This window comes from Sturnus vulgaris, chromosome 26 (assembly GCF_052056855.1).
Source record: "Sturnus vulgaris isolate bStuVul1 chromosome 26, bStuVul1.hap1, whole genome shotgun sequence".
Taxonomy (NCBI): domain Eukaryota; kingdom Metazoa; phylum Chordata; class Aves; order Passeriformes; family Sturnidae; genus Sturnus; species Sturnus vulgaris.
Window position 1 is genome coordinate 4731534 of NC_142268.1, and position 55872 is coordinate 4787405.

The 55872-nt window shown below is 58.7% G+C and overlaps 1 protein-coding gene across 17 annotated transcripts; it reads right to left on the bottom strand.

Annotated features, from left to right (window-relative positions):
- Positions 1 to 11790: 11790 nt before the first annotated feature.
- On the bottom strand, positions 11791 to 49262 carry UNC13A (unc-13 homolog A). Of its 17 annotated transcripts, none has more exons than XM_088179014.1 (44): positions 49162 to 49262; positions 44294 to 44323; positions 43872 to 43971; positions 43530 to 43647; positions 43239 to 43362; positions 42994 to 43067; positions 42860 to 42914; positions 42111 to 42146; positions 41355 to 41565; positions 40783 to 40908; positions 38765 to 39403; positions 37134 to 37227; positions 36111 to 36157; positions 34729 to 34816; positions 33346 to 33417; positions 32823 to 33042; positions 32092 to 32319; positions 31770 to 31911; positions 31227 to 31396; positions 30705 to 30820; positions 30438 to 30601; positions 29538 to 29700; positions 27121 to 27189; positions 26922 to 27011; positions 26637 to 26771; positions 26240 to 26373; positions 25732 to 25817; positions 25391 to 25517; positions 25213 to 25309; positions 24948 to 25091; positions 23749 to 23832; positions 23441 to 23518; positions 23096 to 23184; positions 22816 to 22968; positions 22563 to 22686; positions 19388 to 19426; positions 18363 to 18392; positions 17197 to 17253; positions 16893 to 16973; positions 16624 to 16771; positions 15496 to 15552; positions 14119 to 14211; positions 13882 to 14041; positions 11791 to 13604 (listed from the first exon to the last, which is right to left on the bottom strand). In XM_088179014.1, the coding sequence occupies exons 1-44, from the start codon at positions 49181 to 49183 to the stop codon at positions 13316 to 13318; spliced, it is 5403 nt and encodes a 1800-aa protein (XP_088035140.1). In that variant the 5' UTR covers positions 49184 to 49262; the 3' UTR covers positions 11791 to 13315. The 17 variants fall into 17 exon arrangements, with proteins under 17 accessions (XP_088035140.1, XP_088035150.1, XP_088035148.1 ...); XM_088179024.1 differs by lacking the exon at positions 34729 to 34816 and adding an exon at positions 34974 to 35052 and having other exon boundaries at positions 29550 to 29700; XM_088179022.1 differs by lacking the exon at positions 40783 to 40908.
- Between the last annotated feature and the right edge of the window lie 6610 nt (positions 49263 to 55872).

Here is a 55872-nt window from a genome sequence, read left to right on the forward strand (position 1 = left end):
ATGTAGGTTTTTTTTTTTTTTTTGGATGATTCTCAGTGGTTCTATAAATATATATATATATATATATTTTTTTTTTTTTTTTTTTTGGTAATGCAGGTCTATCGTGTATTTTGCCAATGTGAAAACTGCCCAGAAATGTGTGATGTGAGGTCAGGAGGTTGTGGAATGGAGGGGGCACAGTTAGCACACCATGTCACAAAAACCAGACAGATTTCTATCTCCATTTTATTTTGGGGTTGGCTTGGGGATTTTAGTTTTTTTTTGTTTTGTTTTTTGTTTGCTTTTTTGTTCTTTGGTTGGGTTTGGGGTTTGGTTTTTTTTTGTTGTTTTTTTTTTTTGTTTTGTTTCTGTTTTTATTTTTTACCTCTTTATGTATATGTAGGGAATTTATAGGAAAATATGTACTTTATTGAATAAATTTTAAAAACTAAAATATATTTTATTTTAAAAAGAAAATAACGGACCTTTAACCTTACATGGCTAAAGTACTGATTATATATTTGCTGAGCTGACTTGACGGTTATGAAAATTGTATCAAGAGTTTTATTTTTTGACTTCAAAGCCTTCTTAATAAAGACTTTTTACTATATATGAATTCTTGTGCTAGCTACGGTGTCTCCCTGCCTGGAGCCTCTTGGTACCTGTTCCCATTTCCTTGGGCCCAGGGAGGAAGGTGCCACCTTGGGGACAGGAGCAGGAAGCAATGGGGAATCTGCCACTGCCACAGGTAGATTTGTCCCGGTTCAGCCTGGGTGACCCTGCTCTGGCTCTGGCTTCTCCTTGTCCCCACAGATGCTCCTGCTCTGGGCATTGTGGTGCTGCTGAACAGGTCCCAGTCCCAAAATCCGTCCATGCCCTGGGCTGAGCCCCCAGCGTGGGCAGCAGGGCAGGGGGGGATTCTGCCCCTCTGCCCCGCTCAGGTGAGACCCCACCTGCAGAGCTGCCCCAGCCCTGGGGAACAGCAGCAGGAGGACGTGGAGCTGCTGGAGCCAGCCCAGAGGAACCACGGAGATGCTCCAAGGGCTGGAGCCCCTCTGCTCTGGGGACAGGCTGGGAGAGCTGGGGGTGCTCAGCTGGAGAGGAGAAGGATCCAGGGAGAGCTGAGAGCTCCTTGCAGGGCCTAAAGGGGCTCCAGGAGAGCTGGAGAGGGACTGGGGACAAGGCATGGAGGGACAGGACACAGGGAATGGCTTCCACTGCCAGAGGGCAGGGCTGGATGGGATATTGGGCAGGAATTGTTCCCTGGGAGGGTGGGCAGGGCTGGCACAGGGTGCCCAGAGCAGCTGTGGCTGCCCCTGGATCCCTGGCAGTGTCCAAGGCCAGGTTGGACATTGGGCTTGGAGCAGCCTGGGACAGTGGAAGGTGTCCCTGCCATGGCAGGGGGTGGCACTGGATGGGCTTTAATGGATGGGATGTCCCTTCCAACCCAATCTATTCTCCATGCTCGACATTCCTCACCTCACTTGGACACGCTGTTGTCACTCTGTCCCCAGGTGCACCCACCCTCCGTGTGGCACCAGGGTTTCATTGTGGCCCTGCAGGGCTGGCCTGGCCACTGTGGGTGTGGGGACAGCAGGGATGTGCTGGGAGCAGCACCCAGGGCTGTGGGGACACACGGGCAGCTGGGACCATGGCAAATGGCCCCACAGTGGCACACACCCCTGGGCAGTGGGGGCCCAGACAGTGGCACTTTTAGGACACCCAGAAGTGTCAGAGCACCACCAGTGCAAGGGTGGCTGCTTTCCATCCTTACTGGAGTCTCTGTCCTGAGGTGGGGGGTTGAGCTGTGGGGTGGCCTGGGGGGCCTTGGGGTGCCCTGCATGAGGGACCTGGAGGGGCCCTGGGTGTGATGAGGACAGTTTTGGGGTATCCTAAACAGGAGAGGTCTCTGGCTGCCCTCGAGGGGATCTTGGGGTGTCCCAGATGGGAGGGGAGTGAGAGTTTGGGGTGCCCCGTGTTGGAGGTGCCCGAGGAGGCTTCTCTGTCTGCCCCAAGGGAGGTCCTGGGGTGCCTCTTATGCAGACCCTTGGCTTGTCCCAAATCAGGATTACCGAGGTGCCCGAGCCGGGAGGGGTCTTGGGGTGCTGCCGCCCCAGGAGCTCTTCCGGCCTGGGGGGGCTTGGGGACAGAATGGGGGTGAAGAGAAGGGGGGAACATTATCCCCTCCCCCTCCAGTTAGTGACAATTACCGGCCATAAAGGGCTGAAGGCGGGGCAGGGGGAGTGATGCTCTTTTGGGTTTACCCTTTTTTCTTTTATATATTCTCTCTATCCTTCAGTTGTTGCTTTGTAGCTTCATGTTGTAGCCTAGTTCCACACTTTTCCCAGGCAGAAGAACAAAACAACTTCCAGGATCCCTGTGCTATCTTGGTTTGACTTAGAAACCAAGGCTGAAACCAGCTGAGACGTCCTTTTGTAAACAGGGCCTGGATCTTATCCTAAGGGGGGGAGCCTACAGGCTGCTAGAACTGAGGGAATTATTTCAGCAGGTGCTTTTCTAATTGGAGGATTCTTGTCAGATATGCTAATTTGCAGAATCTATAAAAACCCTACACATCACAGGCAGTGTGCATCTTCAGCCTTTTCTAGATGACAAATCTGTGCACCTGAGGATCTTCATATAAAGGTACCCTTTAATCACTCTAATGTGTTTGATTCATATTTTTAGGGTCAGTGACAAAGGCATCAGGAGGACTGGCAGGAGCAGCAGGGGAGGGTCACACTATGGCTATGGGGGACCCCATGGCTGTGAGGGACCTGCATGTGCAGGTGAGGGGCTCAGGGGTCCCACCCACGGTGCTGTGAAGGAGCTGGAGGGAGTTTCACGCCCTTCCTATAGGTCTGGAGGGCTCTCACCTGGGAAATGAGCGGCAGGGACTGAACCTCCACAGAGCACCTGGAGTCCTGGGACCAGCCAAAACCTCCTCCCTCCCTGCTTGTGAGGCATTTGGAAATGCAAAAGCAACCAGGAATGACAACAGCAGCCACTTTGAGAAATACTCAGAGATTGGATTTATCCAAGGGAATGTCACAGGGGCCACCATCAAAACCTGCCTGCTTGAGAAGTCCTGTGTCACCTTCCAGGCGGGTCTCTGGGGTGGGAGCCCCAGTCCTTCAAGTGGGAGGTTGTTCTTTCTGAGCATCCCTGGGGGGTGTGACCCCAATGCTGCTGAGTTGAGCCAGGAGAGGGGAAGGTGTCTCTTGCCCCCAAATCTGGGGCTGCAGTGCTGCTGCAGGGTGGCCCATGACTTCAGAGTGACTTCATTGTTCATCCACAGGCAAAAGAGGAGATGAGCTACCAACATCTACCAGTTCTGCCTGAGCTCCAGGATCTGGGTCTCTGTGAATGTCCCCACATGTCCCCACAACCCCCATCTCTGCCAGCCTATCCCATGCTGGGCAGTGCCAGCCCTTCTGCCCTCCCAGCTGCTGGCTGGGTGCTGGAGGGGGCTTGCTGATGATAATCACAGAATCACAGAATGATTTGGGTGGGGAGGGACCTTAAAGCTCATCTCCTTTTGTCCTCTTCTATGGGCAGGGACACCTTTCACTGTCCCAGGCTGCTCCAAGCCCCGTCCAGCCTGGCTTGGAACACTTCGAGGGATCCAGGGGCAGCCACAGCTGCTCTGGGCACCCTGTGCCAGGGCCTGCCCACCCTGCCAGGGAACAATTCCTTCCCAATATCCCATCCGGCCCTGCCTTCTTCCTGCTGGATGCCCAGGGCTGAGAGGGGCTGGTTTGGAGCCCCATGGGGCAGGGCTGTGCTGGGTCCCAGCCTGACACATGTCCCTGTCAGGTGGGGCAGGGTCCTTCCACTGCACCTGCCGGCCCAATGCTCCAGTGCCCAGAGATGCCGAGGGCTTGGAGAGCACCTGGCACTCCCGGCTCCTCCTGGGTAAGGTCCTGGCTGTGCAGGGGTGGGCAGGGCTGTCCCCAGGGCTGGCTGTCCCCCTGTCCTCACTCTGACCCTGGGGTAAGAGTGCTGGAGAGCCTGGCTGTTTACTGAGAATTCCATCCCTCTGCTTTGTGGGATGTGGGGGCAGCCTGGGGGTCCCTCATGTGGGTGGGCATGAAGGACCCCTCCCTTGCTGCACCTGCAGGTGTCACTGAGTCCGAGCAGCTGGAGTTGTTCAGCATTTTGGCTGCCATCCTGCACTTGGGACACGCTGTGATCAGAGGATGGCATGGGCGTGTGGACAGCTGTGTTGTGGAGGTAGGAGAGGGCTTGATGCCCCCACAAACTGTCCCCAGAGCTGCAGCCAGGCCAGCCTCAGTGAGCAGACTGTCCCTTCGCAGCCAGGCAGCGAGACCCTGGGGCTATTCTGTGCTCTGCAGGGCATGGAGGTGTCACAGGTGATGCGCTGGCTCTGCCACCCCAAGCTGGTCACTGCTGGTGAGACTTTGTGACGCCGCTGTCCAGGCAGGATCCCTGGGATGCCCTGGCCAAGCACATGCACAGACAGGTCTTCAGCTCGATGGGGAGGAGGGTCAGCCGTGCCCTGCAGTCGCTGAGGGGTCACCACACCTCCACTGGTATCCTGGACATCTGGGTAAGAGCAGCTCCCCTCTCCTGGCCTGCCTGGAAGAACTTGACCCCGGTCCTGCTGCAGCTGGGACACAGCCGTGCCTGTCCCTGCAGTGGGGACAGCTGAGCTGAGGAGGCCCTGACTGGGAGGTGCCTCACGCTGGTCTCTGCTGCCCACAGGTCTCAGATGTTTGAGCACAACAGTTTTGAGCAGTTCTACATCAACTACCCCAACGAGAAGCTCCAGCAGCACTTTCACCTGGTGGATATCGCCCAGGGGTGTCCCCAGGTGTGTCCCTTTGCTGGGAGCCACTGAGGGGGGGCCTTGCATGTCCCTGCTGATTTTGTGTCTCTGTCTCCACCTTGGCTGTGCTGCAGTCCCTGCAAGCCCAGGGCTCAGCACGGTCCCTGCTCTCTCTCAAAATGCTCTACAGAAAGGGCTGCTCAGGGCTCATGTGGAAACCAAGTTGCTGCTTGGGGGCTGAGCACTTTTGTCCCCTCCTGGCCACTCCCAATTTCCTGTTTCTGCCTTCCAGCACATCTTCAAGCTGGATTAGGAGGAGTACATGACTGAGGGGATTCCTTGGGTGTTTTTCATCTTCCATGACAACCAGCCATGCCTGAAGCTCCTTGAGGGCCCTCTTGGCATCCTGGACCTGCTGAATGAGGAGTGCAGGGTGGTGAGAGCTGCTGGGAACAAGCTGCTGTGACCACCCAGAGCCCCCCCACTGCCTCTTCTGAACTGTTTGCTTTTCAGATGCCTCAAGGCAGTGATGGGACATGGGCCTAGAAACTTTACCAGACCCCCTTCAGCATCTCCCACTTCCAAAAACATGAGAGACTCGTGGATGCTTTCATTGTCTCCCACTTTACTGGAAAGGTAAGGGAATGCTGTGGGCGGGGTGGAGTGGAGAGGGGCTGTGTACAAGTGGTCCCCTGTCTGGAGATCATGATGGCAGCTTCTGCACCCTCCCAGGGTGGGAGGTGGATCCTGCTGGGCTGAAACTCCTTATCTGAGGGTAAAACTATGGAAACTGTGCTGGTTCCCATAAGCAGCCACGCAGCAGGGCAAGAGAAGAAGTGTGGCCAGCACCACTTGTGACTCGTGCAGGGACATTTCCCAGGTGCTCGGACTGTGTCCAAGCAGAGCTCTGCACCAAACTGCTCTGGGGAGCTGCAGGCTGAGGCTGGTGCAGGTGTTGTGTCCTGCCAGGTGGAATAGCAGCGTGATGGGTTTGTGGAGAAGAACAGGGATGCTGTTCCTGAGGGGCTGCTGCGAGCCAGCCAGGTGAGATCCCCTGGGCAGGTGCTGAGCCCGCAAAGCCTGGGTGGGCTGTGGGAGCCTGGGAGGGACTGACGGTGCAGAACGTAAATGCCTGTGTGCTGGCCTTGGTCAGGGTGCCCTGAAAGCAGAGTCCTGGAATATCCTGGGTGGGAAAGGACCAACAGCAATTGAGTTCAGCCCCTGTCCCTGCACAGACCCCCCAACAATCCCACCCTGAGCATCCCTGAGAGCGCTGTCCAAACGCTCCTGGAGCTCTGGCAGCCTTGGGGCCGGGACCATTCCCTGGGGAGCCTGGGCAGTGCCCAGCACCCTCGGGGGGAAGAACCTTTCCCTGAGCTCCATGCCAAGCCCTGGCACAGCTCCAGCCATTTGTGTGTGTGCGTCATGAGCTGTGGGTGCTCCCTGCTCCATTCCCCTTGCTTCAACTTCCCCATTTTTGGATCCAACTTTTCCATGTCCCTGCTCAGAATCCTTAAGGTTCTTGCTGCTTCCATGTCTGTAACGCTGTTGTTTCTCCTTTCTGCCCTCCACGCACCTGGCAGAAGGTAAGGAGCACCTGGGAAGGTTCTTGCCTCTGCCCTCTCTCTGCCCCCACAGATGGTGTGGCTCTGCAAGGCTGTGTGATCCAGGCTGCTGTCTCGGTTGAGCAGCTGCACAAGGGCAGGAGATCGAGGTGATCCAGCTGAGTGCAGGCTGGAGGAGCCCGTGGGTCCCCGGGGCAGGGCTTTGTGCTGACCACCCCTTACCTGGCCCTGTCCCAGCTGCCTCCTGGGCCTGGGGCAGGAGCTGATTGCCTGACATGGATCCCCAGGAGAAGTTGTGCCTCTGGGCTTTGTTTCTGGATTTCTGTGCTCCTTGGTGGCATTGGGATGGGTGAGGCACTCTCCTGGGTGCAGCCTTGCAGCAGTGCCATGTGCCAGGGACAGTTCTGGTGTGACATGTTCCACTCTGCTGCTGGCAGCATTCCTTTTCACCATCTGGGTTTCTCTGCTCTGTCACTGCTCCAGTTCTGGGGTGTCTCTGGAGGATGAGGGAGGTGGTGTGATCCTGTCTGGGAGTTGGAGGAACCAGGGCAGGGTAATCCTGCTGGATCAGCCTGGAGGTGGGGAAGGGATGAAAGGGTCCTCCCATGAGCTTTGCCATGGCTTTAGAGCCCATGGGGGTGGCAGGGCAGGAAGAGCTGCTCTCCCAGGCCTGAGCTCTTGAGGGGGGGAGATTCCAAGGCTCAGAGCTTCAATGAGATGGTGGGAAAGAGGGTCTCATTACAGAGGGGCAGCCTCTGAGTCCAAGGGGCTCTCAGTGATGTGACAAGTGGGGATGTGTCCCTGCTCCTGTTCCCAGCCCTGCCTGATGCTCTGTTACCTTTTTCCCAACCTGGAAATGAAACTCAAGTTAATTTTAGTAAGGAAATAATATAAGAGCGGATCTTTATTTTCTCTATTCCGTCGTAAAGGCCTTCAGAGGCAGTTGTGGAAAGATGTCCACAAAAGCCAAATCCCACAGGGATTAGTACATATCTATAGGTTTTAGGAAATTATCATAATTGATAAAAAGCACCAATTAGGAGGACAAGTGGTGATTCCATTTTCCCCCAGGTCAAACCCCTTTCTGGAGCCCCTTGCCTTGGTACTAGCTGTACTTTGTCCATGAAATGTATCTCCAAAAGTTGTTCTCAGCCTTGGTTCCCAGGAATAATCAAGATAGCAGAGTAGCCTTGCACCTCCCAGGGCTTGGGGCTTTGGAATTTGTTTTGTCTTTCTGCTTAGGGAAAGGCCATGGAAAAGTACTGGGGAAATTAGTTACTAATACAATACAGGCTACAGAGTTACAAATATATGTGTGACAAACACAGATAACATAGAAAAGAAAGAAAAAGGCAAAACCAAAGGGCATCAGCTCTGCCCCACACCTCAGGCCCAGAAGGTGAGGAGAGGGGAGCAGGAGCAGGAGCAGGAGCAGGAGCAGGAGCAGGAGCAGGAGCAGGAGCAGGAGCAGGAGCAGGAGGAGCAGCTCTCGGGGCTGCCCACGCTGAGGAGCTGCAGTGCCTGGGGATGAGATGCAGCGGCTGCAGGAGGACACGGCCCGTGATGCCCAGGTCCAGCAGCTGGCACAGCTGCCTGGGCCAAGAGGTCAAGGAGCTTAGGCAGGTCTGTTGGGGGATGCTCCTGCTCTTCTGGGGCTCCACAGGGCTCTCCTGGGAACATGTGGTGGTCCCTGGAGGGAGTCCTCTGGGCAGGGATCAGGCTGTAGCTCCCTTCTGCCTTCCCGCAGTGCTCGGTGCCGATAGAGCTGGGGGAGGAGAGGGAAGCCCTGATCCTGCGCATGTTGGAGCAGTCACAGGATCTGGAAAGTGGAAGAGGTGCTCTGACCCCCTCATTCCCCTGGGTATGGGCCGGCGCTGCAGGCTCGGTGTGTCTCTGCACATCCCTTCTCCGAAGGGCCGTGTCCGACCCCACGGAGCCGTGTCCGCCCCCACATAGCCGTGTCCGCCCCCACGGAGCCGTGTCCGACCCCACCGTGCCGTGTCCGACCCCACCGTGCCGTGTCCGACCCCACCGTGCCGTGTCCGCCCCCACGGAGCCGTGTCCGACCCCACCGCGCCGTGTCCGACCCCACCGAGCCGTGTCCGTCCCCACGGCGCTGCAGGAGCTGGAGAAGGAGCGGGAGCACTGCTGGAGCCTGGTGCAGAAATGTGCTCACCTGGAGCAGGACTGTGAGGACGTGCGGGATGAGGTGGCCTTGCACAGGGTGAGGGCCTGGCAGGGAAACTGGAGCTTCTGGGCAAGCCCTTCCCTGGCTGCCCTGGGCTGGGGACCGTGCTGTACCCAGGAGTGCCAGGACTGCCCAGCCCTTCCCTGTCCATGTCCCCACCCTCTCCTCCAGGCTGTGAAGATCCTCTGGGCTTACACCCCGGCCATGGGGCTGGACTCAGCCCCCTCTTCCTCAGCAGTGTGGAGTGGGGCTGGGGGGAGGTCCCTGCATGGACACCCCCACACTGGGACAGTCCCAATCTGACCATTGTCCCCGCAGAGGCGGCTGCAGGACCAGCACGGGGAGGGATTGACCAGCTCCTGGTGAGCACCAACCACATCTTCCCTGTTCAGCTGCCCTTCACCACCTCCCCTGCACCTGGATGAGCCCCACATCCCTGAGACCCTCAGCCTGGCCTTCCTTGGCCACTCTGAGCCTGGGGCTGCCCCTGGGCTGCTGCCAGTGTCCCATTTTGAGATGTCTGAACCCTCTGAAGTTTTGGTTCAGCACCCTTTGAGTTTCCACTGGGTTGTTTGGCCACCTTTTAATCCTTTGAAGCTAATAAAAGTCTTTGCATGTAACTCTGGCCTTGAAGCTGTTTGAAGGGTGCTGGGAGGGAGTTTAAGGAGGGAGGGAGGTGTGAGGGAGCTCTTTAGCCCTTAGAGAAGGGGTGGTCAGCAGGCTTGGAATAGACTTATCTGCTTCCTGGGATTCCAGGAATCCTTCCAGGGAGGATTTATTTGAATGACCTAGCTTAGCTGATGACATGCAGACTTTAGCTCCTCAGCCTGTTAGGGTTAGGAGTGTTGGCAGGACTAATGCCACCAGCTGGAACATTTCTAGAAAGGTTTGGTGCAGTTAATCACAGTTGAGCTTCTCTTGAGAAGGAGTAAAGAATTGTACACTCCTCTCTGACCCACCTGTGCAGTTCCAGTTAGACACTGTCCCACAGCATCCTCTCTCAAGGAATTCCTCTGAGGAATTGCAACATCTCCTGAAGCCAAGCCTCCCCCTTTCCTCATAATTCAGGAGTATTCTCATATTTCAGGAGTAGATGAACTAATCCCATGAAAATGCTGTGTCCTGGTCTTGAGTTGAACCTTAGGACTGAGAGGTGCATGAAGGTGGTAGGATGGTGTCATGAGAGTCAGGGCTCAGAGGGACTTTAAATTCAAGAACCCAACTATTTTCTATTCTGTGACTGAGGTGAGATTTCATGGTAGGAGGATGGACCAGTAATAGCCAATCCTGCCCTCTGGCAGTGGAAGCCATTCCCTGTGTCCTGACCCTGCAGGCCCTTGTCCAAAGTCCCTCTCCAGCTCTTCTGGAGCCCCTTTAGGCACTAAAAGGGGCTCTGAGGTCTCCCTAGAGCCTTCTCTTTTCCAAGCTTAGAGGAGTTTGGGTATACAAGGTCCTGCTGTCTGGGACTCACTTGAGGTGGGTTTGGGTTTTCCAGTGCCCAGCATTGCATCCCAGAACTCACAGACCAAGAGGCCACCAGGCTCACTTAGAGCTTCACTTGGACTTACTGAACAGGGTTTGAAGGCAACTCTCTCATGGACTGTATTTATTGACCTGCTCACAGTGTGCAGCTGGTGCATAAAATGATTATGTTGTTTAAATTGTTGTTAATCAATTCCTCTGAGGGTCATGGGAAAGAAAAGTAAATCATAAAACAACTTCCCCAACCTCTCCCTTCTCCATAGGCTCAACTTCCCGCCCAAATTCTCCACCTCCTCCTCCACAGCTGTGCAGGGGGATGGGCAATGAGGGTTGTGCTCAGTCCATCACCCCTTGTCTCTGCTGCTCCCTCCTCCTCCTCCTCTTCCCCTGCTCTAGTGTGGGGTTCGTCCCGTGGGCACCATGCAGGAACCTCCACCATGGATGGATTGCTGAGGTTCTGCATGAGCTGCTCCAGCCTCAGGTGCTGCCAGGAGCCTGCCCCAGCACAGCCTTTGCTCAGGGTCAGAGCCCCCTCAGAGCATATCCCCCTGCTCTGCTCGGGGTCCTCCAGGGGCTGCAGGTGCATCCCTGCCCCCCATGCACTTCCCTGGGCTGCAGGGACACAGGCCGTGCTACCACGGCCTCCCAGGGAACCTCTGCTCTCTTTTCATATAGGGACAGGAGCCCCATGTGAAATTATCATTATTAAAGCTAATTAATTAATCTAGAAAACCTCAAGAAAAGATGTATCCCATCAAGGATCACTGGAAAAAGACAGGAGCCCAAGAACAAGGATGGGGTTGGACTTGAGCTTTAAACTCCCTTTCAGCATAAGCCATTCCATGATTCTAGCAAAGCCTGGTGGCAGCCCCACAATTCTCAAGGGTGAAGCAGGACTCTGCTAGAGCCCAGGAACAGCCCCAGCTCTCTCTGTAGGTCATCAGGGCTCTGCATTCATCAAATCCACATCACTCCAATTTAGTGTGGAAAGTGTTTTGAGGGTTTGTGTCAAAAGCCTCACAGAAGTCGAGGCCGGTGCCATCAACAGCTCATCCTTTATCTGCTGATGGAGTCACCCCATCATGGAAGGCAATGAGATCAGCGAGAGATGGGTTTGCCCTCCATGAGGCTGTGCTGGCTGTCCCTGATCACTCCCATGCCTGGGAATTATCAGCATTGTGCTTGGGAGTAGTGTCAACTCTCAGGACATGCCTGTCCCAGCTCTGCAGCTCCTCCCGAGGGGAGGCAGAGGGGCAGGGGCTGAGCTCTGCTCTGGGCCAGGGCCAGGAGCCCAGGAAGGGCTGGAGCTGTGCCAGGGCTTGGCATGGAGCTCAGGGAAAGGTTCTTCCCCCCGAGGGTGCTGGGCACTGCCCAGGCTCCCCAGGGAATGGTCCCGGCCCCAAGGCTGCCAGAGCTCCAGGAGCGTTTGGACAGCGCTCTCAGGGATGCTCAGGGTGGGATTGTTGGGGGGTCTGTGCAGGGACAGGGGCTGCACTCATCATCCCTGAGGGTCCCTCCCAACTCAGGATATTCCAGGATTCTGTGTTCCTGTGATTCCATTTAACACCTCTCCTTGGTTTTGCAAAGGCACCCTCAGGGAGGCTGAGTAGCAACAGGGATCATCCCTGGGGTATTGGTCTTTGGAGCTGGTTATCCTTGGAGCTGGTTATCCTTGAGGTTGGATATCCGTTCTTCCTTTTAAATGTGCAAGTGCTGCACTGGGATGGGAGTGGGGCTGGGAAGCCCTCAAGTGCCTCTCCCCTCCCAACTCCCCACAGGAGCCACAGTGAAGGATGTGCTTTTTAATGTCAGTTATAATAAAATATTTTTACAGAGCCCAAAAAATTCAAAATAGTGCAAAACATCTCACTGTCATGCATCCATGGGAGCCGCCGCTGTGGGCGGGACAGACACACAGGCATCGGTGACACTGTGCTACAGGAGCAGAATTGGTCAGTTCAATCACATGCCAAACAGGACAGTCTGGGGAGGGGCACGGGGCCAGGGGCACCACGGTCGGGCTGCGGGGCCGAGCCCCAGCCTGGCCGGGCAGGAGCAGCCAGTAGAAAAAGGGTGTAAACATTGAACAGAAACGAGAGAGCAAAGTGAAACCCTTTGGTCCCAGGCAAACCCTCTAGATAAAGGAGCGTGGGGATCACTTGGGGTACCCTGTTTTGGGATGGGAGGGGGTGAGAGAGCTGTATTGACTTGTGGGGTCACGAGGCTCTGTCTGCCTCAGGACTTGGGGCAAACCGGCCAGCTGGGGTGGCCGCCCCAACACCACACACCCAGGCCTCCCAGGCACTCGCACGAGACATGCACACCACTTAGCACACAGAAATGGTGCTCACTGGGGAACTGGGGGCACAGAACTGGTGCTTACTGGGGGACTGGAGAGGGGGCTTCTCTGGGGCGGGGTGGGAAGGGTTTTGCTTGCGCCAAGGAGATCCCATGGGCTGCTCAGGGATGCTGCTCCCCACCGGCCAGAGCAAAGAGGAACCAGACTCTCTGCTCTGGTGCCCCCAGCTCCTGCCTCCCCAAGCCCTGGAACCTTGTAGGGGGCAGTGGGGTAGCCCACGGTGGCAGCAAGGAAGGGAAGACAGGATATGGGCCGGGGGCTGCTCCCTGCTGCTCCCGACCCTGATGATGCTGCTGTCAGCCAGGGAGAGGACCCTGTGCAGGGCCCGTGGGGGCTGCACCCACCAACCCAACAGCCCCAATAGCCCTTCCGGGTGCAGGACACAGCCTGTCCAGCTGCCCTGTATGTACAGCTATTTACATATGTACACATATGTGCTCAGGACTGGCAGCTGCCCTGCCCTCAGGACACACCATGACGCTCAGGGATGGGGACAAGGGGCCATCACGCTGTGCCAGCCACTCACCAACACCCACACATGGCATGAGATACACACACCACCCACAGCCCTTTCCTTGTGTCACTCAGTAAGGTTTGGGGCTGGCTGGGGCAGCGGAGGTTCAGGGATGGGCCACTGGGGTTCCTCCATCTCAGACAGGCTGGGGAAGGGCAGATTGCTCCCCTCACCCAGGCTCGGCTCCAGCCCTTCCCTGTAGCCCCCCCCAACCCCAGCACCTTCCTGCGGGGTGTGACGGGGGCCTGTGCTGGGCACCGCTGTCACCCAGGCAGCGTGGCCAGGGAGGGAGGGGAGGGTCTGTCACTGCAGCCACAGCACCCCCTCCCCAGGGCCGGGGCAGCGACTCCTCTGTGGCCACTCCTATGGCTTATACACGGCTAGAGGATTCTGTCAGGGGGCCGGGAGCGGGGGGCGAGGGCTGGGGGACCAAAGGGCTTTAACTACTGCCCTCCTCGGCCGAGCGCGTGTCCGACTTGAGCTTGACAAACTCCTTGGCCACCTCGTCGTTGTTGCGCTGGGAGAGGATGCGGAGCACGGTGAGCCCGGTGTCGTCCATGTGGATGCGGCGGCCCAGGGGCAGCCAGCAGGCGCAGCCGGGGCGCTGCAGGATGTCCCGCAGCTGCAGCACGGCGATGCCCACGGTGCGGTCCTCCCGGGCGAAGCAGTAATCCTTCACACACACCTGCAGCTCGTAGCACTCAGGGCCCGTCTCTGTCCCCAGCGTGCTGAGGGGAGGCAAGGGACGGGCAGTGTTGGCACAGGGGGTCACACTTCACCCCAACCCAGCCGTCTAACAGCCCCTACATGGCTGCTGTCCCCAACCCTGGGAAAGCCTTTTCATTTTTACTCCTGTTCCCCCCTCCATGCTTTTACCAATGAGAAAATACCTGAAACATGCCACTGGGGATGAGCAAACTCCCTAGCAGACCCCAGGAGGTCCCCAGGTGCTGGGGACATGTCCCCCAGCCAGTCCGCACATCCCCAGCCAATGGTGCCACTTACAACTGGAAGCTCTCATTGTACTTGGGGGCCCAGCTGTTGTTCTTGGATTTGGTGGCGAATTTCCTCTTCTTGTCACTAAGGTGGGGCCCGATGATGTTGACCTCGATGAAGGGACGGAAGATGCCCGAAGTCTGCCACTTGAGGTCATTGGCAGCCACCACTGCAAGGAAGGGACAGGTGAGGCTCAGGGAGCACTGGCACCTGCCAGACTCTGGCACCCTGGCCAGCAGAACCCACCTTTGACGGTGACCTTGTGCTCGCCACTGCTGGGGTGGGTCAAGAGCTCCACGTGGATGGACACCTCCCCAATGGGGTCATCCACGCCAGCACCTGTGGCAGAGGAAGGAGATGGAAGTGCCTGTTTTGCCAATGTTGCTGCCATGCCCTGCCCAACACAAACCCCACTGAGGAGGCAGGTCACCCGCTGTGGGGTGGGCATTAGGGTGTATCCCAAAGGGTTGTGGGCACAGCAGTGTGGGTGCAGCAGCTGTGATGGAGATGGCAGGATACCCCCAACAGCAGGCTGACTCTGCCATCCTACCCCTGTGAACCCCCTCTTGCCAAGGCAGGGCTGAGGGGCCTGTCTGGGATGGGGCAGAGGACAGTGGCCCAGCTCCCTGTGCATGGAGGGGTGACAGTGTCATGGGCACAGCATTGGGCAGAAGGGACCCAGCGAGGGCAGCCACAGCCCTACCAGTGTCTCCAGGCTGACCCACCCCTCATACCCCTCCATCCCAGGGACCACATCAAGCCCAGGGGTCTCTGAGCCTGGGGACCTTCGGTGACCTTTGGCCAAGAGCTCAGCCCACCCCACACCACCCTAGACTCACGCATGCACCCACGGGTGAAGGACGGGGGTGCAAGGCAGAGGGACAGGGTCTGTGGGTCTGATGGGGTCACAGAGATCCAACAGGGCTCACTGGGAAGCTCTCAGGGTGGGAATAGCAGTGGAAGGAGGACATGTCCCCACATGTCACTGAGGGTGCCAGGCTGGGCCAAGGCTGGCGATGGCACATTCCCCTCCATCCCCCGGGCCCTGCCCCCGCATGCTGAGCCGGGATGGAGGCGATGGCGGGTGGGGAGGGGGTCTGGGCATGGAAGGCCAAGCGGGGTGCAGCCCCGGCCCCCAGCGGGGTGTGATGGAGGCCAAGCAGGGCCCTTGGGGGGCTCATTCCCTGCTCCCCAGGACAGGCAGACGGAGCGCGCCAGAGCAGGGCTAGTAATGGTCCTTAGGGCAGCAGGGTGGGCAGGAAGGGGACAGGATGTGGCATGGCCTCCCCCAGGGCTACATGTCCCAGGGGGAGGTCATGGTGGGTGCCCATCCCCAGGCAGCAGTGGTGGGGACAATGTGAGGTGCCCAGAGCATGCGGGCAGACACCCCTACTCCCATGGGGACAGCCCCCGACCCACTCTGGGGGTAGTCAATATGGCTGAGCACAGCTCCTCCAAATTCCCCCCGAAGCAGCCCTGGGAGTGGCAGTTTGCCCATTCTGGGGGTCCCCAAGGCCGGCGATGCTGGGGGGTCCCCAGGCCACCCCAGCCCGCAGTGCTGGGACTGTTACTAGCCCAGGCCGGCGGCAGGCAGGTGCAGGGGCGGGCGAGTAGCACACGTACCCTTCTCAGGATACACCTCTTCACTAAGGGTAAACCTAATCCCTTTCCCACCATGAACTAGTGGGAAGGAGAGAGAAAGAGACAGAGACATGTCACAGAGTACACAAAAAGAGGAGGAAGGAGATGAAGGAGATGACAACGAAGGAGGGAGGAGATGCAAAAGAAGGAAGGAGGGAAGAGATGAAGAAGAGAGGAGGAAGGAGATGAGGAAGAGAGGAGGAAGGAGATGATGTGCGTGGGGAACAGGAACAGTGAGGGAAGGGGGGGAAACAAAGAGAAAGAGAGATCAGATCTCGCAGACAGACTGACGGCCAAGCACCCGGACAACACTGCAGCAACACAGGAGTGCCAGGCACCCCCAGCTCCGAGTGTGGGCTCCTGGGGACAGGGTACACCCAGGGGTGCTGGCACCCACCAGACCCAACCCCATGCCCCCAACATGGCTGGCACAGAAGGCACAGACAGGACAGACGTCCCTTGAAGGAGACTCACGGACAGCAAACGCACGTCCCACTCCCCGAGGACGCAGACAAGCCTGGCTTGGGCACCCTGCGGTGGCCCGTGACCACCACCGAGCATCTCAGGGCCCTCCTCCAGCAGCCAAGGGTCAGAATAAAGGGCAGCGTTTAGAGCTGAGGGCTGATCCTGCCCTGGAAGGTGCCCAGCACCGCGGAGCCCAGATCAGGGGTTTGGGCACCCAGCATGCCCAGCATGCCCTGGCACAGCATCTAGATCCCCTGGACCCTGTGATTGGTCTGTGTTGGATTCCTGGGGCCATCCAGAGGAGACAAACACTCTAACACCTGGCCAGAGAGTGACCTTCCCCCCACCCACAGGCTCCATTTTCATGCCAGTCCAGCAATGCCCTGGCACTGGGGACCCACTGTTCTTGTGGCGGGGCACTGAGGAGTGCCATGATGCTGCTGCTGCTGGGCACCCACCACCCCTCTTCACCTGCAAGGAACGGGAGGAAAAAGCCCTTCCTTGGCCACCCATGTCTCCCCCACGGTGAGCCTGGCTGGGACCCCCAGCCCCACTGGGACAGAGCCAAGGTGGCTCCTGGCCATGGAGCAGCCGAGCTCCTGGGGAGGACAAGGGCCCCGTGGGGGCCAGGGCAGCACATCCTACCCTGCGATGACTGGGTCTGCACGAAGGTTTTGATGAGGAGATCTGTGGCCTGGGTGTAGAGGGACAGGGCATAGCGCAGCGACTGCAGGTCAGGGCTCTTCTCCAGGAACGTTTTCTTCAGCCCCACGCCACCGGCATGGAAGTATTGCTGGAGGGGGAAAGGCCTCAGGATGTTCAGCAGTTCTGTGAGGGTCCCCCAGGTGGTCCCCGTGCCTGGGCCTCAGGGTCAGAGCCCTGGGGACACCCCAAACCCCCCAGAGTGCTCTCACCTTGATGGTGTCCAGCGCCAGCTCCACCACAGCACACTGCTTCGGGGTCAGGCTCTTGGCTTCCTCACGCACCATGTGGTCCTGGGGGACACAAATCCTGCTCTCAGCACAGGACCAGGACTCTGCTGTCCCCAGACCAGCCAAGCCATCAAGGGGGCAGTGGCACTGGCACCCACCCTGGAACAGAGAGCAACCCAGTACCCCAGCACCCCCAACCCCCACCTTCATCTCAGTGACCCCCAGCCTAGTCCCCTGGCCCTCACCTTCAGCTCAGTGACCCCCAGCCCAGCCTCCCAGCCCTCACCTTCAGCTTGGAAAGCTGCCCCAGCTCCTTGGCTGCATTGAAAATCATCTGTGTGCCCTGCAGAGAGCAAAGAGACAGGGACAGCCCCAGTGAGCAGCTGGGCTGGGACTGGCATGGCCAGTCTGGGCACATCGTGCCAGAAGCTTGCTGCAGTTCCAGGGGCTCCTCCAGGGGACAGCAGTCAGGAAGGTGACACAGGTACCAGGCTGGCAGCCCCCCGTTCAGCCCGAATTCTCAGCACAGCTGTGAGGCTGCAGGCTTGGGGATCCCAGGGCAGGACGTCACGCTGGTGTCAGGTGCCTCATGCTCTGCTCAGCACAGGCAGTTCGTTCCAAGAGTCCCATCCTGCTTCCTGTGCTCTAAGGACCTGCTCCTGCATCCAGCAGGGCCGGGCACAGCACAGCACTGACCACTGGGACACCAGCCACGGTGGGAGCAGAGAGCGAGTGCAAGGGACAGCAGGCATGGGGAGGGTGTGGCCTGTACCCCACAGCCACCAAACAGCCCCCAGCCACACGGAGCCCTGCCCAGCTCCAGGGAGGCTCCCAGCCCCATGGCACTCTAAGGAGTTCCCCAGGTCTCCAGGGAGACCCAGGCTACCTCTGCCTGACCTCTGCCCCCACTATGGCAGGGGCCATGGAGCCATTCTGTGGGGCCCATGAATGGGTATCCTGGATGGGCAGATCCTGCTCACTGCCCTGGGCTGGCCCCTCTGACTGGGCCAAGCACAAGCTCTCCTCAGCTCCTCCAGTGTGCAAATGCAACTGGATAAACTGGGGCCCAGAGACCTCCACCACCTTCCCTATCCCAGCACCAGTAGTTCCAGTCTCTCCCAACACAGAAACCTCAGCATTTCTCCAATTAACCAGTACCTTCTGCAGGGGTCTGCGCCCTCCGTGCCCTCATTTTGTGTGCCCCCATTAATTCTTTGTGCCCACCCCTCTGTCCACCCAGTTCTGTCCCATTAATTCCACCCTCACTGTTCCCATCTCTCCCAGTCAGTGGACAGGCTGGGAGCTGGGGACACTGGTGTCCCCAAAACAGAGCACGACAGGACACTGTACTGAGCTGGGAGCCCCCAACCCACAGCACAAGGGACAAGGGACAGGGAGGACGGAAGGGGAGAGAGCAGTGCCAAGTGGGGAGCAGAAGAGCCATGTCCTTACTTCAGTGTGACTGGGCAGCTTCACCCTGCTCTGGAAGAGAACAGCAAGGGACAGTTACTGGTGGCCCTAGCAGCATTCAGTCGCGGCTCCAGGCCCCCCACATCCCCTGGCCATGAGGGCTCTGGCCCTGTACTGTCCTCTGGCTCTGCCCAGTTCTCCGCTGGTGCTGCTGGTTCGGTACCAGTTGACAGCTGCAAAGGCTCAGCTCCATGCTCGGCTGGTGAAGCTGTGAGGAGTGTGCCACGTCTCTTCTGAGGGCAGGCAGGTTTGCTCCTCACCCCTTTTGGGGCTGGGATATCAGAGGGAATCAGCTCACCCAGCACACTCAGCAAACTGGGCACCAGTTTGAGCCAGTGTCCCCCAGGAGAGCAGGGGAGCCACAGGCATTGCCCAGATAGAGGCTGGCATGGCTCTTCCCAAGAACCAGGATTTGGGGAGCAGGCTGGGGTTCACTGCTGGGCCCCCACGCTGTGGTGAGGGGCCCCCACGCTGTGGTGAGGAGCCCCCAGACAGGGCAAGAGCCCATGTGCTGGACAAAGCCCTTGGAGCAGAGCTGGAGCTCAGCAAGGAAGGAGGAGTGGGCTCAGAGATCCGGGGGATCTCATCAGCCCCGGGGCCCTCACTGTGCCCAACATGGGGGTGGTCCCCTCTTCCTCAGCCCCCCAGTGGGATGGGGTTGTGTGGTCTCCCATGCATGGGGTCTCAAGCCCTCGCTGTTCCAGCCAGGCAGCTGGTGCTGAGGGCTGTGGGGCAGTGTCCCCCACGGGGATGGGTGACACCCCACATCCACCCCACGGGGACTAAACACCACAGAGCCCCCACTCCCTACCCCAGGGACACACAGAACTGGGGCTGTCCCCAGCACACAGCACAGCACACCTCACCACGACACCACGCAGGCAACAGCACATCCAGACAGCACAACAGAGGAAGCACAGACAAGCCTGGACCTCCACAGCAAGTGGGTGTGAGACCACGAGTGTGGCCCCGGGGTGGTGACACACACGGAGCCCACAGCTATTTACCTTCTCTGTCCCCTTGCCATGTTTTCTCAAGAGCGTGCCCTGTAGAAGCAATGTCAGAGGTTGAGTGTGGGGTGGGGGGACAGCATGGGACAGGACACAGGGGCACAGGTGGCAGAGACATCATGAGCTCCTGAACGACAGCCAGTGGGGGACTGGTCCCCTCTGGGATACTCAGTGAGGGCCTGGTGTCATCAGGGTGCTGGATCCCCACTGGAAAGCAGGATGCTGCACTGCTGGAGAACTTGTCCTCACACTGGGAAGTTGCTGGGATGCAGGGATGCTGAATCTATGAGGATGATCCTTGCTGGGACACACAGATGTTGAATCCATGAGGGATGATCCTCGCTGGAATACAGGATCCAGCTGTGTGTGGGCAGGCTCTGGTGCTCCCACACATCCTGCTCCAGCTCTGGCAGGTGCTCCCAGCACTGGGGAGGGAGCAAGGAGGGAGTAGCTGGGATTTGGCTTTGGCACGCAGAGCTCTGGTTTGTGCAGGGCTGGGCCCAGTGGCAACCCACAGTGACCCAGTGGGAGACGCACTGATCCAGGCAAGAGAAACTGTGAATTGAGGCAGCAGTGCCACGGTGGGGATAAACTCAGCTCTCAGGGTGGACTGTTAGAATCAGGGCAGGGGAGCACAGAGTCACCTGGCTGGGAAGCAGCACAGGTAGGACCAAGCAGGGCTGCTAGGAGGGGTTCTGGCCCTGGCAAGGGTAATGAGTGAACAAGAGCAGCTTGTACCACACAGAGCTGACACTACTTTGTCCCCCAGAGCCCCAGCAAAGGTGGGACATGGGGTCCCCACAAGGTCCCCATGAGATCTGAGGGGACACTCGGCCCCAGGCTGCCCTCAAGGCCACCCCAAATGCTGCTGTTGGACACAAAAGGTGTTGGGGGACAGCAGAGGGGTGTTTGTTCCTGCAGGGATTGGCACCAGTACCCAGCAGCTGGCTCCCACTGCTCTTCCTGCACAGGTGCCTGAGTCACAGCTGGGGTGAGGACAGGACTGGGGGATGAATTGCCCTTCCTTTGCCCCCAGGGGCATAAACCCACAGCCACAGACTGGTCAGAAGAGAACAGAAGGAAACTGCTCAGTCAAAGCCATGCAAGGACCCAGCAGCGATGCCGAGAAGGGAACCAGGATCATATCCAGGTTCCCAGGGTCATACCCCGACCAGGAAAGGAGCCTCACAAGTTGTGCCAGCAGCCTGCCCCAACACCGAGCACCGGGGCCAGGGACCGCCGTGTCCCCCCCGAGAGACTCCTCCTCCTCTGGCAGGGAAAGCCTCCGCCCTCACCACCACCACCGGCAGACCCCAGCCAGGGCCTGGAGGGGAAACTGAGGCATGAGGGAAAGGAAGAGCAGCCCTGATTCCAGGCACGCAGCGCTCCCTTCTCGTGCCTCCCGCGGCATTTCTGCCCTCAGCACAGAGCCCTGGTCTGGCAGTCCCTCATGACATGGCACTGCCATCACCGTCCCCTCCCACCCCATCACTTCCCCTTGTCCCTCCCCACATCCCGGCACTGCCAATGTGTCCAAGACCTCTCCACCCACCACATCCCGGAGGGGCCGCTGGCATGTGCCAGCCAGGAGCCAGTGCCAGGCAGGGGTGGGGACCAGGAGCTGGACCAGGCCAGGAGCCGAAGGAGGGTGTGGGCAGGGCACGGGCAGCCACACAAGACAAGAACCGGCGAGGCCAGGACCGACACAGAGCGGACAGACAGACAGACAGACAGGGAGCTGCCGTACTTACAATCATCTGCCATTGAGAGGCGAGAGGAGCAATTGGAGAGAACAACCGTGATGTGAGTGTCGGCCCCCGCCTCCTCCATCCTCCCCAGTGCCAGCCCTGGCTGCCCCCACCCCCCACCCCCCCCAGGGCCATGGATGTCCCCCATCCACAACACTCAGTGTCACTGCCCTGCCACTGCCCTGCCGGCCTCCACAGCCCCCGAGGGGCCCCATCCTCACCTGCCCAACCCCTCCTGACTCTGGGGGGAACTTTGCCCCAGGAGAGCTCAGTTCCAGGGACCCCACTGGTCACTCAGCTCTGACATGGACCCCCAAACTGCCAACCTGTCCAGCCACCCTGTGGGCTGCGACCCAGGAACACTTGGTCAGGATGTCCCCTATCCCCAACACAGCTTTTTCCAGGGACTGCCTGACCTTAGGAAAATCACCCAACAGAGCCACACGTCCATGCCCCCTCCTCTGTCCTAGCACAGGCCCCACTGTCTCTAGAGCACAGCTGGAAAGGGACTGGGATGGGGATTGGGATTCAGCATTCCTAGGAGATTTAGCCACCTTTGGCCAAGGGTATGTGAGCCCAGAGCGATCTGGGTCTGACCTGAGCCAGGCTCAGGGCTGTGACACAGTGACAGTGAGGTGGCACTACTGAGGGTTGACATGTCACCACTGTGCTGTCCCTCACAGACACAGCCCAGGAGCTCCAAAGCTCCAGAAAGGTGACATTAAGACTGAGAGCTCCAGGAACTTCAAGGAGAGCCTGACAGCTTTGTAACGGTGACAAATGCCACCGAAGAGTGACAGAACATCTGTGTGGCTGGTTGAGAGCACTCAGTGTCACCTTTTCCTGCCTGACTTTGAGGGAACCACCTTCAGGTGCAGGGGGGGCAGACAAACAGCAATGCAATATGGAGACTCAGAGAAGGAGCATTGCTCTGCTTTCCTAAACCCTCCAGGAGCAGGGAACAGCTCAGCCCCCTGCTGGGGAATATGTTCCCCCCATCCGCATGAAACCCCCAGCCCCTCAGCAAGGCCTACAGGCAGCATCTCCCCACAGTCCAGGAGTCTCTGGATTCACCTCCTGGCGCAGGGAGCATGCCCACAGCCAGTGTGTATGAGTGTGGCATGGGGTGCTGCCCCAGCTCTGAGGGAAAGATGGATGAGAAAGGGCCAGCATCCCCTCTTCAGGCCACAAAGGAGGTGGCAGGAAGATCCTTTGGCAAAGCCAACCAAGAAGGTCCTGGAGCAATGATGACCTATCTCTCCTCCATCCTTTCCCTGGGCAGGAGCTGGACATGGGTTTGGAGACATCAGTGAAGTCCCCACCCTCTCATATGCCAGTGAGGGCACCCGGCCAGCAATGTCCCACACTGGCCCCAGTCAGTCACCCGTGTCTCAGGGTCCCTGCTCCCTCTCCCCATCACTCACCGTCTGGTCCGTGAGGGGGGGTAGGACGATGGTTTTCTCCATGGTGTTCATCACCAGCTTCCAGAGCTCCTTCAGCACCCGCTTCAGCACCGTCTTCTCGCAGATCTTGGCAAAGAGCGTCAGGCTGCGCAGAGGAGACAGCGCTAGAGGATCCCGTGTCACCCTTCCCTTGTCACCCTGACTGCAGGTCCCTCACACGGCCTGCTGAGGCCAGGAGGGGCAGGCTGGGGATTCTAGTTGCCCCCACACTCACTTGCTGTCCAGCAGGTCCATGATGGGCTGCAGGACGTTGTCAGCGTCCTGTGCCACACTGCTGCAGGTGCTGGCAGGGACGTTGCCGGTGCCCTTCACCTGGCTCAGGATGTCACCCATCTGCTTCACACACTCCTCAATGTGTGGCTGGAAACTGGGGACCACAACACACAGGCAGCTCAGTATGTCCCCCCAGAGCCCCCGGCCTAGCCCCAGCCACAGCTTCTGGACTCCCAGACCTCTTCTTTGCCCACTGCCCCTGCCCACTCATTCAGCTGTACCTGGTGGCAAAGACTCGGCTCAGATCATCCAGGACATTGTTAAGTTTCACCTGCAGTTCCTTGAGGATATCACTGGCTTCTGTGTCCAGCTGCAGGAAGGACAGGTTGTTGAAGCTAACAGGGTCCCTGAAACAGCCCTTAGGGAAGTTTCTGCATCCCAGACGCATCCCTGGGCAGGGTGAAGCCTTTCCCAGTCCAATATGGTGGGACAGTGTGATCCCACACAGGAGTGAGGAATGGGTCTGCACCCAGCACAGGGAAACTGGGCAAAGGGCTACCTCTGGGGGGAAGAGAATGATCCAACCCCCCACAGGGCTCCCTCCTGGAACCCTCACCCATACTCACATCCTTCCCACCCATGGCTTCAAACATCTTCTCAAGCTGGACACGGAGCTGCTGGATGTTGTTCATCAGGATGCAGGGCTGGAGGGGTGGGATGGAGAGGGGAGGTCAGCACTAATAAATATGGCTGGGACAGCTGCCCACAGCCCCAAGACCCTCCCATCTTGCACTGGGGACATGAGGACAGGGATGGCATGGAAGCCACTCTGGCAGCATGACAGGAACTGCAATGAGGAAGGGACTGACCCACCCTGAGGTTGAGGTGACAGCTGGGGTCACCATGTGGGGACAGAAAAAGGGAAATACATCACCACTTTCTCCTTCTCCTTGGAGCAGTATGAAGCAAAATCCTTGGAGATGATCTCAGCGTACTGGAGCAGCACATTGCTGATGGTCTGCAGCCAAACAGGGCACCAAGAAAGACATCCAGACAGCAGCAACAAAGGGAAGAAGGGAGAAAAGGAAACCATGAGTCCTACAGCAGTGAAATAACCTCATATCTGGATACATATGGGGTGCCCCAGACCCTCTGGCCTCATGGATCATAGAATCATGGAATCATTAAGGTTGGAAAAATCCTATAAATTCAAGTCCAACCATCAACTTAGCACCACCACCATGTTCACTACTAAATCATATCCTCAACTGCCACATCCGCATGTATTTTAAACACTTCCAGGGATGGTGACTCTATCACTGCCCTGGGCAGTCTGTTCCAGAAATGGATAAACCTTTCAGTGAAGACATTTTACCAACTTCCAACCCCAACCTCCTCTAGCATAGCTTGAGGATATGTCCTCTCCTCTTGTCCCTGTTCCCTGGGAGTAGAGCCCACCTTACCCCCCTGCTGCCCCCTCCTGTCAGAGAGTTGTGCAGAACCAGAAGGTCCCACTTGAGCCTCCTTTTCTCCAGGCTGAGCCGCCCCAGCTCCCTCAGCTGCTCCTGGTGCCCCAGACCCTTCCCCAGCTCTGTTCCCTTCTCTGGACATGCTCCAGCCCCTCAGTGTTTTTCTTGTTGTGAGGGGCCCCAGGATTCGAGGTGGAGCCTCAGCAGTGCCCAGCATAGGGAGGCAGTCACTGCTCTGGTCCTACTGGCCACATCATTGCTGGTACAAGCCAGGTGCCATTGGTCTCCTTGCCCACCTGGGCACACCTGGCTCATGTTCGTGCACCAGAAGCCACTGGAAGCCAGATCCAGCACAACTGGTCTCCATGGGCAGCTCCAGGACAGCTGCAAAGGCAACAGCCACCAAGCCTGCATGCAACTCCCTCTAATATTGCAGCAAGCCAGTTTTAATTAATCTATATTAATTAAGCAAATAAGTCATCAATTAGCTGATAAAATTAATTACTCTCCTATGCTAGCAGAGCCGGAAGTGTCCCAGAGTGTGTTGGTGGCATATTGGCTGCCCACAGCCGGATGGAGGGGGCACAGAGAGCCCAGGAGCCCCAGCCAGGGCTGGGACTGGGGTCCCAGGGATGTGCTGACCCTTGCCCTGGCAGGTGCTCACCTTGGCAAACCGTCTCATGTAATGCCCCACAATCTGGGGATCAGGGCACTCCAGCTTCTTGATAATCTCAAAGCTCTGGTTGAGCTGGGAGAAAACGTCCACCACGGAGCAGGAGAAGAGCGCGTGCTCTGAGGTCTGCTGGAACTGTGGGAATGAGATGAGGTGTCAGGGTGTGTGGGGGAGATATTGGCCCCAGTCAGGACATCCTGGGCATCAAGGGACAAGCCCCTCGCCTCCGAGACTGTGTCTCTAGTCCTGTCCATACCCCATCCTTCTTGTCCCGCTCCAGTGCTCCGTGCAGGAAATCCCGTGACACCTCCTCATTCTCATCCAGCCATTGGATGACGAAGGGTTCGAACCAGCTGGAAGAGAGAGCCATGCATGGTGAGGCCAGCAGCCCTGGTGCTGCCAGTCCCCCTGCCCGGCCCCAGGGCTGCACTCACGCGGGGTACTCGGGCACACGGCTCTTGAAGGAGGGCAGCTCGGTGACGTACTCGTTGTACAGCCACTTCACCTTGAAGTGCAGGTTCATGTAGTCTGCACTCTTGCACAGGCGGTGCTTCTCGTGCTCTGCACGGGGAAAGGGCGTGGGGGGCACTCTGAGTCCCAAATCTGTTACCTCCAGGGTAACAGGATGAAGGTGGAAGTGCCTCATGGGGTGGTTAAGCTATGTGTTGATGAAGACATTAAATGGGTCTGCCCAGGGAGCAGGTGAGGTGTGAGCTGAGGAGGAGCTCCTGCCTGGTTCCCACCTCTCTGGCTCAGGGTGGCAGGTGGGACTCACCCTCCATCGCGTACTTCATGTCCTGAGCAAAGAGGTTCCACATCACCTCAGCGCTGATCTTCCCCACGTTCAGTTCCTGGGGGAACCTGGGGTGAGGGGAGAGTGAGAATCACAGAACAGTTTAGGGTGGAAAAGACCTCCGAGGTCATCGAGTCCAACCTGTGAATGATCCCTCCCTTGTCACTCAGCCCAGAGCAGTGAGTGCCACATCCAGGCCTTCCTTGGACACCTCCAGGGGTACCTCCCTGGGCAGCCCAATCCAATGACTGACCATGAATTCTCCCTGATGTTCAACCTGAACCTCCCCTCACACAGCTTGAGGCTATGGACACAGGGTGAATCAGCCCTCCATGTGCACAGACATCCCTCACACACCTCCCAGCAGCCTCAGCTTTCCCACCTGTAGAATGGATGTTACAACCACTTCCAAAGACCTCAAGATCCCATTGCCTCCACATGGGCACCCTCTGTGGGCATAGCAGTGCCCTCTTCCCCAGCACCTACTCACTGGTTCAGACAGGGTGTGTAGGAGTTCTTGTCCTCCTCAATAATGGAGACAATCAGGGTGATGAGCTTGGACCAGAAATCCAGGTTTTTGATGCTGGGGCCCTGCTCCTCGGGGGGCACTTCGCCTTTCTTAGTCTGGAGGGGTGGGGACACAGTGGAGACTTTGGTCACCCCAGTGCAGGGCTCAACTTTGTGTCAGGACTAACAAGGGGATAGGAGGGCCTGGAGGCCCCATGCAGCCCCTCTTGTCCTGATCTCAACCCCACAGCTCAAACTCCAAGGCCTGGGGATCATTCTGCATGGACTGAGCACTCTGGAGAGGGAGCAGGAGCATGAGGAAAAGGAGAAGGACACGGGATGGGGAGGTCAGTGCCCGACATCCCCCCTGCCCCACGAACCGGGTCTGTCTGGTACTCGCGGCTGTAGAGCTCGTGGCAGTTGTTGAAGATGTACTCGTAGGTGGAGTTGAGACAGGCCTTCACACAGTCCTTCACCACCTGGCTGGCTCTTGGGGGGCTCTGCAGCTCCTGGACCTGGTGTGCAGGGGAGGGTGTGGTGTTTGGAGCACCCCCAGACACCCACCCAGGAGCACCACAGACCAATGCAACCCCAACCCCCAGAGAACCAGGGCCAACGAGAGTCAGGTCCCCTGAGAGACAGGAAGAGTTGGGCCCCAGCAGTACCTTCATCCGAAAGAAGGTGATGCTGGTCAGCAAATCCACTGTGGACTTCAAGTCCTGCAACCGTTCAGGGCTGCTGGCAGGGAAATTGTTCTGGAAAGGAAAGAGGGGAGCTGGCCTCAAAATTCACAGGGGCAAGTGGGGTGAGGGAACAGCCACCCATTGCTTCAGGTGGGGACACTGAGGCAGGGCATCACCTTACCCGGTACATGGAGAGGTCGATGCGCAGGGAGTTGTGCAGCTGGTCCAGGAGTTTGACAAAGCGATCTTTCTGCAGAGAAACGCCCCGAGGGCAGGTGAACAGGGGAAACGGCAGAGACGGACCCCTCCCGCTCTTGTCTCTCTTCTCTGCTCTCAGCCCAGCCCTCGCTCATCCCTCTCCTTCCTTCCTTCCTTCCTTCCTTCCTTCCTTCCTTCCTTCCTTCCTTCCTTCCTTCCTTCCTTCCTTCCTTCCTTCCTTCCTTCCTTCCTTCCTTCCTTCCTTCCTTCCTTCCTTCCTTCCTTCCTTCCTTCCTTCCTTCCTTCCTTCCTTCCTTCCTTCCTTCCTTCCTTCCTTCCTTCCTTCCTTCCTTCCTTCCTTCCTTCCTTCCTTCCTTCCTTCCTTCCTTCCTTCCTTCCTTCCTTCCTTCCTTCCTTCCTTCCTTTCCTTCCTCCCTTTCCTTCCCTTTCCTTCCTTCAAGCCCTGAATGGGCAGGGCCTGCCTGCAGAGAAAAGCATCTCCTTGCTGGTGGCTGGGGCTCACTTGAAGCCCTCAGCAGCTCCTGGGGCACATGTAGCTGTGTCAGGTATGGTTCAGGATGGAGAGGTGACACCATGTGTCCCCTGTCATTGCTGGGAGGCTGACAAGCTGTGCTGTCTCCCCTGCCCACTGCAACTCCTCTGAGCCTGGGCTTAGGACAACAGTTGGGAGAGGAGCTGCAGGATCAGTAGCCCCTCGATTGGAGCTTTCCAACAGCTCAAGAAAAAGAGCAGGGAAAGGATGTGCAGCAGTTGCCCATTTTCAGGGTGGCCCCAGGAACTGGACATTTACATGGACTCCTCTCTCACCCCCTTGGGCTGCATCAAGGGACATGGGCAGGGAGCACCCCGTGTGAGGGCTCTCCACTAGGGCTGTAGTTCAGCTCAGCCCAGCTCCCACCCAGAGAGCACAGGCCAGAAGGATGCAAATCCCATCTTGGGTTGCAGACTGGATTGGGGTCAGAGCTGATGGCAAAGCAACTAATCAGAGAATCTCAGACTGGTTTGGGTTGGAAGAGACCTTAACGACCACCTTGTTCCACTCCCTGCCATGGGGAAGGACACCTTCCACTATCCCAGGTTGCTCCAAGCCCTGTCCAATCTGGTCTTGAACACTTCCAGGGATGAGACAGCTAAAGGGCAACTGCTCTCAGGGCAACCTCAGTCCTCACTCCCCCACAGGGAAGAACTTCTTCCCAATACTGGCTCCAAAGTGTTGTTGGGGAGCATTTCCCTTTGCATTCCTGCTGGTGGGGAGGCTTTGGACAGCCATGTGGGCTTTCCATGAGAGCTCTGGACTCCCCCTCAGCACTGGCTGTACCGGGTTAGGGCTGACCCGCGGGGCTCTGGGAGTCCAGAGCAGTGTCTGAGTCCTGGGGTAAGAACACGGGGTGGGACGGGCAGCGAGTCCATGGCTCGGCCATGCCCACAGCCTGTGCTGGCCCTCGCAAACCTTCGGCCTGTCAGGGATGGCCCAGCCGGGCCCTGGGCTGGGCCGTGCGTCCCCAGCACCCAAGGAACGGCTGCAGCACTCTAACACTGGACACGACGGGTACTCGGGGTTAAAGCGACACGGCCGGGCACTTTAGGACCCAGCCTTAGGCTCTCTAAAAAAGAGAAAGAGACAAGTTTTTAAATTCTCCATGTTAGAGAAAAGGCGGGTTTTTGTACGGTCTCCTCCTGCTGCGTGATCCGGAGGCACAGCTCGCCAGGCTCTAGCTACCCCCTGCAACAGGAACGTGGAGGTGAGCCAAAGCTTCCCGGAGCTGTGCTCGGCCCTGGCTGTGTCCCTGGCTACCCAGCACCTTGCTGCACCCAGGGCTGGCCACTGACCCTGGCTTGACCCATGCACACCCAGAGCGACCATTTCCTGACTCTGGGATGGCACGGGGGGAGCCGAGGTGAGGGCTCAGCCCCTCCTTGCTCTTGTCCCCGAGGGGCACCCGGCCCTGCCACAAACTCGCCCCACGTGGCACCCAGTGGTGCTGGCACAACTGGCTGAGTTTGCAGCAGGCCGGGGTCCCCCAAAGCACAGGAGGCTGTGCAAGACCCCCCACGAAGTGCAGGGATGGCTCATGGCCACATGCTTCTGATTTTGCCACCAAGGTGTCCCCCCTCCTAGCACGCTGCCACCCAGTGTCCCAGTTTGCTCAGGCTCCCATAATAATTAGGGGAGCGAATTTAGCCCTTCTCCTGGGATGGTGATGGCTCTTTTCCTTCCTGAAAAACAGGAACGGGATGATTTTTGGGGCAAACAGGGGCTGACCCCACTGCTGCCTGGCTGCAGTTTGGAGCGGGGTGTTTTGCACAGCTCGTTCTGCTCCCCGAGCCCCCCACCCCCTCCCACTGAAAGGAGAGAAAAAGAAAAGAGCGTTTACGTACCATGGGACTTACCCCGAAATTGGAGGCGGCAAAGCGGTCGGAGGCGTTGGCGTTGCTGGAGGCGGTGGTGTGGGCGTAGTAGGCGTTGATGTTGGCCAGCAGGGTGCTCATCACCGCCGGCACCCCGGGGCACATGTACTTGGAGGAGAGGCAGGCAAAATGCCTATGGAGAGAGGTGGCAGCTGAGGGTTTAGGGCCATGGTAAAGGATTCAGGGTTTGGAGTGCATAAGTCATTGAATCGCAGAGTATCCCAAATTGGAAGGGATCCACAGGGATCAATGATGCCAGCCCCTGTCCCTGCAGAGACCCCCCAACAATCCCACCCTGAGCATCCCTGAGAGCGCTGTCCAAACGCTCCTGGAGCTCTGGCAGCCTTGGGGCCGGGACCATTCCCTGGGGAGCCTGGGCAGTGCCCAGCACCCTCGGGGGGAAGAACCTTTCCCTGAGCTCCATGCCAAGCCCTGGCACAGCTCCAGCCCTTCCTGGGCTCCTGGCCCTGGCCCAGAGCAGAGCTCAGCCCCTGCCCCTCTGCCTCCCCTCGGGAGGAGCTGCAGCCCCCGAGGAGTCTCCCCTCAGTCTCCTCTGCTCCAGCTGAACGAGCCAAGTGCCCTCAGCTGCTCCTCAGAGCTTCCCCAGCTCCGTGTCCCTCCTTTGGACACTCTCCAACAGCTTTGGGTCCTTCTGATCTTGTGGTGCCCAGACTGGACACAGGATTTGAGATGAGGCTGTGCCAGAGTGCGTTGGGAAGGGGAAGGATGGGTGCACAGGTTTGGGGGAACTCTGTACCCATGGCAGAGAGGTGAGCGCCAGTGGCAGCAGAAGAGGAAGATGGGGACAGTAACACTCCACCTAGGGGGAGGGTGCAGCCCCTCTGAACCAGATGGGGGCAGGGGACTCACGTCATGGCCTGGTAGATGGACTCCACTCCATAGCGCATGGCAAACTCATCCACGATCTCCTGTGCTGTCTCATCAAAATACACCTTCCACGCATCATCCCCCTTGGCATCGGGGATTTTCACCACCCCGTTGTTTTGTAAATCCGTCACAAAGTGGAACAGGTTCTGGAGGTACAAATGAGTCCCATCAGCTCCCCAGGGCTGGTGGTAGCAGGGTGGCATTGCTGGGGAGGGGGCCGTTCCCCCTGTGCCTGTCTAGGCTGCTCACCTCATGCAGGCAGGTATACTGAACATGGTAGGGAGCCACCTTCTCCTCACCCTTGATCTCCACGCTGATGTGCAGTCGGATGGCTCCTGACACTGCTGACTTGTCTGTGCGCTTGTCTGTGGGTGCAGGGAGAGGGACAAGGTGTGAGCCTTCCCTGGGGCAACCCTGCTCACTGCCAGCCCCAAAGAGGGACACAATGCTCTGGCACAGGGCCAGAGGACACCCAGCACTGTGTGCAGCAAGGCTGCAGTGGGATTTGTCCACATTTCCAGCTGCTAGAGACATGGTCTTTCTGGGCCTCAGTTTCCCCTCTGTAGGGGGCTGGTGCTCTAGAACCTCCTGGGTAGAAGAACCCGGGAAAACACTTTATCCTGATGGCTTTTGACATTAAATGTTTCTAAGAGCAGACCCTGCTGCAATAGCCTTCAGACTATGGCTGGCAGCACTTCCCCTTGGAGCCCAGGGCAGGGGCAGGATGTGTCACCCCTGAGCCAGGGCAGGGTCCCAGGCTGTGCTGGTTACCGAGGTTGTACCAGACGTCCATCTCCCCGCTCAGGGTCCGGACCTCGATGATGGTCTGGCCCAGGAAGTCATCGGATTCCCTCTTGAAGCGCTGCTTGACACGGGACTTGATGTCATCGTCCTCGTCCCACACACGGACCTTGATGCGGTCAGAGGAGTTATGGCACTCGCTGGGGAGGTGACAAAGGGCAAGCCCCAGGATGAGCAGCGAAACTTTTCCAGCTACTCCCCATCACTGCTTCCCTAAATAACAGGGACCAGGACGAAGCAGGAACTGGGGAAGAGAGCAGATGGGGGGGCACCAACCCCCTCCGGGTGGGCTCTGTGCCACACCCAGGCAGCCTCGGCATAGTGTGGATCAGCCCCTGTAGTCGCATCCTCATAGCATAAAACAGAACCCCAACGGACCCCAGCACCTCAGTGGGGGCAGGACAAGGCCCAGCTGGCTCCCCCCACCCTACTGGGACATGGCAAGAACCAGCACAGCCTGGCACAACCATGAGTGGCCAGGGAGGGGAATGGGGAGACTGGGGGTCAACTTACAAATGGAAATTCTCCTCCCAGACTGGGTTGAGATTGCCGTAGATAGTTTTAGTCCTTTTTTTTGTCTTTCCAACCTGGACAGTGACATAGGGGTCACTGGAACCCGTCTTATCCTTTGCTTGCAGGCCCTGGGCACAGACCACTGCAGCACAGCATGGCAGAGGGAACAGAGAGAGAGAAGTCAGTGCCACAGCCACACGAAGATGCCCAAAACAAGCACAAGCTGTGTCCCTCCATGGGCTGAAGCTGCCTGGCAGAATGAGGGGTTGAGCAATGGGGACATTCTCATGGTCCCCAAGCCTGAAGGTGACAAGCTGCCTACCCGTGATGCTGATCTTGGCTGACCATTTGGAAGTGCCATCCAGGACACTCTGCTTGACCGCCTTCATCTGCTGTGTGTGCGTGGTCTTGTTGACCCCAAACACCTCCTGGATCAGCTCAAATATCTCGGGTTTGTTGCGCTCCCGGATCTTCATGCGGTCCTTGAGCACCATGATGATGTTCTGGGTGCGGTCCTCTGCTCCATGCTTGGAGCTCTTCTCCGCCGCCCCTGGGAGAGGACAGGCATGGGTGAGATGGGGTGGGGGGCTGGTAGTACCAGGAGAGAGAAAAGAGCTCCTGTAGGCTGGCATGGTGGGCTTGGGGACAAGAGGAAATGGCCTCAAGTTGCACCAGGGAAGGTTTGTGTTGGGTATTATAGGAAACTTCTTCCTCAAAAGTGTTGTCCAGCCCTGGCACAGGCTGCCCAGGTAGTGGTGGAGTGTGCAAAAAACATGTGGTTGTGGCACTTGAGGACATTGTTTAGCAGTGACCACAAGGGTGCTGAGTTGATGGTTGGACCTGATAATCTTAAAGGTCTTTTCCAGACTTAACAATTCCACGATTCCATGCATGAATTAATTCAAACCTGGAAGGATCTATCGCCTGCCCAGGATGAGTGTGCCCTGCCCACCACTTCTCCCATGCCCAAGTCAGGAGCAGAGCTCTCCTGGGCTGCTCCCTCCTCCCTCTCCAAGGTGAGAAGGGCCGAGGCTGTGGGTCCCAGGTCCTTACTCTGCAGGCAGTCAGCGTTGAGCAGATCCTGGCACTTCTCGTGGCACTTGACGCCGCACTCGGCACAGCGCATGCCCTGCCGGGCGATGCCCCACAGCAGCCCCTCACACTCGTAGCAGTAGGTGGGGGTGGTGGCCGTCCACACCTCGAAGTTGTGGGGCGTTGTGCAGGAGATGGGGTACACTAAGGCTTGCAGGGTCTTCTTGTAAACATGGTTTTTCTGTGCAGGGAGAGGGGAGAGAGGGGGAGAAATGCTGAAGCAGGGCAGAGGATGCACTTGGGGACATTGATTTAATGGTGGTGGTGCTGGGTTGACAGTGGGACTTGATATCTTCAAGGTCCTTTCCAACCCCAAAGATCCTATGATTCTATCCCCAGGTGCTGCCATGAGCATCCTGGATGCTAACACATAACCAGAGGATGCTGGTGGGGCACAGACTCTGCACCTCCATTGTTTGCCTGGTCCCTGAGGCTCAGATTCCCCCTCCCAATCATCCCCAACCCAGCCCACCCCAGCACCTACCAGCTCCTCATTGTTCAAGGTGCTCGAGGCCAGCGCGGACGTGATTCCCGCTTTCCTGGACTGGACCAGAGACTGTGGGAAAGAAATCGAGTTCCCAGATCCAGCAGACCATGACAGCTCCCTCCTACACCCCCAAGTGGCTGTGAAGCACCCAGTGTGGCTGTGAAGACCCTGATCCCAGACAGGGAAGGGTCCTGGCTGCATGGGGGGCAGTGGGGACAGCCCAGCCCCCATTGATGCCAGCACTGCTGTGCAGTGGGACTGGAACCAGTTCAGCAACCTATGACATTCCCACTTCAGCTCCAGTGGGGCAGAGCCTCTCACCACATGTCTGAGACCACTGGGGATATGGGGTGGGGGGCACTTACCATGGCCTGTGGGCAGCCAGGGCCAGCGAGGGGGTAATAAAAAGCCATTAGTGCAAAACTTCCCATGAGAGCCCCTTCCCTGCCAGAACCAGTGGGAATTGGGGCAACACCCCCTCATCCAGCACTGAGCAGGCCCTGGTGAGGGGGGACTGTGTCCCCAAGCCACAGCACTGGTTGCAGCCTGCAAATCCCAGCAGGGAAAGGCAGCAGCCCCCCCAAACCCCACACATTGCCCACTCCACCACCCCTCACCCCCAAAACACCAACACAGCACAGTGCAGAAGCATCAGCAGCTGCCCAAGAGGGCTGGGGTGGGGACACTAAGTTGGGGACAGCAAAGGGGAGGGGGGATTGGGGGAGGCAGGTTGAGAACAGGAGAGTGGCACCCCAGGGAGGGCAAACAGTGGAGCTGACAAGGTTTTAAGAGAGGGGGAAGGAGGGGAAGGGCACCTAATTCTGAGGGACAAAGGTGTCTGGTTTCCAAAATTGCTGTCTCTTGTCATCAGGAGCGGGAGGGGACCAGCAGAGTGACCCTGTGAAACAGAGCCCAGGGTCTGGAAGGGACCCCATCATGGGGAGTCCATACATCGGGGGTCTCCAGACCCATACACTGGGACAGTGGGGACAGGAGCACAGGGTCTGGGCAACTTGGAAAAGCCACTGCCAGCCCTCCCTTGGTATGGGCATCTGTCTGTCCAGCACCAGTGTCATCCAAGCTGCAGGGACCTTACGGCAGCTGGGACAGGAAGGGAACAGGGACACTGCACCAGTAAAAAAATGGGAAACCAGATACAGCCCTGGGAAACCTTAGGCTGATGCTTGGGGTAGGGACCAGAGCTCCGTTAAAGAGAAGCACCCTCGGGTAGGGAGAGCCCAGCTCCCAACTGCAGGGAGGGCCAAGAGCCCCCCAGGCAGTGTGGGACACCCCCGCCCCCCTTTGGCAGGGCTGGGGGCACCAGGGCTGGCTGGCAGCCCCCAAGGGCGCTGTCTCTTTAACCCCTCGCACCGCGCTCACCAGATCGCTGACTAGAGGGAGAGATTTGCGTCCAGGCTTAATGTCGGGCATGCTGTTAATGCAGCGCAGAAACCTTACAGCCGCCCCCCTGCCGCAGGGAAGGCCCAGCCAGGCCACAGGAAAGAAAACAGAGAACACAAGCCATGTTAGAGGCAGCTGGGGAGCGGGGCACGGGCGGCGCGGTCCGGTGGGGCACAGCAGGAGCAAAGCTGGCAGCTATGGGGGTGCCTTGGGAGGAACCTCACCAAATCGCTAACTAGGGGGATGGGTTTTCGCTTGCGAATGTCCGGCATGCTGTCTATAATGATCAGCCCACCACCAGGCCTGCAAGAGAGAGGAGAGTCAGAGGGCAAGGGGAAACTGAGACAGGAAGGGGCCCCCTGTTGTTGCCCATGGTCACTCAGCACTTCAGAGAATCACGGAATGGTTTGGGTTGGAAGGGACCTTAAAGCCCATTTTGTTCCACACCCTGCTATGGGCAGGGACACCTTCCACTAGATCAGGTTGCCAACCTGGCCTTGGATACTTCCAGGGATGGGGCAGCCACAGCTGCTCTGAACAATCTGTGCCAGGGCTTCACCACCCTCACAGGAAAGGATTTCTTCTCAATATCTAGGATTTGATGAATATGACTGCAAAGCAACCCCTGTGTGGCCTGGGACCCACCCATGGGATCCCCATCCCCACAACCACCCCAGCCAGGGTAGGAATCACTGAACTAAAAACTGAGAGGGAAGGAAATTTTGGCAAAAACTGTGATTTTTCCCCACATGAAGATTAACAGTGAAACCCAGGAGAAAAACTGCCCATTTGGCTAAGTCAGCCTTGGCTTTGCAGTGTGAGGCTGGAGAGGTGGGGTTCCCTCTGGGACCCCGAAGGGGAGCAGAGCAGGTGAGCCTCAAGTTCTGCTGCAAGGGAACCCAAGGCAGGAATGGAACTTGACAGCCGTGTCAGAAAGAAATCCCTGGAGTGATCTGGGGGTTCTCAGGCAACCTACCAGGTTCTGCCCAGGTCCATGGCAGGGCTGTCCACAAGGGCAAGACAGGACTGTCCAGCCTGTCCAGGTGAGAGACTCAGGATTCCCATGACCACTCCATAAGGGAAGCAGGAGTTGCCACCCCTCCTCATCCCCATCTCAACACACCTCCTCGCTCTCCCCTACAGCAGCAGCTCTTGGTCACAGAGCAATGTCATGTCTGCTGGCTGCTCCAAAAGCACTGACCAGTCCCAAAATTCAAATCCAAAAAATTGGTCTTCCTGCATGCCCACAGCTTGGCAAACTTCCCCACACAAGCCCACTGTTGAACTCATTAATCACTTCCTAATGAGGAGGGGGCTGAGATCCCAGGAGGAGAGTTTTCCCAGCTTCCCCTTGTACTCACCCGCCTTTGAACCACAGGGATTTTTCTCCATCACCTTCCCCGCGGGCCTGGAAAACAAGGGACAGTGTCAGGGCACAGCAGGAGCCACCAGTGTGGGGACAGCCCCCTCAGGGCAGTGAGTGCTCACAGCACTGGGAGAGCATGGAAGGATGAGCAGGGTGGACAGAGAAAAGTGTGTTCCAAAACCAAGGAGACTCCTCCCAGAAAAGAGCTGGTACTGGGATCAAATATCTTCAGAAGACCTGAGTGAGCAAATGGGTGGGCTTCAGCAAAGGGCCTGAGGCTGGCAAAGCAGGGGGGATGGCTACACTGTGCAAAAAGTCAGGGCTTGGGGGAGTGAAGAAGCATCATAACGGCTCAGCAGGTCCTCAGGACCCACAGCAGTTGGAAAGAAGAGCAGGGAAAAGGCAGAACACATGGAAGAGGATGTGTGTGCAGAGATCATCCAGTAGTGCCACGTACCCCTGCAGGGAGGGGATTATTTTAGAGGAGAAGGGTAGAGAGAGACCATTGTCCCTCCTTCATGGGCAATCCCTGCACACACACACACACACACACACACACACAGGGAAGGCACACACATGGCTGGAGGTTCCAGGTGGCCATGCTTACCTGCAGACAGGCTACACCCCTTCCCTGCAGGAAGGGGAGACGCGGGTGCAAGGGCCATGGTGGTGGACAACTGAAAAGAGAAGCGGTGGGGAGGGGGATCGAGACCCCGGGGAGCGAATCCAGAGCCAAAACAAAAAGAAAAGATGGAGGATGGAGTCTAAAAACAAAACAAAATATTGTCAACTCAACAGAGGGGAGAAGGCAGGGGGCTCACTCCAGCACACACATGCAGCACACACAGGGGATCCTCAGCACTCCCAGCCCCTCCAGGGCGTCCCACTCGGTGGGAATGGGATTGTGGGCAACACTGTTGGTACCCCCAAGTCCGTGGATGTCCCTGGAAGCTGCCCAGCTATGGAAAGGAGCCGTGCTCCCAGCCCAGAGCCGTGGCAGGGGTCAGGGGGTCCTCACCTCCTGCAGCTGTATGCAGACCTTGTTGAAGGCTCTCAGCCAGTTGGCTTTGGCTCGTGCTTTGGGGTCCTGCACCTCCTCTTCTCCCAGCTCCCTGAAAGCACACACATCCCCTGTTACCTCCCAGCACAGCACCAGGGAGAGGAGAGCAGCTCTCACACCCAGCAGGTCTGAGGCTGCGATCTGGGGATCCTGATGTGCCTTGAGACAGAGTAGCCATGGCAAAACTGCCTCTTGGTACCAGGAAGGACTTGAAAAGGCAGCGGGTCCTGCTGCAAAGGGCAGCACAATCAGGGCAGAGCCCTGGGGAGAAGCCAGAAGCTTCCCCAACCTCAGGAGACCCTGCCCTGGGCACCCAAGTGACACACAGGGGACAGCTGGTGACACAAGCATGTGAATTAAACGTCCTTTGCCCCCCATCTCCCCAGCACAATGTCCTCTGGCCACTTCCCACCACAGCTTCCTGGGGTAAAGAGCACCCAACACCCCAGTGGTTCCAAGTCCAGGGAAAAGTGTCTGCCTGGACATGCTGCGTGTTGTAGGGTTTTTTCCTCCTGTCCTACAAAATCAAAACAAGGAGGAAAAGAATATAAATTCTCCAAACATACCAGTCTCCTGGAGAGCCTGGTGTAATGCAACACTGGAGAGAGGAATCCAGAACTACTCTGGGAAGAAGGCATGGGTTGCTCAGGAGATGAACCTGCTCAGACCTGGGGGGCTTTGGGATCTTCTAATCCACAGTCCCTAGTGCTATTCTGGGATCACAAAAGCTAATTTGGGTTCATCATTTGAGGCCCTCAGCACTACTCTGGGAGTCCCAACACAGTCTGCGGTCTCCAGCGCTAATTCACAGTCCCCAAATCCTAAGCCCCCTGCCCAGTGGACACTGCAGGCAGACATGACCTGAGGCCCTTAGGTTCCTGCCAGGTCTTGGGCCTAAATATCCATTTTTTTAAAAAACAGCTCATTACGCATTGGTTTCAATTAGAGATTCCCCATTCCTGGTGTGTAATTTAAACTAAATAAAAGGCTGAAAAACCCCATCACAGTTCACCTTTGCACAGAGGAGTGACACTCACTGAAAATGGAAATGGTCAATAATGATATTTGAATAATCTGTCCCCAAGATACGAATTATTCACATGCTTCACCAGGAACCTAATCACCAATTAATTCACTTGTACAGCACAGGAGGCCATGGATGAGCTTTTACCAGGCCTAGGGAGAGGACTGACTTCTGTAAAGGAAATCTCCTCCTCTGACCAAGCTCCACCCAGGGTGCCAAGCTCCTGTGCCAGAGGAGAAGAATCAGCCCCGAGATCCCATTCCCCCAGCCCCATGTTTGTCCCAGGTTATAAATCTGCAGCCCTGTAGCCCCAGCAGGGCTTGAGCCATGCTTAGCACAGGGGGTGGCTGGGCCCTGGCAGTGTGCCTAGGGTGCTGGCTCTTGCCTGGGTGGCACAAGGTGGGCTTTCCCCACCTCAACGGCTCGGGCACCTGGAAAAGCTCCAGACACAGTCCCTGGTCCTGCGCCAAGCACCACAGCACCCCTGAGTCACCTCCAGAGCATCCTCAGTGCCTCCAGGCACAGTGCCATCCCTGGGACATGACAGCTCAGCTCCTCCTCCTACCTCTCAGCCGGTTTTGGGGGCTCAGTCTCCGGGGCTGCCTCTTGCACGGGAACTTCCTCCTCTGCCCGCTGGGCCTGGAGGGTCTCAGGGGCTTCCTGGGGGGCAGAGGTGTCCTTCTCCTCCTTCCTCTCCTCTTTCCTCTCCTCCTTCCTTTCCTGCTGCTGAGGCTTCTGCTGTGGGACCAGCTGGGGTTGCTGCTGCTGCTGCTGCTGCTGCTGCTGCTGTTGCTGCTGCTGCTGCTGCTGCGGGACCTGTTGCTGCTGCTGCTGCTGCGGCAGGGGTTTCTGCGGTGGTGGGTATGTTTCATGCTCAGGGGGTTCATAGGTATCCTGCTCCCGCAGTTCCTCCTCCTCCTCCTCTTCCAGCTCCTCTTCCTTGGGATAGCCTTCCTCAGTCTCACTGTAGTCCTCAATGAACTCTTCCTCCTCCTCCTCCAGGTAGAGATCATCATCATCCTCCTCCTCCCAGCGCGGCGAGTCCTTGCGGTAGCTGACGGAGCTGTGGCAGGAGTGGTAGGAGTCCCCGTCCCTCTCGTCCAGCTCCGAGTCCCTCAGGCTCTCGTTCTCGAAGTCCTCGCTCAGCTGGGAGCTGCCCTGGCTCAGCTCGGCCGACGAGGCGTAGCGGCTGCTCCCTGTGGGGCTGAGGGGTGAGGGGACACAAGGACAGGGCTCCCGTGGGTCCGTGTCACCCCAGGCAGAGCCCCGGGGCCCTGCACCAGGGGCGGGAGGATGCGCAGCTCCCATCGGGAGCATTGGGCTCCTCGTCCTGGGAGCCGAAGGCACAGAAATCCTGTCGGCTGGAACCAGCCCCCCAGCAGGGGCACTCTGACCTCCCTGCCTGTGCCTGGGCTGACAGTGGGGATGGGGGTGACAGTGCCTGTCTCCTAGGCTCGCCCCAGCCAGGGGTGGGGGCAGCAGCACCCCCAGCCAGATCCTGCCTCCTGCTGCTGGAGGCAGCAGACACCCTGTCCTGCCCCTGACACACAGATCTGTCACACAACCTCTATGCTGACGTCTCAGTGCTCCCCACAGCCCTCCCAGGCACCTCCACCCCAGGACACTCCCTCAACCCCCTCTCTCGTCTTAACACCATCCCTACCCAAGGGTCCCCTCTCTGCTCTTGCTGCCAGGCCAGACTCCTTCCCCTATCCCATCTGTCCCCCAGCCCTTCCAGCCCCTCCTCTCACAGCTGCCTGCACTGGGAGGCCCATGGGGGCCCTGTGTCCCAGGAGGCTGCCAGGGACAGGGCAGCCCCGTGGCTCCATGGGGACAGGCTGACAGAAGCAGACATGCAGACAGGACAGGAACATGCCGAGGAAGAGGCCGACACCACGTCTCCAGCACTGGCAGCCAGGGCTCAGGAGGTGTGTGAGGGGACAAAGATGAGGGGCTGGGCCAGGCAGAGCCCAGAGTGGCTGAGCCAGGCTGTGGGTAGCCAGGGGACACCACAGGGAAGAGAGTGCTGGGGTTCAGGCTGGCCCCAGCTGGGAGGGGTACTGGCATCATCCAGGTACCTTGGGAAGGAGCACTTGGGGCACAGGGATGCAGGAGACAGCTCATACCCGGAAACTCCACACTTCCCCATCCTGATCCTGGCCAGAGCTGGGAGAGTTGCTATTGGCACATTGCAAGATCCCAAATCACTGCATGAACCTTTTGTCCAGATAGGCACACCCTGGCAGGTGACCAGGAACAGGAGGGTGGCACTTGAGTCCCCGAGGGCCCAGTCCCACACCTGCTGGCATGACAAGGAACAGGCAGCAGCGCTGCCAGACAGTCACAGTGCCAACAAGTGGGACCAGGATGATGGGATGTCCCCCCATGAACTGGGATGCAGCAACAAGAGGGGTTGGGGGACCTGGAACATCCCAATGCTGTCCCTGTGCAAGGCCGATCCGGGGCGGGGAGGGTGGCACGAGGCCGCCCTTGCCAGGACTGGTGTTGGCCTCACCATGGCTGCAAGGACCGACCACAGCACTCTGCGACGGCACACGGCACACGGCACAGGTATGGACCCACCTATCCGATAGGTCTAGGGACCGCCTGCTCTCAAGGGAAGGCTGGCGGCTGGTCCGCCTGCTCGACTCAGAACCGGACTCAGCGTCGCTGCGTCCGTTTGCGGCAGAGTCTACGCTACCATAGCGTCTGCCAGGGGAGGAGAGGAACATGGTCAGCGAGGTCCCACCGCCACCCGCCACCCCCTGCTGCCGTGGGGACACTGGCAGGGAGGCTCTGTCCACCTGGACGGGGCTGGCACTTTGGGCTGGGCTCTGCCATGTCTGGGTCCCCAGTCACCCCACACTCCACTGGCCAGCTCCCAGCAGGGACAGCCAGGGGTGGGGGGCCCCAAACCCAGTAAGGACAGAGGAGGGCAGTGACCCAAAAGAGTTTGAAAATTTCCCAGTGAGAAGGAAAGGCTTGGATGGGGCCAGCACCACCCCACTCTTCCTCACCTCAGCATCCTTCCCTCTGTCACCCACCGCACTGGAAGCGCCATCCCTAGCGTCACCCTGGGGACCTGCTGGCCTCTGTCACCTGAGGGGGAGGTTGAGAGAGCCGGTCCCAGGGGGAGTTGGCTGTGGCCACACTACCTGATGGGAGCCTGGTCCGAGTAGTCCATCTCGTAGCTCTGCATGGAGTCAGTGTAGGAGTCTCGGGAGCTCTGCTGCTGGTGCCTCATAGGGTACTGGTGCACGGAGGCGTTGGGCTGAGACGTGGTGTAGTAGGGTGGGGGGATGCTGTTGCTGGTCTCGCTGCGGTAGTCACTGTCCCGGTCATCCACGGTACTGTCGGGGTCATCATCTGCAAGGGGCCAGGGGATGGGGATGAGTGGGGCAGAGGATGGCCCAAATCTGCCCCCCACGCTGCACAGACCCTTTAGTGCCACCACTGTGTCCCCACCGCTGTGGGACCATGCTGGGGAGGTGGACTCAGGGCAGGATGAGGGGTGAGCTGACATCAGTGTGTTATCAGCACAGGGAAGGTTTTGGGGGCATGAGGGGAAGGTGGAGGGGGAATTTGGGACATACAGAAGGGGGAAAAGGATGGGGGCAGGGACCCTCCCTCTGCCCCACCAATGTCCCACCACAGAGGCAAAGCCTGAGCTGCTCATTGCCACTGGGACACACCAAGGGCACAGAGTCCCATGGTGCCATGTCCCCACCATCCCAGGGGAAAGCCCTGCCCAGGACAGGGCACTTGGTGACACTGTCCTCACCCAGTACAGAGTCATGGCACAAGGCCACAGGCCAGACCCAAGCTCCAGGTCCTCTGAGCCCGGGGCCAGGCAAAGAGGGACGTGCTGGGGACCCACCGGCTGGGAGGAGAGGAATGGGCAGGATACTTACTCTGCTGTTCTCCCCAGCCAAAATAATTCCAGTTGCCTACAAAGAAATGGGCAGAGACAAGAAAGGAGGCAGTTGGCTGGGAGGAACCAATATCTCTCCAGAGGACACACTGGGTTGGGAACACTGCCCTGGGAACAGGATGGGGCACGGTGGCACTGGGACACTGCCTGGGCCTCAACTTGACAACACCGAGCTGGACTGGAGACAGTGCCTGGGGTGGGTATGGTGGCACTGACCCAGGCTGAGGACAATGTTAGGACAATGCCAGGCATGGTGGCACTGACAGGGGACAGGGCTTGGGGCTGGGCACAGGGGCATTGAACAATGCATGCAGCTGGGGTGGTTACAGAAGGGGGCACTGAGGCACGTGCTGGGATAAACTGAGCTGCCACTCCAAATGCCTCTGCAGGGCCCCCATCCAGCAGCCCCCCACATCAGCCAGCTGCCCCTTGTCCCAGAGGAACCGTCCTCATCAGCCCCACTGTTCCCATGCTCTGCTCCCCTCCACCCACAGGAAGGCTCACCCACTGTGGAGCTGGAAGACAGCAAAGAAACACCGGTAAACACAGGAAAGACAACAGGAATAGGGATAAGGGAAAGGTATGGGGTGAAGTTGAGCCCCACTTGGGTTGGGGTCCAATGCTCCAAAGCAGATGTGGAGCCCACCCCTTAAAATTCCTCGGTGTGGGAATGGGGAGAAAGGAGGATGTGGGGGTCCCACAGTGGGGCAGGGACAGGGCATCACTTACAGCACTGAGAGCCATGCACAGGCAGAGGCTTTTCCTGCTCCTCCTGGAAGGCATACTGGGGAGAGAGGGGCTGGTGAGGGCTCTTGCTGGCAGCACTGCCCCTGCCCCCTCACCCCAGGCCTGGCTGCACTCACATCATCCTGGTCCCGCATGGCATTGAGCTGCTCCAGTTTCTTGGCCCAGTACCTGGCCTCCTCCTCAGGGATATCTGTGAGGGCAAAGACCCCAGTTGGTGCACAGACCTCCCCCAAAACAGCCTTCAAGCTTTTGGGGCCACAGGATCAGACCCTCAGCCCCAGCCCCAAGGCTCATGAGCAGCCCTGGGGCTGAGGGTAAGGCAAACACAGCCTGGGTCTGGGGGCCGGGATGGGGCACCCACCCAGAGGCAGCTCAAAGCGCGTGTCAAGGAGGATGCGGTGGAAAGTCGGGTCCTTGGTGCCCGAAATCTCGTTGTCAGTCATGATGACCTGGGAGTCAAGTGTGAGCCATTCCCCAGGACCCTCCTGTTGGGTAGAAACGGGGTGAGGAGAGCTCCCAGAGCCCTCTTTCATGGCCCCGCAACTCCAGCACACAGGCAGGACGGGGAAGGCTCTGCCTGGCCCAAAGGACAGCTGGGGGTGGCACACGTCCCTTGGGCTCAGCAGGGAGATGCCTGTGCCTGCCTCCCTACCTCATTGGACTGCCTGATTGTCCGCAGGGGGATCCACACCGTGCCCACCATGGTGTCCCAGATCAGCCCCTTGTTCCACACCTCCACAGTCAGCCCCAAGTCCAGCCGATTGATCTCACTGGGGACAGGAAAGGTATCAGGTTACTCCCCATGAAGTAAACCCCCCTCAGGTCTCAGCAGCCTCCTGGGCCCATCCCAGCTTCTACCTGTCCCTTCAAACCCAGGACTCAGGTGAGCCCCCCAGATCTGGGGTCAGGGCAGTGGAGGACTCCCCATAATATTTATGGGGGCAAGGGGAAGGAGCAGGGATGGGGGAGCGAGGGGAATCCCCTGGACACTCACAACATGAAGTCCTGCTCCCAGGAGGGCAGGTTGCCCCGCACTGCTATGGTCGTGCTCTTGACATTTTGCACCTTCAGGGTCACATAGGTGTTAAATTTCTCTGCGGGAACAAACAGAGGGTGAAGGGACCCCCAGTGTGTCCCACTCCCCAACACTTCCCACTGCCACCCCCAGCACCTCAGCACCTCAGTCCCAGCAGGGATCCTACATCTGCCAGGGCTGGTAGGATGTGAGCTCCCCACTCTGTCCAGGGCACCCCCATTCGTGTGTGTGTGTCCCCAACTTGCCAAATAATGCCTCCAGAGCTAAGGGTCCCCTCAACCCCCTTCCCCAGCCCCTCCTCTGACCCTGCCACATCCAACCAGCCCAAGAGCCCCCCAGCCTCTCCCCTCAGGGGGGCAATCAGGTGGGATCTCACTTACCTTGGGGCCCATCATACTTGGCCTTTTTAACTGCGGGGACAAAGGGAGGGAAGAAAATCAGTGTGAGACCCTGGAGAAAGGCTGGGGATCCCCACCAGGGTGCCAAGCAGGTGGGAGGAGCCCAGTCCCGGTTGCCCCCACTCCTCCCCCAGCTGCCAGGTGGGAAAAGTGCTGGGACTCCCTATGCCAGCTGAGGGTGAGGGATCAGGTATGAGCTGGAGGTGGGCATCAGAGGGAAGAAAAGGCTCCCCTAAAAACCCTGCTGCTCTGGGACATCTTGCAACCCCAAATGACCAGCCTTCCTGTTTCCTCTGTTGAGGGGGCGTTACCAACCTCACCCGACACTTTCGATTTGAGATTTATTTGGAGAAACAGATGATGTTGCCACCCATATCCAGAGGAAAAACTCACTCGAGTCCCAGCTGGGTAGCACCAGCCCAGCAGGATCAGGGTTAAGGCTCTCCCAAGCCACTGGCCCAGATTTCCAGCAGGAAACCTGGTAGGTCGGGGGCTTGTAACCCTCCCTGCCCACAAACAGCCCCAGGGGTGGAGGAGACGCCCCACCAAAATCCTATACAGCCCCAAAACATCCCCATTGCATCCCAGCCCTGTCTCCCCGGTGGGGGCACTGCGGGGCTGGTTGCCATCCTGCCCATTGGGGGGTGCAGGGGGCCTTCCGATCCTGCTCAGCTCCATGGGAAACCCCCCCCCCCAGTCCTGGCTGACTCCCCCCAGCTTTACCCAGTGGGGTGGGGGTCGGTGCCCATCTTTTGGCTGCAGTGGGGAGCTGAGCACAGGCGGGGACGGACGCTGCCAGTGCCGGGGGGTGGCGGGGCCGAGGGGCGTCCTTGGGGCTGCCGGGGGGGGACCAGGCGGGGAGGGAATGACACAGCACCCGGAGAACGGGTGAATGACGCGGGTGCCAGCGGGTGCAGGACCAACGTGACCGAGGAGGGATGAAAATAGCCCTGGCGACATCAAAGGTAATTTGATTTCGGAGACGTGCCACTCGCCAGCCGCTTATCAGCCGCCACCAGCGCTGGAGGGGACGCGGGGCTGCCGCCAGCGCCACGTGCCTGGCAGGGCTGGGAGGAGCCCACGTGGCACCAGAAGCCTCGGGGAAACTGAGGCAGGGGAAACCATCCTCTCGGAAAACAACTGGGGACCCTTCGACTCGGCTGCCTGCCCTGTGCCACCGAAAGGGTGACACGCTGGGTGGCTTTTTGCCCATAGGAAGGTCAGCAGCTACGTCACTGGCAGCCATGTTCCCAGGGAATCACAGGGAGCTCCAGGAGCTGCAGCTTCACTCAGAGATGGGGAATTCACACGTGGGGGGTTGGCACAAGGCTCCGGGATCCCAAAGATCCTTGAGTGACACCAGGCTGGGAGCCCACGGGCTATATGGGGATGGCTGGCACCACTGTGTGTAATAATTATGGAAATCAAATATAATGTATTTATACATATTATAAATTGATATTACTCTATTCTAATAGAGCATTTGGAGGCAGAACCTGCCTGTGGCTGACAGGGATCCCCCTTCCCCCGGGCACCCACTATTCTTTATTCTTCACCAGCTGCTGCTTCCAAAAAGGAACGGGAGAGCAGAGGAAGGAAAAGCTCCAAAAATACCCGAGCTGACAGGAACAAACAATTACCCAGGGAACACGTGGCTTTCCTGGCTGTCATCTCTTGCCAGGGAGAAATCCTGCTGTCACCATCTGCGGGTGTGCTGCCCTCCCACCCATCAAAGGGTCCCCAAAGCTGGCACAGAGGTGGCAAGTCCTGGGGTGCCACCCTGGGGCTAAATTCAACTTGAGCTCCCAGGCAAGGACCTGAGGACAGTGTGACACTCATCTGACATCAACAAATTGGGATCTTCCCAGGCTGGAGTGATCTGGCTCCTCTCAGGGAATGTTGACCCTGTTGGGGAAATTGAGGCAGGAGGCAGCTGGCAGAGATTGGACTGGGAACGGCATGAAAACTGGGCTGGGCTTGTCTGTCTGTCCACCCCTCTGCCTGTCCACACATCCCTCTGTCCATCCATCCTGCTGTCTGTCCACTTACTCCTCTCTCCACCCACCCATCCCTCCATCCATCCACCCATCTCACTCTCATCCATCTTGCTGTCCATCCATCCACCCACCCCTCTGCCCATCCACCCACCCCTCTGTCCATTTTCCTGTCTCCATTCACCCATCCTTCTGTCTATCCATCCATTCACCTGTCTGTCCACCCACACACCCCACCACCCACCATGTGTCCATCTCCTGTGTGTCCACCCCTATCTGTCCCTTCACCTCTCTCCATCCACTCCCCTATCTGTCCATCCACCCCTGCCTCTGCCTGTCCACCCCACTGTCCTGGGGGCACTTACTGATCTTTCCACACACCCATCCCTATGTCCATTCCTCCATACATCTATATGTCCATCCCTCTGTCCTTCATCCAACCCTCTGTCCAATTCTCTGTCCTTCCTTCCATCCATCCATCCATCCATCCATCCATCCATCCATCCATCCATCCATCCATCCATCCCTCTGTCTATCCTTCCATCTGTCCGTCCATCCATCCATCCATCCATCCATCCATCCATCCATCCATCCATCCACCCACCCGTCTGTCCTTCCATCCACCCCTGTCTGTCCTTCCATCCACCCCTCTGTCCTTCTTCTCCCTCTGTCCCTGCACCCCTCTGTCAGTCCATCCACCCACCCCTCAGCCTCCGTGATCACGTCTCCCATCCCCTTCATCCATCTGTCCCTCCGTCTCTCCATCTGTCTCTCCGGATGCCCGTCCGCCCGCCTGTCCATCTGTCCATCTGCCTCCTGCCACTCCAGACACCCCCTCCTGTCCCCCACTCACCCCACACTCCCAGGTCACTCCAGTGCCTGTCATGCAGGGACACCCCCTGGCACAAAGCCCCCAGGAGGGGCAGGGAGAGCCTGGGGGAGGCTCTGGGGTGGCACTCCTGTCCCCGGAACCCCCAAAAATAGCACAAGAAGCGTGACCAGCCAGTGATGATGGGGCACTGGGGGAAGCCTGAACCCACTCAGAGCTGTTTCTCAGCAGCCACCCCCAGCGCCACCTAGGGTGTCACACATGTGACAGTCCTTTATGTGGGAGTAAAGAGGTGCCTACCCTGCCAAAGGAGAGTACCCGAAATCTGGGGCTGGCTGGGGGGGCACATAGGGGCATGCCAGCTGTGGCACTGCCACGAGAGAGGGGGCTGTGACAGCACCTAAAGGACAAGAACATTTCAGGAGGTGGAAGGGGGCACAGCCCCCATCCTGATGAACTCAGGCAGCACTGGGAGAGTCCCCATTTTCCTCCAGATTTTGCCTGGGGTGGGGAATCCCAGACACTCTATGCCCACCTTGTCCTGCTGTCACTCTGCCTCCTCCATCCTATGACCCCAAGACACACAAGTGCTACCCCCTCCCCATCAGGATGTCACAGGGCCTTGAGAAGGGGGTAAAGGGACCCCCTCCTGACTTCTGTTCCTCCGCTTACTGAGCATTCATCCAGACTGATCAGCAAGGCTGAAGCCAAGCCAGCAGGACTCACCTGTGCACTCAGCTAGGCAGGGCTCAGTGTGCTGGCTGCAGGGACCTGTACACTCCTCCCAGTTCATCCCAGTATGGGGTGACCAGCCCCAGATCCCCTAATTGGGCACACACCAGCACCAGACCCCCAGGTTCCCACCCTGACCCCCCCCCAGATGCCCTGACTCCCAACACCACCACCATGCCCGGCTGTATTCAGGAGCACAGGGGGCTGCAGGAGGTGGGGCTGGGGCTTGGGCTGTCACTTGAGGGGGGTATTTAGAGGTTCACAGAGGGAAGTGGGGAGAATGTGGGATTTGGGGTGCATGGGGTCTGTTTGGGGGAGTAAGATACATAGATGGGGATGGATGATGTTTGGGAGTGGAGGAATTTTAGGGGTCGGGGGTTCTTGAGGGTGTAATTAGGCAGTTTGGGATCGATGTGGGGTGTATGGGGTGTTTTTGATGAGGGGGTGTTTGGGAATGCAGAGGGCTGTGTCCGCAGGATGTGCCGGAGGATAGGCGTGAGGGGTGGGGTCCTAGGGGCTTGGGGTGTATGGGGAGAGATGTGATGGTGGGGGTATACGGGCAGGGGTGTTTGGGGGGTGAGTACGTGGAGGTCTGCACTTGAGGGGGGTGTGGGAAGAGACGTGGGGGGGAAGGGTGGGAAGAAGGGGGCCCCGAGGGGGCGGGAAGCTGGAGAGGGACAGACAGGAGCGGCTGGGGTGGGCAGCGAGGGAGGAGCCCCCTCCTCACGGCGGGGGAGGGCTACGGAGGGAGCCCGGGGGGACTTTATAGGGGAGGCTCTTCCCTCCCCGGCAGTGGGAAGTTATGGGGGCAGCTCCCTCCCCACAACAGTGGGAGTTTGTGAGGGAAGCCCAGGGGTTGTTGCAGGGGGAGCCCCCTTCCCACGGCGGGGCGGAAGCCAGGGAGGCTTACGGGGTCCCCATGGGGCGGGGGAAGGCGCGGACGGAGCCCCGTCCCTCCCGGAGGGGGTTTGGGGTCAGGGTCGGGGGGATCCCGGGGGGTTCCGGGGGGATCCCAGTGCGGGCAGGGCGCGCCCACACCCCCGTCCCTGCCCCACCCCCACTCCCGGCTCCCGCGCCGCGCGCGCGCCCCCGCCGGTTCATTCATAAATCCACGCGCCGGGTGCTTGTGAATGGAGCCGTTCCCACGACCCCCCCCACCACCGCCTCACTGCTGCCCACAGTGCCCTCAGCCCCTCAGCCCCTCAGCCCCGCGCTCCCCGCTCCCTGCCCCGAGCACAGCGGCTGCGGGACGCGCCCCCCGCCCGGCCCGTGCCCTGTGCCCTGTGCCCCGCTACCTCCGACGCAGAGCAGCGACATGGCGGCGGAGTGGGTGCCGGGGGGCGCGGGGGGCCCTGGCCGCCGCCCGGCTCTAGCGCGCCGCCATCTTCCCTCAGCACCGCGGACAGCGCCTGACGTCACCCCCGCCCCCGCCCGCGCGGCACCGCCCCCCGAGCCCCCCCGGTGCCGGTGCCGGTGCCGGTGTCGGGGGCGAGGCGGGGCTGGCGGCCCGGCGGGGCTGCGGGGGCACGGAGCGGAGGGGCCGAGCGGGGTCCGACACACTCGCACCGCCCGGCGGAAGGGGCGGAGGGTCCTGCCCAAACAGGGGGGACCGTGCTGTGCGGGGGTGCGGTCTGTCTGGCTCCTACAGCCTTGGGGGGCTGTCGTGCCCTCCTTTCCCTGGGAGGGTGGGGTCTGTCTGGTTTGTACAGCTGGAGTGGGGGGAGCTGTGTCCTGCCTGCACAGCCTTAAAGGGGGGGTGGTTTTGGGGTGCAGAATTTACCTCACACGCCCCCTCTCCCCCAGGCATGGCCCCCTCGGGCTGCGCTGTGCATGTTCAGAATGGGTCTGAGCAGGGGCGGGCACACCGTCGTTGTCAACCCCCATTGTTGTCTCCTCTCGGCTACCAAATGTGACATCGCAAAGAAATGCTCAGATCTGGGCAGTGATCCCACTCAGGGGCTGCAGGAGCTTCCGTGGTCCCAGACAAGGACCAGCATCCAGCTCCAGATGCTGGCCCTCATGGAAGGGTGAGAGTAAAGCAGAGACCTCCACCTCTGTCACTGGGGACATGAGCTCAGACAGGGCTCCATCCTGTCCCCATCTGCCTCCTCTTGCCATGGAGCCAGGGATGGGCTCACACTCCCATCCTGCTGAGCCTGGTGGCTCTGTGGCACGAGCAAAGGTGTCACCACGTTACTCCCATGGGATCACTGCATCTTGCAGGGACCAGCAGAAAGTGGCGTCAGGAACACCAGGGGGAAAAAAGATGCCAAGGGAAGCTGAGGCACAGAACAGCAAGGGAAGATGTGCACCCAAGGGTGTCTGTGGGAGTGAGTGCCCTAGCCTGACCCTGCACACTGATCCCTCATCACTAATGAGTGGTCCCAAAGGATCAGCAGGGCCTGACCCTCCCAAGGCAGTCCCAGGCCTGGGGTGGGTCAGCCCCTTGACAGTGCAGTACTGGAGCCACTGGTGGCAGGAGCCATGGAAGCTGGACATCCATGTGTGCCCTCACACACCTGCACGCCCCCTGTCCCCACACACGTGCCCACAGAGCCCCGTGAGGTGACAGCCCAGGCAGGGTGATCCAGCGCGGGCAGCAGGGAGACCCATGGAGCCAGGCTGTGAGCAGCCCCACTGCCATCTCCCTCCCTTCTCCAGGGATAGCCCCACTGCCATCTCCCTCCATTCTCCAGGGATAGGGCCCTGGGGGACACTGCGGAGTGTGGGGATGCCCCAGGACCTGGTATGGTGGGCAGCAATGGGCAGAGCCCTTCCTGCCAGGGAAACTGAGGCAGAGAGAGCTGGGCTTTGCACCAATGACAAGCCAGAGGGGGCAGGATCACCCTGGGCAGTGTTGAGATGCCAAGGCAGGCCCACCAGGTCCTCAGGCTGCAAGAGAAGGCTCAGCCCCAGCCCCTTCCCCACCACATCCATTCTCCTGTCTCTCTGCTTCCCAACAGCCCTGCCCCAGGAATGGCAGAGTGGACCCATGCCAGGGTGGGTGTCAGCACTGAGGCTGCCTCCCTCTCACCCTCACTCTGGGGGACTCTCACCCCTTCTGCCCCCCCATTGCCTGTCAAAGCACTTCCTGACCCCCATGAATTCCGAGTGATGCCCCTGGCGATGGACCAGAGCTGTGACGCACTCCTAGCTCAGGCACATTGCATTTCCACAGCACCCACCCTCACAACCACCATCCTGTCATGAGGTTCGGGGTCCCCCCAGACACCCCCAGCGCCCTTCCCCACAGCCAGGGATGTGCCAGAGGCTCTTCTCAACCCCACCAAGGCCTCTTAATGTATTTTTGGGTGCTGTTTCATGGCATCTCCTCCCTGCTTCTGCCAGCGCCACAGCCCTGGGGCAGCAGAGCTGTCTCTAGCAGGATTTGTCTGCTCCACTCACCATCAGCTCATTGCCCGCGTGTGCTGGCACACGTGTGACACAGACACACACACTCGTGTCACACACATGCAACCATATCACACACACTCGTGTCACACACACACTCGTGTCACACACCCATGTCACACACACTCTTGCCTGCTTGTGCTCACACATCAGTGCATGCATGCACACTCACATTATCACATACCTCTTTAAAGCCACCTTTTTCAAGCCAAACAGCAATTCTGGAAAATTTTAAACAGGAATATTTTGCTCATTCAGCTCAATCCGTCTGACACCCCCACCCGCCAGCACCCACTGCTGCCCCATGCCACCCTCCTGCCTTGGTACCCAGCTTCGAGCTGCAACCATGGCTCATCTTTGGGTCTATTTTCTGCCCCATACCCTTGTTTGGATAAAGAAGTCTAATTGGAAAGGAAAGTGTTCATGAGAAGCTCCAGAGTTCCTTTCCCAAGAAAAGTCCTGGCTTTTGATCAAAAATAAGGATTAAAAAAATGGTATTTAGAAAAAAAAAAATCAGGAAGTAATCTCTCTGCCTTGAAATAAATTATTTCCAGGAGTTGAATTCCTGCAACCTGCCCCTCATGCTGCTTCCCTTCCCACACAGCCATCTCACCCATCCCAAAATCCTTTGGCACTGTCTCTGTGGCGGTGCCAAAGCCCCCTGGGCCCCAGGCAGCAGGATGGCTCCACCCCAGAAGCTTGTCTGAATATCCCCAAATGTCATCAAATCTCCAGCTCAGCATAAACTCAATTTCTCCGGTGACTCCTCGGCCTTAAAAGCCAAAAAAAAGCGCCCCAAACCACCTAAAAACTTTTCTCAAATCCCTGAAGCAAAACCCTGGGGTTGGAAACTCTGCGGGCAGCAGGCAGGAGGGCAAGGGGCAGAGGAGGAACAGGAGGCATAGGGGGAAGGCAGGGCACCCAGCAGGGACCAGTTTGTCCCAGTAGGCAGCACTGGGAAGGATCTGGTTGTCCCAGAGAATAAGAAAGCCAGAGACAGCTGTTCATCCACACACGGGGGTGGTCAGTCCACAACCCCCAAACTCCAAATCAAATCACAATTCCCAGGAGAACGGATGGTAAATGGACACGGTGACATGGACAACTGAGAGCACTGAGCACTCACTGGGGTCAGAATTCCCTGTGGCAAAGCCCCAAATCCAGGATGGCTCTTCCCTGTATGGGGAGCAGGGAGCAGTCTCAGAGGGAAGGGGACAGATGTGACCCCCACTGGAATCCTTTGGGCAACCCCACAGAGCACGTGGAAACAGTGGGTCCAGAGGGATGTCACCCCTGAGGCACTTCTGACCTCCTTGGGCCAGGTCATGATGGGACCGGGGTGACAGGGCCAGGAATCCCCAGTGACCAGATCCTGCCCCCACACTGGAAGCAGAGATCAGCCCCCACAGCCCTGCTGGTGGCCGGCTCCCCCAGGTCCTCAAGTGACATTCCCACACACCCCCTTTGCATCCCTGAGTTTCTACAGAGCCAGAGGGGAGAAGAAAGGAGAAGGAAGGAGAAGGGGAAGGGGAAGGGGAAGGGGAAGGGGAAGGGGAAGGGGGAGGGGAAGGGGAAGGGGAAGGGGAAGGGGAAGGGGAAGGGGAAGGGGAAGGGGAAGGGGAAGGGGAAGGGGAAGGGGAAGGGGAAGGGGAAGGGGAAGGGGAAGGGGAAGGGGAAGGGGAAGGGGAAGGGGAAGGGGAAGGGGAAGGGGAAGAGGAAGAATCCCCCCCATCTGAGCACATGTGTGTTGAGGGACACAGGACAACTCTGGAACAGGTGACATGGGAGCTACCATGCTGGACATGCTGGGGTCCCTGGAATGGGCTGTAGGTGGTACCTGCAGCAGCTGCTTCCCTGGGCAGACAAAGCCAAAGCAACTCCCAAGACCCAGCACATCCCTTTGCTGTCCCACCCACCAGAGTCCCTCTGTCCCGCTGACGTGGGTACTGTCCCTCTGGCATGTCCAGCCGCTGGCACAGCCTCTGCCCGGCAGTGACCACCCACCAGCCCACCCAGAGCAGCCGACCCGCCTCCCCAGGGGCAGCCCAGCAGCTCCCGGACCGGGATTATTCCTTGCCTCCATCCAGCTGCTTTTCTGCAGGTCTGGGTGCTTTTTGAGGGAAAAAGGATCAGTGATGGCCCTGGGAGCAGGGCATCATGCCAGCCACCCCCCGGAGTAGCCAGTGGGGATGGAGGGAGCAGGCATGGCAGCAGCACCGGCAGCCGGGGGCTCAGTGAGGTGGCAGCTCTGCTACGACGTGAGGGCCAAGACCTGGTGGATGGTGAGTGAGGGGTGCAGGGGCAGCTCCTGGCTGTTCGATTTTGGAGGGGGGAAGCTGATCGTGGACAAAAGAGGGACTTGGGGCCAAGGACAGGAAAGTTGTGCCATGGCCCTGGCTGGGACCAAGGCAGGGAGGGAGGGTCAGGGTGGAACCCACTGACCCACGGGTGCTCAGTGGTTATCCTGCTGTTTCGAGGGCTTGGATTTCTATCGTTTCCCACTGATCCCAGCCTTGCCCTGGGTCCCAACCTGACTGTCCTTGCCCCAGCTCACTCCAGGTGCTTTTGTCACATGTTTTTTGGAGAAATCTTTGCTGCTAGCAAGAAACAGCATCTCCCTGCTTGGCAGTTAAGGTCTCTGCTGGTGTGAGCCTCATCTCACCTCTGCCAGCCCCATCCCTTCCCTTCAGCTCCTGAACTTGAGATGGCACCAGCAAGGGGGCTTGGGTGTTTGTCTGTCCATCCCCCAGCACCTGCTCTGGCCCAAGGCAGGGGCTGTGAATTGCCTTAAACCGGATTTAAGACTACTTTGGACATAACCTCAAACTGGTTTTGGGAAGCAGAGAAACCTCTCTGCAGGTTCACAGCAAAATATTGAGCCAGGGGACGCAGTCCCCAGGCTCCCAAGAATCTATCACCTTTTGCAAGGGATCCCACAGCTCTCCCAGGACAGGATAACTGGGAAGCAGGCGGGCTGAGCAGATTTCTGCTAGGAAGTACTAGCCACTGCTACCACTCAGGCTTGCAAGGGAACCCCAAAAACCCAGTCAGAACCAAAGCCTGGGGACACTGAGGTGTCCCCCTCCTCATGCAGGGATGATGCCTGGCATCATGCCAGCTCTGCTGTGGCTCAGGCACAGAGCACAGGGAGAGGAGATCAAATTCTGCCCTGCACGACCCTGCCGTGGGCAGCTGCAGTTTCCAGGGCAAGAGGCTGGGCCAGAATCAAAGGGCGGGAGGTGGGGGGCACTGGCAGTGCCCCTTCCCTCGGGAGCACCCACGCTGCCCCAGCATCCCACTGCCCTGCCTGGCGCCGAACAGAGCCGGGGCTTCAGAGCAACAAAATCGGGCCTTTGAGGCAGCCCCCGCAGCCCGGCGCTGCCCGGGGCCGCAGCCGCTGGCGCAGGGAAGCTGGGTCATGCCAGGACACGGGGGCGGTGGGTGACGCTGCCGGCCGGAAGAGGGACTGGCAGGAGCCCAGGGCCTCTGTGGGGTGCCAGGGTGACCCCACTGCTGCGTGCCCTGCGGTGCACCCACAAACGCTGGGTCCCACCCGGGCAGCTGGTACCGTGGTACCCACAGAGTCTGGGAGGCTCCAGAAGGGGGGTGGGTGCAAGTGCAAACAGGAGCTTAAAGACCAAATCAGACCTGTCCTTTGAGCTCCCTAAGCTCACATTTCCCAACAGGGGGACAAGCACATCAGCTGCCTGATCCACCTTCTGTGCCTGTACCCTGGGAGATGCTGGCAGCCTGCAGGACTGTGTGTCCTCATCCTGGGTGCAGCAGCAATTGGGAAAACACTGTTTTGCTGAATCAGGCCTGAGTGAAAATGCTCTCACCAGAGACAACAGATGTGGGGTGCTGCAGCCTCTCCCTGGCTTCCATTTTGGCATCTATGGCTGGGAAAGGCTCAGCTGGTCCAGGACTGCTATCCAGGCCAGCACACAATCCCAGAACCAATTTTGCCTCGCAGGTGCTCGCCGCTGCACCCACCCTGTCCTGCTGGGGGCACCTCAGACAGGGGTTTTCTCAGCATTTGGGGTCCCTCATACAGGTGTTTTGTTTTACTCCATGGAAAACACAATCAAATGAAGCTTTCTGAAATGGACCCAGTGTCCACGTTTTGCCTCAGCCCCTCCCAGCATACCCAGCTCCCGGCACACATCCATCCACTGGGGAAGAATGTGTGATGGATTGACCAAGGGAGAAAAAAATTAATCAGGCTGAGGTAGCTATGAATTACGTGGCTAAAAATACCTCTGCGGCATCTCCAGCCGAGACGTCCCTGAGCAAAGCCCCAAGGAGCCTGAATCTCTGCTGACACCCCATCAATCACCCTCTCCTCGCTGGGCAGGGCCAGCATCTGCACACGAGTGTTCCGTGGGCTCGGTTGGCTCCAGTGCAGCCGATTTACTGCTGAGCCTCGGCAGCGATGCAGAGGTTGATCCGTCAATGCTGGCGCAGGAGTCCCTGAGTCAGCAGGTATCGAGCGCAGGGCGAGGCCGTCCATCCATCTCAGAGAGCTCGGGAGAGAGGCAGGGAAGCTGCTCCCAGCATCCTGCATAGAATGGCTCTGTCGGGGACGGCTGTGGTGG

What these genes read in the sequence shown, in the direction of transcription:
- UNC13A (XM_088179014.1), bottom strand. Translation starts at nt 49,183, where the DNA reads ATGTCGCTGCTCTGCGTCGGAG. An exon ending in CCCCCAAAACCGGCTGAGAG is followed by an intron (nt 37,228 to 38,764) that starts GTAGGAGGAGGA and finishes GTGTGCTTTCAG; the next exon opens with GGAGCTGGGAGAAGAGGAGG. An exon ending in TCCATCTACCAGGCCATGAC is followed by an intron (nt 29,701 to 30,437) that starts GTGAGTCCCCTG and finishes CTCTCTCCATAG; the next exon opens with GCATTTTGCCTGCCTCTCCT.